The sequence below is a fragment of the Lathyrus oleraceus genome, chromosome 5, assembly GCF_024323335.1.
Source record: "Lathyrus oleraceus cultivar Zhongwan6 chromosome 5, CAAS_Psat_ZW6_1.0, whole genome shotgun sequence".
NCBI lineage: Eukaryota > Viridiplantae > Streptophyta > Magnoliopsida > Fabales > Fabaceae > Lathyrus > Lathyrus oleraceus.
This window is the reverse complement of record NC_066583.1, coordinates 396607884-396679972: the sequence shown is the minus strand read 5'-3', so window position 1 is coordinate 396679972 and position 72089 is coordinate 396607884.

Sequence of the window (72089 nt, the reverse complement as noted above, 5' to 3'; positions counted from 1 at the left end):
ACTCAAAATAATTTTTCGGATCTATAGATTGACCGGTGATTTAGTTTCTCAATTGTACTTCGAATTAGCGGGATTTTTTTTTTCCTTCCAAAATTGAGCTTTCAGACGCCAGTTTTCTTAATCTACGGTTCACGAAGTTTAACCTGGTATGCTTGTTTTATTATTTTATTTTATTTTCGACTACTTTTTCTATCACATTTTTATCAGTCCGAGCCTTTTAATCGGTCGATTTATTTCAAATTTTGATCAAAAATCTATATGTTTCTGAGAATTTATTTAGCATTGATTATTTTAGTGCATTTGTTTTTTTTTTCCGGGCATTTTTGTGCCCGATTTTTGTTTCTTTTTATCTTTTTTTTACATATTTATATTTTTTTAATCAAAATAATTATTTAAATTAACTAGGATTTAATGAGTAATTAATTTGGGTTTATTGAAAATAGTAGATTTTTTTATCTTATTTTCTAACTAACATATTTCAAAATAAAACAAAAAAAGAAATAGAAATAAAATAATTTTGGCTAACATTAGCATTATCATCTTCTCATTCACACGTGATACTCCAAATCAATGATCACATTTTCTATTATGGTGTACTTAATGTCCTGCTACTTGGGTTGACATTGAAAAAAAACTACAAAGGACTTTCCTCTTGAGCCCCATAACCTGACCCTCATAACACATCAACCTCACAACACTTCATATCAACACTCCATCATCTTTCACACTTCAATCTTTTTCACTTTTCGTGCATCTCCCCATCGCTAAACCGCTCACCCTCACTGCGAAAAACCAATCACTCTTCCTCCGTCGAAGCAACCTTTATTCAACCACAAACACTTCATACAATAAAGCAACACATAACTCATAAAACCAAACACACCAGCTCCAACTCAGAAATCATGAACAAAAGATAAACAAATAGAAACTTTAAAAAAAATAGAGAAGCTGAAGAAGAGCTTCTTCTTCCTTGCGGATCCACCACCAACTCAACAAATGACGACCTTGACCGATCCAACATAAAAGTACGCGTGTGTAGCACCTCAAATTTGCACCTATCATTGTACAAACATTTTCATATTAGGTCATAGCATATCATGGTCCATTGCATAGCATTGCATTGCCTTTTTTGCCTCAAGTGCAAGCCAATCAAGAAATTAGGTCAAACTAATCTCCTGATCAGTCAACCAAGCAAGCAAAGGAATTTCTCATTGAACCAAGGCCTTGGGGTTTGTCCAACAAGTTCACATGGCTTGGAGGTCTATTTGAAGTATTTTGGTCAAGGGTTGAAGACTTGGAGATCATCAGTTTATGCACAGACAGTCAAAAACCCTAGAAAGTCAACAGTCAGTCAAGGCAGTGGATGGTGGCCATCCTTGTGGAATTTGGGCACCATGATCAATAATCAAGAGTTCATACAACTTGGGACATCATTTGAAGTCAAGTTCTCAAGGAATTAGGGTTTGGAAGTCATCAGTCAATGCACAATCAGTCAAAAACCCTAAAAGTCAACTGTTGGTCAACTGTCCATTTAATCAGTGATTTGATGATTGGATTGGGTTTGTGAGAGTTCATTCATGTCCAAATAGTCATCATATATCATGCCAAACACCATCATGGAAGAATTTGAAGCCAGATCAGAAATTTCCAAAAATGGAAACTGGGCCAGTAACTGAAACCTGCCATAAATGGAAAGTCTTGATCCTCAAACTTACATCATGATACGAGCTTCAAATGAATTTTTGCCCAACATGAAAGTTGAAGATCTTGTTCTCCCATTTCCAAAAAGTCCTAGAACTCTCAATTCCCATGTGTGGTTGGCAAGTTATGATCGAATCGATTTCAGAAAATCTTGAACTTCAAAAGGCCATATCTCTCAAACCGTTTGGCCAATTTTGGTGGGGTTTTTTCCTACAAGTCACATTTGATCCCCTCTTTCCAAAAATATAAATTTCGTGAGCCAAAACTTCACCAATCAAAATGACATATTTTGACTTTTCTCATTTAAATGCAAGTTTGACCAAGAGTTGACTTTTTGATATAAACATTTTTCTAACATTTGGCCAATTGGAACAGCTCAGAAAAGTCATTTAAAACATGTTTGCAAGCTCAATTATGCAGTACATGAAGCCATTGCTTAGCTTGCTTGAAATTTGGCAAAAGGACATTTTCACCATGCTACCCCATGCTTGCATTTGAACCATGCCTTGGTACCTTCAAACAGAGTTTATACTGATCATTTTCTGTCAGTTTGAGACCTGATTAGCAGCCTAACCAAACAGCAAAACAAAGACCATGTTGGCTTGCTTGAAATTGGGAAGAAAGGACCAAAAGTATGCCATGCCTTGTACTCTCACAGCAGAATTTTTCCCCATTTTCTGTCATATTGCCACACAAGAAAAGAGCATAGCTGGTACTGTCACAGAAGAACAGCAACAAACCAACACACTGTCTCAAAAAAAACTGACTTGGCTGTTTTGGCATTCAAGATTTTCTGTCAAGAACTGTCAAGAGAAAAGGCAGAAAAACAACTTCTAACAGCAGAGTTTCATCATGACCAAACCTTCATAGCAAACCATTCATCACTCATCCTAACTTCACTCACCCTTTGCTTTGCATTTCTATTTTCTTCTGTCCAAAGACACCCAAAGTGACAACCCTGCCTTGCCAACAAAAATTCACTCATGCTCGAAGACCACCTTCACTCACTCCCTCAAGATAACAGCAACTTTGTTCATCAACTTTTCATCATTGTCAAGCCTTGCCAATATGACCAACAAGCCACAAACCAGTTGGCCCAAGCAGTAAAAACACCCTGCACGCATCATTCATTCTAAGAGCATTCACTTTACTCTTGGCCATTCTCATTTTCTGTCAAAAAACCAAGCCTAGCCTTGCAATGCATTTTTACCTTCCATTCATCATTTGGATAACATTGCTTGCATCCACATCACAGCAAGAAAACCTTGCTTAACTCACTCATCCTAAAACTAACTCACCTTGCTATTTTGCATTTTTTCTGTCCAAAACAAAGAGCACCAAAACCCTGCCATAAGCCACAACACAGCATAAGCACCTTGTCCTAAAAAACTGCACTTTGGCCATTCTTCCAAAACTTGCTAGCAGCATCCAACAGCAGGAGAACAAAAGCTGGCTTGGCTTGAGGCAAGTTGTCCCAGCATTTTCTGTCATAGCAGACACACAAACCAACATAACAAACACAAATCAACAGAATTGATTCTCTCTCACAGAACTGCATTGGCCTAGCTTGTGAATATCCTAACCTCACTTTTCTGTCATGGAAGACCATCTGCAGCCAACCTAACCATCACATAAACCAACCTCTCATTCATCTTCAAAAAAAAAACCTCTTCTTGCACTTCTTCAAGACCTATTCAAAAAACACCAAGTGACATAACCTGGCCTGGCTTGTGACAAGAGTCAAATACATTTTCTGTCATGGACAAACAACATTTGGGCAGCACAAAACCAATAGAAACTCACTCACCAAAAAAGCCTCATTGATCTTGCTTTGGCATTTCAAAAAAAACAGTCAAAACTCAGTATGAACTAAACCCTGGCCCTTGCTTTTCACCACCATTTTATCATTTTTGAAACCATCAAACACATCTTGACAGTAGAAAAACCAACCTCTCATTCATCTTCTAGAAACTTCCTCTTTTGGCATTTCAAGAGAACAGTTCAAAAACTCCAAAGAACAAACTTTGCCTGGCTTAAAATAATGTCCAAGCAACATTGTGGACTTGTTGCAACCATGTTTCTCCACCCATAAAAAGCTTCTTGCAGCACTGTCTTCAACCTTGCATCTTCCATGGCAATCCAAGTTTGAGACCATTTCCAGCATCTGCAAGCCAAAGCATCTTCCTCCCTCATCAAGGCATAGCTGAAGCTTCAATTGTTTCACTTCAAAACCATCAAAAAAGCATCCGTACACAACTGCCCTTCAAAAATAGGTATGGATTCGACCTCCCTCTTTTGTCAAATTGATACACACTTTGGATAGGTCTTTCTATGCTGGTTGTCATGATGCTTACACTTTTTGAAATGAATGCTTATTCATGAAGATATATTGTTTTGAAGTTTGGTGTTAAAATGTGTTTTTGCTCGATTCTTGACTTGTATGTTGTTTCAATGAAAAATGATGATGGATTCTTGTTGACCTTGCCATGCTGATCATTTCCATATATTCAATTTTGATTTTTGGGCAAGTTTGTGAAATCATGATTTTTGAGAGGGATGAACAGTGAAACCCTAGTTTCCCAATTTTGCATTCTTCAGATTTTCCTTTCATTTCACGTGTGCATGGCTCTTCATTTCACCAGCCAATAGAAACATTTCAATCCTTGCCCAAAACGACTGTGTTTGGTTAAGTGAATCATGATATTACAACTTTGCCATTCTTGCTCCATTTATTTCATTTTAATTTCACATTTTATAACCAATCTTGCAAAAATCATAAATGCTTCAATTTTAATCCAATTTGAATGGGATTTTTTGTGTTGTGTTCATCATGATCTCTACTTTTTTATCATTATTTTTCCAGAATTTTTGGATGAGTGGTTTTTAAATGGCCTTAGGGTTTGTGACATGTGACCAAATTTTGTACACTTTGCCAAATCATTTGTGAAATGATGAGAATGTATCCAATGGCTCCCAAATTTTTTGTGCTTAAACTAGACACACTCATGGTGATTTTGATGTAGAGTTTGTGAATTTATCTTATCTGGATTGTGAGTTATGAAATTTTGAATTAGGGTGTGACAATTTGTGTCACACCATTGATGTCCAACTTGATGATTTTCATTACCATGCTTCTTGACCTCCAATTGATCCAATTTTTTGCATGAACCTACTCTTGTATGTCTAGTTGACTTGTGAATTTTCTTGGATTTAATTGAACTATTTTCCATTTGTTTGAGATTTTTCTCCCCTGCTTGGTCATATGTTGACTTTGTGTGACACATGTTCCCATTTCATTTGTGAAATTCTCATACTTTATTGGATGGACATGAAATTTTACATGAGATAACTAGACATCCTCATCTTTACCATGGTTTTAGTCCCATTCATTTATCATACACCATCTCTGATTTATGATTTTTCTAAGTTGATGCATGTTTGGTTGACTTCATTGAGCATGTTCAAAATTGCCTTGACTTTCTGATTTTCATTGACTGCCTTCCACTTGTCCAAATGAGATGAAATTTGACATGCTTACCATGCTATGTGTTAGGATTGATCATGATTTATTTGGTGATTTTTGGAAATGTTGTGGTTTGCTTTTAAGTTAAGTCTTTCTGTTGACTTCTATGAGCTTCTGTTTGCTATACCTTGACCTAAATTGTTCATGAAATGATGATGATGATTGATATGAATATGAAACCAATTGGGTTTGTTTCTTAAATGTTTGAACTTGATTTTGATTGGGCATTGCTTGCTGTTTTGACTTTTTCATCCATGTTTGACCCTAGGCTGGCCCTAGTGGTCCTGTTACTCACCTTTGAGCTTGTGTTTTCAGGTTGACCATCAAATGGCCATTGAGACCAATTCTCTTGATTGAGCTTGCTCAAATATCATGACTAACTTGTGTGTTTTGTAGGTGGCTTGGCTCTCATGCCCTAAGCCTTGTGCCTTGCACATCCATGTGCCTCTAATTGACTGTTGGTGTCTGTTTCTGTTTGTTTTGTTTGAAGTTGCATGCTAACGTCTGCTTGACTGTTTCAGGTGCTTTAGTTGCTTAGTTCCTTGTGAACTTTTTGCTTTGCTTTGCTTGTATAAGCAATTTGCATTGAGGTATGTCTCTTTGTCTTCATGTAGTCTGGAAGACCTGGCCTGTTACTTGGCCAGGCAACTGTCTGAAGTCCTCCTTAAGAGGCAATGTTTGTGACTGTTTACTTTTGTCCCTGTATAGAGTCAAAGACCTCCTAAGTGAAGAGGCAATTGGTGGAAGGTAGGGATATGTAATCTATCCCCCACTATTCAGTGTGTCATCTGCTTTGCTCACACCACTGTGTTGATGCATTGCAGATACAAACCCAAGATCTTGTACAACTGTACAGTTGAGTCAGTTTTAAATGTGTAGAAGGGTTCCCACTTTCTGAACCCACACATTCTTGTCTTGAGCTCTCCCTGGCCAGGGATAAGAGCCGTGAAGTCTTACCTTCACTCACCTTTCATCTGCTTCACCTTAGCCCCTCAATGGCAAGGTTAAGAGCACATTCACCCAGTTCCAGAGGTTTGTTTGTCGAGGTTGATATGACCCCTTGACTAAAACCTAACCCTTGTTTGAGCCACTTGTTTGTGTATAGCGTGTGCTATCTGTGCTTGTAGGATTGTTTGACTTGCTTCCTGTGCAAGATAGGATTGTTTGACTTGCTTCCTGTGCAAGTTAGGATTAGTTTAGACTTGCTTCCTGTGCAAGTTAGGTTTTGCTTGGCTTGCTTCCTGTGCAAGTTAAGTGTGTGTGGCTTGCTTCCTGTGTGAGCCATGCTTAGGATAGGTTGGCCCTTGTGCCATTTAGCTAGAAACCTTAACTTAGGGATGATTTGCATGATAACATCTAGGCTCGAGTCGTAGTCTCCCTAGTTGTGTCTCCCTCTGTTATCTGGTTAGGCTAGTCCTTTATCCCTGCGTAGGGGAACTACATCGCCCTGATCTTCATACCAGATGAAGTATGTAGGCAGGAGATTGAGCCGATCTCTCCGGGCGCCCTTTTTCTTTTTTGTGTGTGTTGTTTGACAGTTGCTAGGCTCGAGTGCCTGACTCCTTAGCAATTTGTTGTCTGTCTGTTTGAGTGTGTGCTTGACAGTTATAGGCTCGAGTCCCCGACTCCCTATTAACCTGTTGTGTTGTTGTGTGCTTGGAAGCTGATGTAAGTCCATCGAGTGGCATTTGGGTTCCAGTGCGCGTGTGTTTGGTTCGGATGCGGATGTAAGTCCAGCAATTGGCATTCAGGCTCCATGTTTGCCTTCTTGTGTGTGTTTAGGTTCGGATGCTGACATAAGTCCAGTGATTGGCAGTCGGGCTCCACGTTTGCCTATTTGTGTTCGTTTGTGTGCGTGTCAGCCGAGCTACGAATGCTCTGATTCTTCTCTCATCCGAGAAGATACGTATGCATAGGATGCGATATCCTAGCGAGCATGTGTCGTTTCCCCAGTCCGAACTACTTCGACTCTGATGTCTATGCCTGATAGACTAAGTAGGCCCAGGATGCGACATCCTGCCGAGTCAGTTTCAGTCAGTTTCTTTTGTCTCTTTCAGCCAGTGTGTGTGAGTTTGAGCAGTGTTTAGCAACCATATTCCTTCCTTTTGTGCGTGGATCCCGTAGAGTACTACGGATGCGTAGGGGTGCTAATACCTTCCCTTCGCATAACTGACTCCCGAACCCATACTCTTTGGTCGCGAGACCATGTCTTTTCCCAGGTTTACTCTGAGCGTTTCCTTTCCCTCTTTTGGGATAAATAACGCACGGTGGCGGCTCTGTTGTTCTTGTTTTCCCGCCGGTTTTTCGCGCGATGCGACAGCTGGCGACTCTGCTGGGGATATAGAGAAGTTGACCTGTGCTGGTCCATCTTCCCTAAGCGAGTCTCTCCTAGCGCTCTCTAGGTTAGGGTTTGGTTGCTTTGTGCTGTGTTTATTTATTGCATTCATTATTTACTGTTTGCATTCATTGTATATATGTGCATTTATTGTTTGCATTTATGGTTTGCATTAATGTTTGCATTCATTCATATTCATTTGATGGCTGTCTGTTTTTCTCTGTGTGGGGGGGAGTCAGTTGAGGTAAAAGGTCCAATACCCAGACCATGAGTGAAAATCTAGGATGATTAGGAATAGAGTGATTCATGGGAAGCGGGTGGTATGGCGCCACTTAGCAGAACATTGATATCACGAGCAGTTCAGACCCTGGTGGGATACTGTCGTTACATACTTCGGGTGTGTATATGACAGTATTTCTGCGAAAGGTTATTTATGCTGCGTTTCTCTCAGCTTTACCCTGGCCTAGACTACGCCCGTGAGTGGGAAGGGTTATTCGTTACAGGTACCGTTGGTGACTTTGGTTCTGTTGGTGACTCTAGTTCAGACAACAGTGTGATCAGTTTGACCATAAGTTGGATTTATGTTCTGATCTTGACTGAAGCTTCGACCTAGTCAGAGTTTGCACAACCAGCCAGTCCAGTCTGCATCATGTGCATCATAGCATATTTATTTTTCAAAAGAAACGCAATGAAAAAAATCAGAAAAAAATCAAAAAAAGAAAATTTTCAAGGAACTCAAAGGAGTTTATTTGCAAAAAATTTCAAAACATGAAAAAACCGGGAAAATTTTTTCACCTGATATATCTGAGGAGATATTCTCATATATGATCAAAATGCTAAATATTTCAAAGTTTGCAAATAAAACCCTCGAGTTCCTTTGAAATAAAAACAAGCATATGCATAAACACTTCATGCATCATTTGCATCAGCAGGTTCTGTTCCGGTCTCCTGTCCTGTGGTCTGACCCTGCGATCTTCATTTATTTTGAAGACGCACTTTGCCGGTATTATACCAGAGCCATCTCTGCCAGATTGAGGGATCATCCTGAGCAAGAGAATTGTGAACTCAGAGAGATATTTGCCAGACTTTGTACTGTTGATGGATTTATTCCTGGTTAACCGATCCCGGGCTGGCATTGGCTACTATTCTGGGGCATGCAATGAGCAAGGTCTGTTCAAGAGTGGAGGATTCATCCATGACGATCAACTTGAAGAAAAGGATGCTGCTATCTTGGAAGAGGACGCAGGGGATTTGAACAATTTCATCATTCCTGGAGGTGTCTGCCACAATTGGGTCACTATGGGCTTTTCTACAGTTTTTCATAAGTCAGAGTGACAATCACTTTGTTTAAAAACCCTTCTCCCATGCCAAAAGGAGAAGTGATGACATTGTTGGCAGCATTTTGTGCAATGATATTTTCATTCAAATAATTCATGTTAAAACATTTGTTTTTCCAATTGTTTTCCCTTTTCGCTTTTTGCATGAAATTGGTGATCACAAAAAAAACCTTTAAAAACAGGAATAAAAGCAGTCTTTTCATCTGCATAACGATTGTCTTGTTTGATTTTCAAAGAGCTTTTCATATCAAATCATTATGCAGGTTGTTTCTCAAACCCATTGAACATAGTGATCGGACGTCATCTCCCAATTTTGAATTCCCTGTATTTGAAGCGGAAGAAGATGATGTTGAAAGGAATTCCTGACGAGATTTCCCGACTTCTTGAGCAAGAAAAGAAGGTCACTCAGCTGCATCTCGAGAATCAGCAGAACAGCCAACTGGGGCATTATCAAAAAAAAAAAAAAAGAAAAAAGAAAGAGGAGGGTGCAAAACCAAATCAAAAGAAATCTAAATCAAAAGAAAAAGAAACAAAGAAAGAAACAAAAAAATAGCACCCTCAAAGTCCCAAGTTGGCTGATGCTGAATTCGATCAAAAAGAAGAGATCAACTGCCATGTGTCATGGTCAGTCATATCAGCAGAGAGTGAAAAAGCATTCGACCAGAAGATCAAGCCTCGTGTGTTCCGAGGGACCCTGTGCTCAAGAAAGTCTTGTCTTTTGTACCCGATTCCAGGGGCAGGTGAACCCCCAAGCTATGAATGTCCATATGTTGTCAAGAGAGCCTTTTCAGGCAATGTTTTGACACTTACAACAATGAAGAAGTTCACTCGTCCTGTGAATTCCAGATGCAGTCAAGAAATACTTCGCCTAAAACAAAACAAAAAAAGCAAAAGCTCGCTAAGTCGAACACCCCAAAGGGCGACTTAGGAAAAAAAGAGCGTCTCGATGGATTGAAAACCCGAAAGGGCGATCCAGGCAAAAGTTAGAGACATTGAAAAAAAAAAAGAATTTGCATCCCGCTAGATTGAACACCTCACACTGGGGCAATCTAGGCAAAAATTAGGGATTTGGCAAGTAACTGCATCTTGACAAGACTGTGCTCTATATCCGTCATCCGTCAGGAATTCTCGATTCGTCATCGACTGAAGCTCTGAATACATCGAAAATTCAGAATGGTAGAGGAAAGGTCATTATGTTCGATGTAGCCCTCTCCAATATATATCACCGATTTCAAACTTGTACAGATCTATGGAGTCTCGCCCTTTGCAGACTACCATTCCATTACATCTACTTGAGCTTTTATCCCATTATTTGCACTCTTATTTGTTTTCAACTCAACAAACGTTTTGCATGTTTTAATTGATAAAGTATCATTGTTTTTCAAAATAAACAAATTTTTCACAAAAATTGTTCTTAAACAAAGTGAATGTTCACAATGATGGAAGAATACTTAGGAGACCCACAGTGCTCTCCCGAGGGTGGTATGATTACCAACAGGTAAGACAATTGTTCGTATCTCGAGCATGACTGTATCTTTGTCCTGCAGAACCTCGTATGGTCTCTCCTCAGTGAAGTTGCCCGACGCAGTGTTGTTTGAAGATGTTCATCTTCATGTTCCCGGCAGTGCAACATTTTCTTCCAAATCCCTGTTAGCTCTATTGTGGGGCATCCCCAGTAGAGTGCTGTTTGAGCCCTACCGTGGGGCATCCCCAGCAAGTTTGCTGTTTCGGACATTATTGTGGGGCAGCTCCCCTAGCAGAGTGTTTACTGAAGACTTCAACTTTCGCCTCTCCAGCAGGGCAGTCTTCCTCTCCACCAGCCTGGGTGTTTTTCTTTGAAGATTCAGTATTCGGTGGATTGACATCCCAGTAATCCGGCATTCTCTCAGATAGATCCCTCAGCGGAGTTGTTTGCACAAGGAGCTTTGTCATTGCCTATCTATCCTCATCAGAGATCTGGTTGCTTCTTGGTATCCCTGATTTCCAGCACAAGTTGTTGTGGCCGGTACGCCCGTATGTTGAACTCTTTTCTCCGGTTGTGACCGACGATCCCTCCGGAAGCCTCCTGTGGCCTTCCTCCCGTGCAGGATAAGTGTTCCCTGATATCCCAGTCCCCAGTGGATTTTCTTTGCTCTCTGGTGACTTTGGTTTTCTCTCCGGACGATTGATTCCCGGACCTGCGTGTTGAGCACGTCTGTTTGTCAGCATTCATCATACATTCATCATGCCTAATACATACATGCATAATCATAGCATTCAGGTACTCATGTTGCAGCTGTTGCCGGGTATCTGTTGATTGTTACCTCCTGCTATTTGGTAATACAAATCTCTCCAGTAGATTTTCCTCAAGCAAATATGGGTGTGTCCGATCTCTCCATGTAGAGTCTACCCCTTAAGCAGAAAGTGTCTACCATTTCCTTCTGCACTCCCCACTGAGATACGTCCTCGTGGATGACGGTTGCTTCCGTTCCCTCCCTACACGGGATGGGTTTTCCCTATTGAGTTCTTTCCTCATTAGGATGAGTCTTGTTTCAGTCTGCCTTTTTGGATCGATCCTAAATGGCTACCCGTTGACTGTCTCTTATGCTTCCCTGGGGCATAAATGAATAGTCGCTCACTAACCGGCACTCATTCATTTCACCCTCAGCGGAATTTTTGGCCTCTACCTACGAACCGGTAGCTGTAAGTCCTATCTTGGTGGTTTTCTACCCACTAGCTGGTAGTTGTAAAATCCCACGTCCTCCCCTTGTTGGAGTTAACCCTTGGTGCTCGTCCCGATGATGACTGGTTACTTTTCTGTGGTTTTCTGCCTACAAACCGGTAGATGTAATCCCCTCTTTGTGGTATTAATGGTCTTGTCCCCTTTGGATACTTGCTTTGATCAAGCAGTATTGTCCCCATTGGGTCTTCACTTTCTTTTTGGATACTTGCTCCAAGATAGCAACTTTATCCTTTGTTGATTGGTCATCTTTTGCATACCTAGTCTGGTACCCAGATGCCTTTCTTTTCGGTCGATTATTCATTTAACAACCTACAACCCGGTTATGGATAATCTTCCATGCGAGTGTATTATCTACGTTTTGACGGCTATAGATAATATGTACTTATGATTTTCCGGTATTCAGACCGAAGGAGTTTCCGACGATCAGGTCGATGTACTCATGGCACAAGGCCAATTTTCCGGTATTCAGACCGAAGGAGTTTCCGACGATCAGGTCGATGTACTCATGGCACAAGGCCAATTTTCCGGTATTCAGACCGAAGGAGTTTCCGACGATCAGGTCGATGTACTCATGGCACAAGGCCAATTTTCCGGTATTCAGACCGAAGGAGTTTCCGACGATCAGGTCGATGTACTCATGGCACAAGGCCAATTTTCCGGTATTCAGACCGAAGGAGTTTCCGACGATCAGGTCGATGTACTCATGGCACAAGGCCAATTTTCCGGTATTCAGACCGAAGAAGTATTCTCCTCTCCGTTGGTGTCGATAAACGTCGAGTTTTTCCCGATCATCCGTTGATGATTTGGTTGTGTCCTCCTTCCCGAGTGAAGTATTCTCCTCTCCGTTGGTGTCGATAAATGTCGAGTTTTTCCCGATCATCCGTTGATGATTTGGTTGTGTTCACTCTCCCCAGTAGAGTTTCCTCCTCTCCGTTGGTGTTGATAAACGTCGAGTTTTTCCTAGTCATCCAATGATGTCTAGTTGTACCCCTCTCCATGCAGAGTTACCTCTCCGTTGGTTTCGATAAACGTCGAGTTTTTCCCGATCATCCGTTGATGATTTGGTTGTGTCCTCCTTCCCAAGTGAAGTATCCTCCTCTCCGTTGGTGTCGATAAACGTCGAGTTTTTCCCGATCATCCGTTGATGATTTGGTTGTGTTCACTCTCCCCAGTAGAGTATTCTCCTCTCCGTTGGTGTCGATAAACGTCGAGTTTTTCCCGATCATCCGTTGATGATTTGGTTGTGTCCTCCTTCCCAAGTGAAGTATACTCCTCTCCGTTGGTGTCGATAAACGTTGAGTTTTTCCCGATCATCCGTTGATGATTTGGTTGTGTCCTCCTTCCCAAGTGAAGTATCCTCCTCTCCGTTGGTGTCGATAAACGTCGAGTTTTCCCATTCATCAGTAAATGTCTGGTCGATCTTTTTTGGTGTCTGTAAACATCATCTTTCGATGTCTGTAAACGTCGAGTTTTCTCCCATTCATCCGTTGATGTCTGGTCGAGTCCCCCCAGTCATTCATTAATGTCTGGTTACCTCTCCGTTGGTTTCGATAAACGTCGAGTTTTTCCTGGTCGTCCCCAGTTGGTTACCTCTCCGTTGGTCTTGGTAAACGTTGAGTTTTTCCCATTTCGTCTGTTGACGTATGGTTGTATCCCTCCCAGTCATTCATTAATGTCTGGTTACCTCTCTGTTGGTCTTGATAAACGTCGAGTTTTTCCTAGTTGTCCGTTGGCATCTAGTTGTGATTTCTTTTCCCATTCATCGTCGTCGCGATGTCTGGATGTGGCCGTACCCTTTGAAAACAAAACAAAAAATATATATACCCAGTAATAAATATCAAATCCCAGTGGACGTTTCCATTGGTGAATCTCAGTTGGTGCAAATTTCTACGGTTCTTGGTATTCAATCCCTGTTTACCCTGAAAGTCTGACAGCCGTTGCTCTCATCCATTCGGGTTCCCAGCTGATTGAATAGGGGCAGCTGTAGCACCTCAAATTTGCACCTATCATTGTACAAACATTTTCATATTAGGTCATAGCATATCATGGTCCATTGCATAGCATTGCATTGCCTTTTTTGCCTCAAGTGCAAGCCAATCAAGAAATTAGGTCAAACTAATCTCCTGATCAGTCAACCAAGCAAGCAAAGGAATTTCTCATTGAACCAAGGCCTTGGGGTTTGTCCAACAAGTTCACATGGCTTGGAGGTCTATTTGAAGTATTTTGGTCAAGGGTTGAAGACTTGGAGATCATCAGTTTATGCACAGACAGTCAAAAACCCTAGAAAGTCAACAGTCAGTCAAGGCAGTGGATGGTGGCCATCCTTGTGGAATTTGGGCACCATGATCAATAATCAAGAGTTCATACAACTTGGGACATCATTTGAAGTCAAGTTCTCAAGGAATTAGGGTTTGGAAGTCATCAGTCAATGCACAATCAGTCAAAAACCCTAAAAGTCAACTGTTGGTCAACTGTCCATTTAATCAGTGATTTGATGATTGGATTGGGTTTGTGAGAGTTCATTCATGTCCAAATAGTCATCATATATCATGCCAAACACCATCATGGAAGAATTTGAAGCCAGATCAGAAATTTCCAAAAATGGAAACTGGGCCTGTAACTGAAACCTGCCATAAATGGAAAGTCTTGATCCTCAAACTTACATCATGATACGAGCTTCAAATGAATTTTTGCCCAACATGAAAGTTGAAGATCTTGTTCTCCCATTTCCAAAAAGTCCTAGAACTCTCAATTCCCATGTGTGGTTGGCAAGTTATGATCGAATCGATTTCAGAAAATCTTGAACTTCAAAAGGCCATATCTCTCAAACCGTTTGGCCAATTTTGGTGGGGTTTTTTCCTACAAGTCACATTTGATCCCCTCTTTCCAAAAATATAAATTTCGTGAGCCAAAACTTCACCAATCAAAATGACATATTTTGACTTTTCTCATTTAAATGCAAGTTTGACCAAGAGTTGACTTTTTGATATAAACATTTTTCTAACATTTGGCCAATTGGAACAGCTCAGAAAAGTCATTTAAAACATGTTTGCAAGCTCAATTATGCAGTACATGAAGCCATTGCTTAGCTTGCTTGAAATTTGGCAAAAGGACATTTTCACCATGCTACCCCATGCTTGCATTTGAACCATGCCTTGGTACCTTCAAACAGAGTTTATACTGATCATTTTCTGTCAGTTTGAGACCTGATTAGCAGCCTAACCAAACAGCAAAACAAAGACCATGTTGGCTTGCTTGAAATTGGGAAGAAAGGACCAAAAGTATGCCATGCCTTGTACTCTCACAGCAGAATTTTTCCCCATTTTCTGTCATATTGCCACACAAGAAAAGAGCATAGCTGGTACTGTCACAGAAGAACAGCCACAAACCAACACACTGTCTCAAAAAAAACTGACTTGGCTGTTTTGGCATTCAAGATTTTCTGTCAAGAACTGTCAAGAGAAAAGGCAGAAAAACAACTTCTAACAGCAGAGTTTCATCATGACCAAACCTTCATAGCAAACCATTCATCACTCATCCTAACTGCACTCACCCTTTGCTTTGCATTTCTATTTTCTTCTGTCCAAAGACACCCAAAGTGACAACCCTGCCTTGCCAACAAAAATTCACTCATGCTCGAAGACCACTTTCACTCACTCCCTCAAGATAACAGCAGCTTTGTTCATCAACTTTTCATCATTGTCAAGCCTTGCCAATATGACCAACAAGCCACAAACCAGTTGGCCCAAGCAGTAAAAACACCCTGCACGCATCATTCATTCTAAGAGCATTCACTTTACTCTTGGCCATTCTCATTTTCTGTCAAAAAACCAAGCCTAGCCTTGCAATGCATTTTTACCTTCCATTCATCATTTGGATAACATTGCTTGCATCCACATCACAGCAAGAAAACCTTGCTTAACTCACTCATCCTAAAACTAACTCACCTTGCTATTTTGCATTTTTTCTGTCCAAAACAAAGAGCACCAAAACCCTGCCACAAGCCACAACACAGCATAAGCACCTTGTCCTAAAAAACTGCACTTTGGCCATTCTTCCAAAACTTGCTAGCAGCATCCAACAGCAGGAGAACAAAAGCTGGCTTGGCTTGAGGCAAGTTGTCCCAGCATTTTCTGTCATAGCAGACACACAAACCAACATAACAAACACAAATCAACAGAATTGATTCTCTCTCACAGAACTGCATTGGCCTAGCTTGTGAATATCCTAACCTCACTTTTCTGTCATGGAAGACCATCTGCAGCCAACCTAACCATCACATAAACCAACCTCTCATTCATCTTCAAAAAAAAACCTCTTCTTGCACTTCTTCAAGACCTATTCAAAAAACACCAAGTGACATAACCTGGCCTGGCTTGTGACAAGAGTCAAATACATTTTCTGTCATGGACAAACAACATTTGGGCAGCACAAAACCAATAGAAACTCACTCACCAAAAAAGCCTCATTGATCTTGCTTTGGCATTTCAAAAAAAACAGTCAAAACTCAGTATGAACTAAACCCTGGCCCTTGCTTTTCACCACCATTTTATCATTTTTGAAACCATCAAACACATCTTGACAGTAGAAAAACCAACCTCTCATTCATCTTCTAGAAACTTCCTCTTTTGGCATTTCAAGAGAACAGTTCAAAAACTCCAAAGAACAAACTTTGCCTGGCTTAAAATAATGTCCAAGCAACATTGTGGACTTGTTGCAACCATGTTTCTCCACCCATAAAAAGCTTCTTGCAGCACTGTCTTCAACCTTGCATCTTCCATGGCAATCCAAGTTTGAGACCATTTCCAGCATCTGCAAGCCAAAGCATCTTCCTCCCTCATCAAGGCATAGCTGAAGCTTCAATTGTTTCACTTCAAAACCATCAAAAAAGCATCCGTACACAACTGCCCTTCAAAAATAGGTATGGATTCGACCTCCCTCTTTTGTCAAATTGATACACACTTTGGATAGGTCTTTCTATGCTGGTTGTCATGATGCTTACACTTTTTGAAATGAATGCTTATTCATGAAGATATATTGTTTTGAAGTTTGGTGTTAAAATGTGTTTTTGCTCGATTCTTGACTTGTATGTTGTTTCAATGAAAAATGATGATGGATTCTTGTTGACCTTGCCATGCTGATCATTTCCATATATTCAATTTTGATTTTTGGGCAAGTTTGTGAAATCATGATTTTTGAGAGGGATGAACAGTGAAACCCTAGTTTCCCAATTTTGCATTCTTCAGATTTTCCTTTCATTTCACGTGTGCATGGCTCTTCATTTCACCAGCCAATAGAAACATTTCAATCCTTGCCCAAAACGACTGTGTTTGGTTAAGTGAATCATGATATTACAACTTTGCCATTCTTGCTCCATTTATTTCATTTTAATTTCACATTTTATAACCAATCTTGCAAAAATCATAAATGCTTCAATTTTAATCCAATTTGAATGGGATTTTTTGTGTTGTGTTCATCATGATCTCTACTTTTTTATCATTATTTTTCCAGAATTTTTGGATGAGTGGTTTTTAAATGGCCTTAGGGTTTGTGACATGTGACCAAATTTTGTACACTTTGCCAAATCATTTGTGAAATGATGAGAATGTATCCAATGGCTCCCAAATTTTTTGTGCTTAAACTAGACACACTCATGGTGATTTTGATGTAGAGTTTGTGAATTTATCTTATCTGGATTGTGAGTTATGAAATTTTGAATTAGGGTGTGACAATTTGTGTCACACCATTGATGTCCAACTTGATGATTTTCATTACCATGCTTCTTGACCTCCAATTGATCCAATTTTTTGCATGAACCTACTCTTGTATGTCTAGTTGACTTGTGAATTTTCTTGGATTTAATTGAACTATTTTCCATTTGTTTGAGATTTTTCTCCCCTGCTTGGTCATATGTTGACTTTGTGTGACACATGTTCCCATTTCATTTGTGAAATTCTCATACTTTATTGGATGAACATGAAATTTTACATGAGATAACTAGACATCCTCATCTTTACCATGGTTTTAGTCCCATTCATTTATCATACACCATCTCTGATTTATGATTTTTCTAAGTTGATGCATGTTTGGTTGACTTCATTGAGCATGTTCAAAATTGCCTTGACTTTCTGATTTTCATTGACTGCCTTCCACTTGTCCAAATGAGATGAAATTTGACATGCTTACCATGCTATGTGTTAGGATTGATCATGATTTATTTGGTGATTTTTGGAAATGTTGTGGTTTGCTTTTAAGTTAAGTCTTTCTGTTGACTTCTATGAGCTTCTGTTTGCTATACCTTGACCTAAATTGTTCATGAAATGATGATGATGATTGATATGAATATGAAACCAATTGGGTTTGTTTCTTAAATGTTTGAACTTGATTTTGATTGGGCATTGCTTGCTGTTTTGACTTTTTCATCCATGTTTGACCCTAGGCTGGCCCTAGTGGTCCTGTTACTCACCTTTGAGCTTGTGTTTTCAGGTTGACCATCAAATGGCCATTGAGACCAATTCTCTTGATTGAGCTTGCTCAAATATCATGACTAACTTGTGTGTTTTGTAGGTGGCTTGGCTCTCATGCCCTAAGCCTTGTGCCTTGCACATCCATGTGCCTCTAATTGACTGTTGGTGTCTGTTTCTGTTTGTTTTGTTTGAAGTTGCATGCTAACGTCTGCTTGACTGTTTCAGGTGCTTTAGTTGCTTAGTTCCTTGTGAACTTTTTGCTTTGCTTTGCTTGTATAAGCAATTTGCATTGAGGTATGTCTCTTTGTCTTCATGTAGTCTGGAAGACCTGGCCTGTTACTTGGCCAGGCAACTGTCTGAAGTCCTCCTTAAGAGGCAATGTTTGTGACTGTTTACTTTTGTCCCTGTATAGAGTCAAAGACCTCCTAAGTGAAGAGGAAATTGGTGGAAGGTAGGGATATGTAATCTATCCCCCACTATTCAGTGTGTCATCTGCTTTGCTCACACCACTGTGTTGATGCATTGCAGATACAAACCCAAGATCTTGTACAACTGTACAGTTGAGTCAGTTTTAAATGTGTAGAAGGGTTCCCACTTTCTGAACCCACACATTCTTGTCTTGAGCTCTCCCTGGCCAGGGATAAGAGCCGTGAAGTCTTACCTTCACTCACCTTTCATCTGCTTCACCTTAGCCCCTCAATGGCAAGGTTAAGAGCACATTCACCCAGTTCCAGAGGTTTGTTTGTCGAGGTTGATATGACCCCTTGACTAAAACCTAACCCTTGTTTGAGCCACTTGTTTGTGTATAGCGTGTGCTATCTGTGCTTGTAGGATTGTTTGACTTGCTTCCTGTGCAAGATAGGATTGTTTGACTTGCTTCCTGTGCAAGTTAGGATTAGTTTAGACTTGCTTCCTGTGCAAGTTAGGTTTTGCTTGGCTTGCTTCCTGTGCAAGTTAAGTGTGTGTGGCTTGCTTCCTGTGTGAGCCATGCTTAGGATAGGTTGGCCCTTGTGCCATTTAGCTAGAAACCTTAACTTAGGGATGATTTGCATGATAACATCCAGGCTCGAGTCGTAGTCTCCCTAGTTGTGTCTCCCTCTGTTATCTGGTTAGGCTAGTCCTTTATCCCTGCGTAGGGGAACTACATCGCCCTGATCTTCATACCAGATGAAGTATGTAGGCAGGAGATTGAGCTGATCTCTCCGGGCGCCCTTTTTCTTTTTTGTGTGTGTTGTTTGACAGTTGCTAGGCTCGAGTGCCTGACTCCTTAGCAATTTGTTGTCTGTCTGTTTGAGTGTGTGCTTGACAGTTATAGGCTCGAGTCCCCGACTCCCTATTAACCTGTTGTGTTGTTGTGTGCTTGGAAGCTGATGTAAGTCCATCGAGTGGCATTTGGGTTCCAGTGCGCGTGTGTTTGGTTCGGATGCGGATGTAAGTCCAGCAATTGGCATTCAGGCTCCATGTTTGCCTTCTTGTGTGTGTTTAGGTTCGGATGCTGACATAAGTCCAGTGATTGGCAGTCGGGCTCCACGTTTGCCTATTTGTGTTCGTTTGTGTGCGTGTCAGCCGAGCTACGAATGCTCTGATTCTTCTCTCGTCCGAGAAGATACGTATGCATAGGATGCGATATCCTAGCGAGCATGTGTCGTTTCCCCAGTCCGAACTACTTCGACTCTGATGTCTATGCCTGATAGACTAAGTAGGCCCAGGATGCGACATCCTGCCGAGTCAGTTTCAGTCAGTTTCTTTTGTCTCTTTCAGCCAGTGTGTGTGAGTTTGAGCAGTGTTTAGCAACCATATTCCTTCCTTTTGTGCGTGGATCCCGTAGAGTACTACGGATGCGTAGGGGTGCTAATACCTTCCCTTCGCATAACTGACTCCCGAACCCATACTCTTTGGTCGCGAGACCATGTCTTTTCCCAGGTTTACTCTAAGCGTTTCCTTTCCCTCTTTTGGGATAAATAACGCACGGTGGCGGCTCTGTTGTTCTTGTTTTCCCGCCGGTTTTTCGCGCGATGCGACAGCGTGAACCTAACATCCACCACCACCGACGAGATTTGGTAACGTAGCTTCTGACTATCACATCGCCATTCACAACCACCGTGACCCTCACCTCCGAAGAAATCCGGCAACGCCTTCGACCACCATACGTGTGCTCGTCGCCACCGAAATCGTGTTGCTCCGTCACTTCAGTTCACATATTCGCTTCTGATTTCGACATAACCGGTAGCTCTCTTTCATTTTTCTTTGTTTTCTATTTAAATAAGGATTTGAAGAGATAAAATCTAGATCTACTGGTTACCTTGTTTTTGGACTTGGAAAGAAAACTATTTGGTTTTCTCATTTTGCTTTTGCCTTGAAAAAGTGAGAGACGGAAAAGTGGCATCGTTATGATTTCTTTTACTGTCATATGAATCATGGCCATGTTGTTTTCAATTTGTTGTCTATTTTGTTTTTATAAAGGGTGGCCACGTGGCGCCACCCTATTGGTCTTTTGTTGAAGGATTTGATTTAGTCAATTTTTGTTTTTATTTAGTGGGAATGATGGACAAATGGGGCGGTTCCTCATCCAGTACTGATCTTTTTCCTTTAAATTTTTTACATTTTATTTTTTTAATTTTTTAATTACTTATTATTAATTGATATTATTAATAAATTTATGAGTAAGTTTATTATATTATTTAGATTTTATCTTGGGTGGTGCCAACAGGTGGGGTGAGTCCCATCCCCAAATTATGTATACACCGCCCCTCATTCTCTTTCTTTTCTTTTCTTCTTTTCTTTATTTTTTTTATATTCATTACTATTATTACTATTATTATTATTATTATTATTATTATTATTATTATTATTATTATTTACTAACTATCATTATTATAACTAATTATAATATTATTATCATTTATTAACTATTTATTATCCATATTATTTATCATAATATTAATCATTATTATTTATTTACTAATTATTTTCATTATTATATTTAGTGGTTATTATTATTAATTATTATTATTATTATCATTTGTTTATTGATTTTATTTATTATTATTATTATTATTATTATTATTGTTATTGTTATCATCAGTATTATTATTAATTACTATTATTATTATTATTATTTATTGATTTTATTTATCATTATTTATTATTATTTGTTTATCTTTGTTAATTATTATTATTATTATTGTTTTATTATTATTGTTGTATTTATATATTATTTAATTTTTTTTTTGTTTTTGTTTTTTATTATTAAATAAATATATAAATTGATTTATTTGTCCAATCGATTTTTCACGGATGCATAGAAATTTTAAAGTTAAAGATTCAATTTAACTTCTGAAACTTCTTACTCGCCTAGAGTTTTGTTAATCGGTCTCAGATAGGGTGATTCCTATATGAATCGCCTTACGATTGTTTAACATATCGCTAAATTTATTTTAATTTAATTTTTGGTTTTTATTTCGAGTCCCTTGGCTTTCTCTTGGGCCTTCTTACAACGAGATTCTTTTATTTCTCAACTGTCTTTCAAAGCTTATATGATTTAATTATTGTATTGTATCCCCATTCGACAAACTGTACCCCCATTTCCGAAAAAGTGTAATAAATTTTATTGCTTTTGTTTATTTTTATTGTATTAGTCGATTGTTAATTCCAAGATTAAAATCAACCCTTTTTTAGAAAAGAACAAAAACAAACACTCGATCCAACGTCGAGTCTTTTATCCTAAATCAAATCCAAATTGATTACAAAGTCAAATATACCCCCGCCACATCCAACTTATTTTTCATAAGTCAACTTCTGACACTTGATCAAACGTCAAGTCGTCCCCCTATTTTTAAAAGCTTTTCACAATAAAAATGGAAGAAACTGATTAAGTTTAGACTTTCTCTGTTTCGAATGTTAGGATACTGCTGTAGAGCTCAATGTTCAAACATTCGTCTTCCATATTAACATACAGTAATTACCAGAATTAGGTCATTTCTCTTATAGAAGAAAAAGATTGATTGGGTATCGACCTTCTCTTTCCCAATTATTTGGACACTGCTGTAGAGCTCTCTGTCTGACTAATCATTTTCCGTTAATGAACTTTGACCTAATTTGCCATACATTTTCATAAACAAACTTTTGGATGAAAAGAGAGTGATTGGGCTTAGGCCTCTTCCTTTTCGAGCATCTGAGTACTGCAGTAGAGCTCCCTGCTTGGATGCTTGTCTCCGCTTAAAATCAACTTAAACTTGTTTTCCGCCCTTGTGCGACTCCGAAAACATTTTCAGAAAAGAGTATGCAATATCCATTTTGATGCGAAACAAACAAAGACTTCAGCCTCCAAGAGCGAGCAGCAAGTAAAGGTTTAATCGCTCAAATATGATCCAAGCACCACTCTCTTTAAAAGTAATCCATCTAGTAGTTCTCTTTGGGTAGAACTACGTATGCCTTGAGTTCTTCATAGCACTTGAAGATACGTAGGAGCAGGATTACGAAATCTTGTCAGGCACATTAACATTAAAACACCCATAAGTCTTTACTTTCTTTCTTTCTCTTTCCTTACCCGATAAGTAGAATATCGCAAATGATATCACACTAACACTCTAACACGAAACTAACTAGATGTGTCCCATCGAGTACGATGGATGTGAAGGGTGCTAATACCTTCCCCTTGCATAACTGACTCCCAAACCCGATTTGGTTGCGACGACCATTTCTTTTGTTTTTCATGGGTTTTATCGATATTTTCCCTTTCCCTCTTTGGGAATAAATAAAGTTTGGTGGCGACTCTGTTTTGTTTATATTTCGAGCGTTCCTTACGCTCGGGTATTTTTCGCGCCGCGACAATACATTCTTACACTTTTTGTAGCAACAACACCATCAACTGTACTCTTTGGGATGCGTACGCATCCCAATTCATAAAGTACAACCAGGATCAGGTCAATGTGTCTGGTCCAACTATCACTTTGCTTCAATACGCAAAAGTCAAGGAAGAGGGTTAGCCGATTATTTTTTCCTATTAATATTTATCCTCAAATGGTGCCAAACTAATATATATATATATATATATATATATATATATATATATATATATATATATATATATATATATATATATATATATATATATATATATATATATATATATATATATATATTCAAACTGATATATGGAGTTTATAATGTAGGAAAATACCCACTGTCAGTTACAAACACATACAACGTAACCAAGTTGTACATAAAAGCTGATTTTCCTTCTATCAAACAGTTTATTGATAGGTTTTTATATGAAACTGTTTTGTCTCATTCCTACATACACGTGTTTTTTTATCATAGACTAAAGTTGTTTTTGTAAATTTTTTCATTCAACATCCCTAAGGACTCTTTAGTTAATGTTTCTAGTCAACTAAGCTCTCATTCTCAACTATACTCACAAGACTCAGAAAATACTCAACAAACTCCTACTCAAAATTTGTTTTCTAAGGCTATTGTTCTGCCTCTCAATGAGATTAAAAAACTTCGTGATGTATGCTTGACTCCTCCTAGACACAATACTTTGAATTTTGTACTATACATCATTTTATATTTAACTGTTTGATATGTGTTACACTTTCCTGTTAACACAGATAACATTATGTGCTACTGTTGCTACAACTAAAAAACTTTTTGCATCTCAATATGGCAGGTACTATCAGACTTTCCATTTATGTCTGAAGATTGCCTGCGGTGACAAAGCTTCATTCATGTGTGAAGTTGGACATTCCACAAAGGCAGAAATCTTTAGGTATGATTACTTGTGGTATCATACATTGTTTTGCTATATAATGTTGAACATCTATTTCATAATACTATTACATATGTTGCATCAGGTATAAGATCGAAATAGAAGTTTGTCAATCTGGGAAGTGTTATAAGTTCATATTCTGGGACAGGGAATGTTCACAACTTTTGGGTGTATCAGTTGCTCTGATGCGCGATACCATGATTCATGTTTATTCCTTATTTGCACTCTTGAAACCTAATAATTGCCTCAACTACTTCATTGGTTGCTAATGCTACTATTTCCTTACGTAGCCTGGAATCGATGATCCCTTGGAATTTCCATTAGCACTCGATGATATGTTGGATTTGGAGTTTGCTCTTAAAGTTAAGTGGCAACCCCGGTGGGACAGTTGCTCTGTTGTTATGATCCTGAGGGATGAACTGTTTATCAAACAACTCAAGGCTCCATGGGAACAAATCCAGGTATTTTATCTTATTCCTAAGTAAATCGGATGATTGTGTTTCATGACATACTGCTGATCCTTCTCTTCTTATGACACAAAGGGTACAACATCTCAGTCACCTATAACACCACTTTTGTTTTAGGTATTGTTTGAATTGTATTTCTATTGTTAGTCTTGGCTTATTTTATAAGTTTTGATGTTTAAAAATATTACATACTGCATTGTATTCTTATGTTGTTAAGATTAAAGAGAGTGTTGATGAGGCCAAGTCTAATGCTGCTAAAGAATACGGGATTGTGACTGTATCATTCTAGCTTATGACACGTTCTTTGATTAATGACCTAGTTTTATAATCCATAGTTTCACATCTATGGATTGTTTGTCTCACTTTTATGGTAACAGGATCTTGAGATTACATCAAAACATAACCCAGATCCAGTGGCACCCACTTCTAAAAGACAGATTCCAGATGGTTCGAGTGAATCAAAAACTTTGGTAAGCTCGTCTGTTGGATAACTCTCATCAATAAAACTTAAGAAGATTATCAAATTAGAGAAAAATAATTAGTTGTAACTGGATTATCCATTATCTTATATGGCATGTAATATTTTGCTGACTTAATATTTGGATCTTTGTATGTTTAGTATAATCTAATTGTTGAAGACTCTAACTACTTTTCCCCAAATATGTTATGTTGTCTTATCATTGTCGAAACATATTTGTAGTTTTATGAATATTGACTTCAGCCCTTATGCATTGGTAAAGTTCTACCAATTTGTATTATATCGACTTCCATCGAAATCAATGCATTAATAAATCTTTGTTTGTTGCACTAAAAAACATTTCACTTTAACTCACTCCTATTAGCCTACCAATGCAACCGACATATTTACGAGGAAGCGTTTTGGTGAAATTTATCGGCATCCCATTCGTATAATCCTTTGCTCAATCTTTTAATTCACCTAAGTTTTTGCATCAACTGTTCTTTTTCTCGAATCGTTACGAACTATTTTTAAAGAACATAACATTAACAAGGAAAACTCATGCTACAATTGCTAGAAAGAGGAGGAGGAGGCTATTCTTATCTACCATGAAAAACTCATGTAACGTTGCTAACAAGGAAAATAGTACCATGACACAACATGGTGTTTTAAACACATCTCAAACACCAATATATGGAATGGTAAGACCACTGTCAACTAATAATTCTAGCATTTTAAACACTGCCCCATCACATACTCAGCTGAAACAACAACAAACTTATAAAAGAAGTAAATTACTTCCACCTTCTGGATATAACCTACTCAGGTCTTTCAATGCCACTCTTGAACCAGTTTCTAAGACGATAAATAATGCTAATTCAATATTTGCAAGCAATTGTGATAATGAAACTCCTAATGTGATAATAGAATTGAATTATCCAGACACCACTATTTCTAATTCAGAAGGTGGTGTGAGTTTGGTTAATAGTTTGGATGTTGATGACGCCGATAATAACGAACCATTTATTGATTTTCATCTTCAACGTAAGTTCCCTTATTATAAATATTATTCATACAATATAATATAACATTTCATTCTTTGTGTATGTTTGAATACATAGTATTCTGATATAGGAAACCCTGTATGGGAATGTCCATGTTGTCAAGCCTATATGTGGTATCAAGAATGCAACGGAAAATCACGACATACATCTGTTCCTAAGTTCCATCGTTGCTGCAGGGGTGGAAAATTTTTACTCCCCTTCCTTAAAGACCCAACACTTTTATTGCAACAACTACTTTATAATAAAACATGTCCACTGATCAGTCTCTAATTCTACTTGTTTTTTGACACTCATTCGGCACCTTTGTACGAAGTCGGTAACACATTAGTCCACTTATTTTATTATTTTGTTTATTAATTTAGATGTTTTGCATTGTTGTTTCCAGTTGTTGATTACATGTTATATGCATCATTATACTCCATTTTATGTCCCTTTGTGGTAGTTCTATTGGTTTCAGATGTAAGCAAGAGTACCGTAGGGATAGACAAGGAAATCGGACGTTCCGGGCCCGTCGGAAGAATAAAATTGGACAATATAGTAGTCTTGACACAGCCACCCGTGTTGTCCAACACGGGCCGTGTCAGGAGAAGACACTTGGAAGAGGAAAACAGGGAGCTGACACGGCCCGTGTCAGCCTCCCTGAAGGGGCGTGTCAAGCCTTTTACTCCAGAAGCCCAACACGGTCTGTCGTCTTGCCTAACACGACCAATGTTGGCTTGGACACTTGATTTTCCAGTTTTGTGCTATTTTGGGCACGACTTATCCCAGAGGGCATTCTGGACTTTTGCTAGATAAAAATTGTCATCAGGAACTATTTAGGGGAGATTTGAATATCGAGAGAGGGACTTTTTCACGATAAAAAATTAGGGACGATAAAGATTGAAGCGGTGAAAAGTGACGAAGAATGGAGATCCTTCAAGAGCGGACGCGATTGAAGATCAACTAAATTCCAAACTTTTTGTAATATCTCAATTTTATCTTGTATCTTATTTGAATAATATGAGAGGCTAAACCCCCCAGTGCCAGGGGGGTATCCCTGAATTGATAATGTAATGACTCTGATGTTATAATTTCCTTAATATATGTTATTTGTTATCAATTTCACTGTGTAATTTGCGTAATGCTTTCTTTATTAGAAAAATTAAGATTGATGTATGGTTAACAATTAGCAGGATTGCAATTGTTAAGGTTTTTAAACAGTGAAACCATAGTAGGTATCACCTAGGACTAGGGATACCCTATGGTTACCGGGTTATTCTTGTTAAACTAAAATGACTTGGTTTCATCATAATCTCCTAAGGACTTAGAGGTTATATTGAATACCAAAGGTTTCCATCCGAGGCCTTAGGGGGAAACAACCTTAAGATCCGGTAATTGTAACAATTCTCATTATTAAGGAGATATACACTCAAGGGTCATTACAGGAGATTTTCACACACCACCCTCGGCATATTATTCTGTGAAAACATTTATTTTGTTTTATTTTCCCTTACAGTGAATTTTACAAAACCCAAACTATTACTTTTGTTCAATTGAGTATTATTTACACATATATTGTTGCACAATCCTCGAGATCGATCTTTGGGAAACATCCCTCTTATTACTACATCGGCGAAAACAGTACACTTGCTATTTTCCCGATCAAGTTTTTGGCGCCGTTGTCGGGGATTGCCAAATATAAGTTTAAAATTATCTCAATTGAAATTTTGTTGCTCTGCAACTAAAATTTATTTTCCGTTATTCTGAATATTTTATTTCGATTATATCAATTGATATGTGTCTGATATTTGTATGCGAGGTAAGGCCTCACCTGATTTTCCTTTTGACGCAGAAATCGAGAGAATCTTGTGGGAAAGACTCAGACAACTCGATTAGTCAGATTGGAATCAGACAAAGAACAACTTTCCATCCATTCAGGTTCAGATTCAGGTTCTGATAGAGAGATCGAAACTATGGTTGATGTTCCACTGCCACCAGAAAGACTGTTGGGAGATTACGGAGGTGCAAATGCACAAACTGACAGATTAACTATTGTCAACCAACTAGTGAACATGGCTAAGTTCCAGCTGCACCCGAGTACCATTAATCAGCTTGAAAGGAAGCATTTTACTGGAAAAGTGAATGAAGATGCAAACAAGCATTTGCAGAGGTTTCTGACCATGAGCAATACTCTAAAAATTGATGGTCACACCGAAGAAGCCAAGAAATTGAGAATGTTCCCGTTTACCTTAGCGGAAGAAGCTGAAAAATGGTTTTATTCCCTACCTGCCAGTAGCGTCAAATCTTGGGAAGAAATGGAAAAAGCCTTCCTGAATGAGTATTTTCCAGCATCGGTATTTTTGCGGAAGAGGTATGAAATTCTGAATTTTAAGCAGAAGGATAGGGACACTTTGGGAGACGCTTACAAGAGATTCAAGAGAGTCCTAGTAGCTTGCCCAACTCATAATATGGATGCAACTGAACATATGCAGATGTTTGTGAATGGTCTCAAAATAAAGACCAAACAACAGATTGATACTGCAGCCGGTGTGTAAGACCCCAATTTTGCCCTAAGATCCCTCATGGCATCATATCATATCATATCATTGCCTCAAGGATCATTGTGCACCTTGCCTCCTTTCTTGTGGGTGGGTCATCTTTTGAGAGTGATTTCTTGATCACCAAGCATATTTTGCATTTGTGTATCATTACTTTTCATTTGTTTACTAACCAAAAGTACAAAAATATGTCATCTAACCTTGTTACTTGCAGATGAAGCAATCTTAGGTCAAGGTTGTCAAAGACAGTCATTGAGCTATAGATGGTGGCCATTCTTGAGAATTTGGGCACCATGATCATTCATAAGAGCTTATATGAGCTATGATATCATTTTGAATCAAAATCCCAAGTGGTAGAGGCTTGAATCTCATCAAGGCATTCTTCAGTCAACTGAAGCCCTAGCCAGTCAACTGCTCAGTCAACTGTTGGATTTGGAGGTGGGAAGAGCCTAGAAATACTTCATTCATGTTCAAACAAGTCTCATTTGACATTTCAAACATCAACATTGAAGGAAATAAAGTCAGGTCAAAACTTTCCAAAAATAGTAAGTGACCTGTAATTTGGAATTGCCAAAAATGGAAAGGTTTTCTCCTCAAGATTACATCATCAAACATGCTTCAAATGAAATTTTGTTGAACATGAAAGTTGTATATCTTTCTCTCCCATTTCCAAAAAGTCCAAGATCATGGATTTTTCATTTGTGGTTGAAGAGATATGATCAAAACATGGCAAGGTGTACATGGAGCTTCAAACATGCATAAGTTTTGAACCATAAGGCCAATTGAAGTGGTTCTTTTTGTAACATTTCTCTCTTGAACTCTACTATCCAATTCATGCATCATATTCCATGCATTTTGATCACAAAAATATTGGCATTTTCATTTGAATTTTGGAGGGAAAATCCAAATTCAAAAATTGTGCATTGCCTTCACTTCCCACCATTGGCATTTGATTCAAAATCACATTTTAAGTGCATTTCCACCTGAACTCGTGCACTGTAGCATTGCATTACACATATAAGGGTGCTTTGGCCAATTTGCAAAAACACTTGAATTTCACTAATCCCTTGGCATTAGCTTAAGCATGATTAACAAGCATCATTAGGAGAGCATATATAATCATAATCCTAACAGAATTCTGTAAGCACAATTCACAAATCTCAGATCTAGAAATTTCTCTCCAATTTTCTCTCAACTTTTTCATCCAAATTCTTCATAAACATTGCCTTGTTCTTGATTTGTTCATCATCCACAAGCATCATTGAAGGTTTTGGAAGCAAGATCTTGAAGAATTGAGCTGATTCGAGGACTGTTGAACCTTGCATCCATTAATGGCAGTTGAAGATTCAAGCGAGATCAAGCACTGTTGAGCTATTATTCTTCATCCATTCATTCATCTAAGCATTGGAGATCATCTGTTTCAGCTTTCCAGGACCTGAATTGAACGATTTCACTTCTGTAGCTTCATTAAGGTCAGAATTCGATGCTCATAATTCATAAAATTGATGTATGCATGTTGTAGATCCTTTAATGCTGATCACACTGAACTTTAGATCCATGAAATCCATGCAGAAATGAAGTAGTTATGATGATTATAAGTTTGATAGGTGAAACTTTGCTTGCTCGAAACTTTGAACATAGGTTGAATTAGGTCAAAATAATCATTGATCCGTGTTGTATGTTGGAAGATGCATCCGTTGGTGTGCTCATTGTGAATTTCTGTGGATATTTGTTCTTGAGGATGATGAACACGATGAATGTTGTATGAATGTTAGGGTTTCTTTTCCAGATTCCTGTTTGATCTTGTTTAGCGCTGGTTTGCATGCGTTTCTATGTTTATCTTCATGCACTGGTCCACGTGGTGTACGTCTGGCTTGATGATTGGCTCACATTACTTCGCCTTGCCACATATGATTAGTGAAACGGCGCGTTTTACATGTTAAGCGCCTCAATTCAAATAAATACTCCCTTCGATTCTGGCCGAGGACAACTTCAATAGGCCATTTGCATTTTATTTCATTCATCCATATGCCATTCATGCCATGCTATTTCATGATTTTTAATTTTTTTCATTCATTCAAAAATTCATAACTCCATGAATAATCATCCAAATGGCATGAGATTTTTTGCACTTTGTTCCTCACGATGTCTACTATTTTATGAGTATTTTTCCAGAATTTGTGCTCGGTTGGAATTTAAATTTGCCTAGGGTTTGTGTATGCATATGCTATCTTGTACCTTGCTTGCCATTTTCTTTGTAAAATAATGATGGTTGATCCAATGAATGTGAAGTTTGGCATGCTTAAACTAGACTCTTTTCTTGATCTTTTGGATTTGAGTTTGCATTTTTAGCATTTGTGGTTGTTGAGATATGATCTGTTTAATGTAGGTGTGACAATGTGTGTCACACCTTTGCTTGCTCAATTTGTTGATTTTCTTTCCCATGCCAAATAAATGCCAAATGATGTGATTTTTTGCATGATGTTTCTTCTGGATGTTAGGATTGCTCATGAAGTTTTGTGGAATTTTTGGATCCATTTCTGATTTGTTTGACATTTTCTTTGCTGGTTGACCATTTGTGGACTTTTGATGAGTGTTGAACTTTAATGATTTGTGAAATGATGGATGTTTATCATATGGACTTGAAATTTTACATTTTGTTTCTAGACACTTTGAAGTTTATTGTGGCTTTGGTTTGAGGCATTTATCGTTTGTCATTTCTGTTTTAGGATTGCCTTAAGTTGATGTATCAATTTGTGCCTCCTTTGAGCTTGTTTGTGCTTACATTGACTTGATGAATTTGATTGCCATACCTATACTTGTCCAAATGCCTTGATTTTTGGTGTGTTGATCATTTGATGTGTCCTGTTTCGCCATGATTTTTCTTGAGATTTATTGAGCCATTTTGGAATTAATATGCACTTTTTCATTTTGTTGCTTCAATGTGTTTCCAACTTGCATACCTTGACATGATTGGTTTATGAAATGAATTTGGTTGATGCTATTGACATGAGACCTTTTGGATTATGTTCTTAATTGGTTGCGTTTGATTCCTGTCAATTTTCATGTTCTGTTTTGGATTATTTCTCCTTCTTTGACCCTAGGCCTTGACCTAGTGGTTTGCTTCTCATGTTTGAGCTTGTTTTCAGGTTAAGAAGTACATGGCCATAAGGGGATTAATTCACATTTCTTGAGTTGGTTTATTTGATTGATATTGACTAACTTTGACTTGTTTTGTAGGATGCTTTTAGCTCATTTGAGTTGAGCTTGTGCCTTGCACATTGTAGCCTTGCTTGTTTGATTGTGTATTGTCTGTTGACTGTTGGATTATCTGTTTGACTTTTTGAGTTGTATACTAATTGAGTTGGATTGTTTTCAGGTACATTAGTTGCTTAAGTTCATTTTGAACTTGCTTTTGCTTGGTTGCTTAACCACTTAGGTATAATTTCTCTTTTTCATGTAGTCTGGAAGACCTGGCTTGTTATACGGCCAGACACCTGTCTGAAGTCCTCCTTAAGAGGCAATGCTTGCGATTGTTTACTCTTTGTGCCAAGCAGGAAAAGTCCTTTGATAAGGCAATTGGTAGATAAAAGAGATGTGTAGTACATCTCCTACTATTCAGTGTGTCATCCCTTTGCTCACATTACATGTTGATGCATTGTGGATCTTAACCCAAGATCTATATAGTCATTCTCTTGTGGAGAGAGTTCCAACTTTCTGAACTCCTACACCTTCTAATATTCAAAGCTCTCCCAGGCCAGGGATAGAAGCTATGAGGCACACCCCTCATCTCCTTTTCATCTGCTTCACCTTAACTCTCAATGTTAAGGTTAAGAGCACAACTTACCCCATTCCAGATGACTTTAAAGTCTAACCCTTGCTTGAGCCTAATTGCTTGTATATAGTGTGTGCTAACTGAATCATTGATTGCTTATCGGTTCATCTGTACATGTTTGCTTGTTTGCCTTTGTGCATTTATCATCATTAATTGTTCATTATTGCATGATCATCATTTCATATCTTTGTGACACATCTTTGTCTGTCCATTGAGGAATCAACTGTAAGTCCATTCATTGGCCATTGTTCCTATGATTTGGAAGAGATTGAGTGTAAGACCATTTCATTGGCCACTTATGTCCTCTTTGCTTAGTGCTTTTGTTTGTTTGTTGTATGTGAGGATTCAATTGTAAGTCCATGTTGTTGGCATTTGTTTTCCCATGATCATCTGTTGGAGATTAGAGTAAGCCCAGATAGATTGGCATCTGACATCCATGTTTTGTTTTGTTTTAGGAGATTGGAATAAGTCCATTTATTGGCATCTGATATCCTTGTTTGTTTTAGGAGATTGGTGTAAATCCATTGATTGGTATCCGGTACCCACCTTTGTTTGTGAAATTGGTGTAAGTCCAGCAATTGGCATCCGGTATCATTTGCTTTGCTTGTTTGTTATTGCTCATTTGCTTATTCCTAAGGACACACTTGGATCATCTTCCATATGATCTCAAGAAGTGAACATCTGAGAAGTTTTACACTCTCTCACCTCCCATTTTTTGTTTCCTCAAACCTCTTTGCACTTGTTGGCTTTCAAAACTTGAAAATATTATTGTGCAAACTTTTCACCTGTTTTCAAATTAGAAACCTGGGCCTTAAGCCCTTGATTTACAAATTCATTTTCATAATACTTCTTTGAATTGAATTCTAATCATACTTTGACCATATTTTGTAAATACTCATAATTGGTTAATCACACTCATTCAATTGTTTTGTGGCTTTGTCCATTGTTGATATGTTTTCATACATTAGCCATAGGTTTCAATTATCATAGTGGTTGATATAAATCTCACCACATCCTTAGTGAGTTGATTGTAAGTCTTCCATACTTATTATAGGGTTAACCCCTCACTAGTATGTTGAAGCCATCCTCGCATGGTGGATTGTTGGTCTTGGTTGAGTTTTCTCCCGATGATAATGAAAAGCCTTAGTGCTCTTGTTTTAAAATCAATTCACCTATATTTTGGAAATATTTTAGCCGAACTACGGCGTTTTGATCCTTACCTTTCATGGAAGGTACGTATGCAACAGGTTCATCCGTTCAAACACAAAAATAAATAAATTATACATTCTTTTCTCATCTTCCCAATCATGTTTGCACAATATGTCATAAACAAATAAACTTTTTTTTATACAACAAGTGTGAAAAGGGCTCCCTAGGAGTACCTAGGACGTTTTGGGTGCCTAACACCTTCCCATTGCGTAATTTACCCCTTACCCAGATTCTCTGATCTTTTCATTAGTTTTCTATGTGTAAAACTTCTTAGGCTTTTGTTCGCTTTTTAGCCAATCCTTTGGATAAATAAAAGTGCGGTGACGACTCGATTCCTTGTATGCTTTGCTTTTGATTTAATCAATAAATCATAAAGTGACGAATACACCGCTACAGAAAAGTGGCGACTCTGCTGGGGAATATATTAGACCTTCCTTGGTGGTTTTGCCTACTTTTCACCCTTGTTGTATGATATTTGTTTATTTGTTATTTGACATATTTTTGTACAATTTGGGATAACTGTATTGATTGTAATGTTTGAATTGCTTGATATACAATTGCTGTTTGCTTTGGTGATCTCTGTGAGATGAGTTCTATACCCGAACTCGAGTGCACTCTAGGATAGGAGAATGGCGTAGTCTTTTCGACTGGTGTGGAGTATTCCTTAGCCAGTTGACTTGCGAGTCCATTCACTTGGTGGAGGTCATGTTGGATTAATAATGTCACACAAGTTATTTGTGGTTAGGCATTATTCTTTCAATCATGTGCCTTAGAAGCCAAGGACCTTAGTTTACCAAGCCCATCTTGGCCTATTTTTAGGACGTAGTGCGGAGGTCGTTCAGATGTCAGTTCTGATACGATTGTTACGCGATACTACACTCATAAGAGTCTCTCTTGAGAATATTTTTGGAATACGAGTATTCGTTTCGATAATATCCGAAAGATGGGACGATGATTATGGGAACCTCTGGTAGAACATGTCTGGCAGGTTTAAGCCCTAGTACACTCCCTTTAGGTGGTTCTTAACCAGGACTCCACGCTCGTGACTCTCAACAAACCCGTGATTCATGGTTGAGTCGTTCAAATATCCTTAATATCAATGGAACTTGGGCGTTGATAAGATGTAAACCATAATCCGCCAAAATGGATGATTGATATTAAGGATGTTTGAGCCGGTTCATGTATTGTTAATATCAATGGAACTTGGGTGTTGATAAGGTGAAAACCATAATCCACCAAAATGGATGATTGATATTAGGGATACAATGAGCTTTCCCATGACCTTTGTTTGGTGTGACTTGCTTGATCCTTGAGTGTGATTGTTGCATTCATGCATTCATGCATTCATTTGCATTCATGTTATCAGAAAAAAGGAAAAATTTTCAAGGAACTTAAAGGGTTTATTTGCAAAATTTTCAGACATGGAAAGACCGAAAAGGCATACAAAGAAGTACAGCTTTAGACAACCCGATGTGAAAGAGTTAAGGAATCTGACATCTTATGTATTAGATCCCTTGGGTTTCAAAGCTCGCTATGGGAAGCTTCTGCCTCTGTTGACTACTCAGGTTGATGAGGGTTTGATGAGTACCTTGGCACAGTTTTATGATCCTCTGTATCATTGCTTCTCTTTTCCAGATTTCCAGCTGTTGCCTACGCTTGAGGAGTATGCTCATCTTATTGGGATCCCGATTCTGGATCAGGTGCCGTTCAGTGGCTTGGAGAGTATTCCGACTTCTCGAGAGATCGCAGACTTGTTGCACATAGATGAATCCCTTATTGAGGCGCATATGACTATCAAAGGTGGAATTCAGGGTCTTCCTTCCGAGTTCCTCATTGCTCAAGCTACCGTTTATGGGAAGGCCAGGAGTGAGGATGCCTTTGAGGCTTTATTTGTGCTGCTCATCTATGGTTTGGTATTGTTCCCCAACATCGACAAATTTGTGGATGTGAACGCCATTAGGATCTTCTCAGTTCTTAATCCCGTTCCGACTCTGTTGGGTGATGCCTATGTCTCTTTGCATCTGAGGAATGCAAAGGGTGGAGGAGTTATTGTGTGCTGTTTGCCTCTGCTGTATAAGTGGTTTATTTCTCACTTACCGCAGACGGTTGCTTTCAAGGAGAACAAGGGATGTCTACGGTGGTCTCAGAGACTTATGTCTCTCACTAATGACGATATCTCTTGGTATGATCGCGTGTATGATACTGTGCAGATTATTGATTATTGTGGTGAATTCCCTAATGTGCCTCTTCTCGGTACATGTGGTGGGATCAGCTACAATCCTATCTTAGCACGTCGTCAGCTTGGGTTCCCCCTAAAGGATAAACCTCATAACATTCTGTTAGAAGGTGTATTCTTTCAGGAGGGTAAAGATCCCCAAGGCCTGAAAGCCAGATTTGTCCGCGCTTGGCGTAAGATTCAGAAGAAGGGTAGGAATGAGTTGGGTCCGAAGAACTGCATAGCTTTGGAGCCATATACCTCTTGGGTCAGACAGAGAGCATCAGAGTATCTTATGCCATATGATCATCCGAGACCTACACCGTTGGTTGTGGCTGGGCCTTCAACCCTCCCTAACCAAGATGTAGAGGAGTTGAGAGAAGAAGACCTTTCACGTGCTTGGATCCGTGAGAGAGAGGAGTTGCTCCATCAGCTTAAGGAGAAGGACGCTCTGATTGAGTTTCTCGAGCATCAGGTGATCGACGATCCGAATGATACTTGGACTTCTCTGCTTCCTCAGTCTTCCAAATTCTGGAAGAGGAAGTATGATCGACTTGCAAAGGAGAAAGCGGATATGGAAGCAGCTTATGAGAGAGAGATCAAGAAGCTTTGTGTATCTCGTCTTCCAGCATCTCGAGCTTCTAGGGATCCATAGGATGTTGTTTTCCTTTTCCCTTATAATAATCAAACAATGCTGTACTTCTTTGTTCAAAAATATATTTGATGAGATATTTTTCCATATGCTATTAAATGTTTAAAATTTAAAATTTGCAAATAAATACCCTAAAAAGTTCCTTGAAAATAAAATAAAGCATATGCACAAACATTACATGCATCATTTTGCATAAGCAGGTATCTTGTTCTGGTCTTCTTGTCTGTGGCCTAACTCTGTGCTCTTCATTTATTTTGAAGACAAGCTGACTCACCGGTACTATACCAGAGCCAATTCTGCAAGAGTGATGGATCAATTGGAACAAGAGAACCGTGAGCTGAAGGAAGAGGTCGCTCGTCTGAGTGCTATGATGGAGCAGTTTTTATCTGCCCAGAACCAACCTTCTCCACCACCTGCAACTCCTCCCCAGAGGACGGTTATATCTGAAGTCGTTGCTCCGACTGTGCCAGCTACCAGTGCTCACTTTGTGCCACATGCCATGCCAGCCGAGTTTCCGTGGGGTATGCCTCCGGGTTTCATGCCTGATATTCCAACACCAACTTTTGCTTCTATGCTGGCATCTAGCCCGGTCCTTGCTGCTGCTCCTCCTGTCGTGCATACCATTCCTAGGGTAGACGACACCATCTATCATTCTGAGCCATCTGAGGGCCCAGATGTCAATGAGAAGATGGATGCGATGAATGATCAATTCCTCGAGCTGCGAAAGGAATTGAAGACCCTCCGAGGGAAAGATCTGTTTGGCAAGTCTGCTGCCGAACTTTGCCTTGTTCCCGGTGTTAAGATTTCGATCAAGTTCAAAGTGCCTGACTTTGAAAAGTATAAGGGGAACACCTGCCCTCTTTCTCACCTGGTTATGTATGCCAGGAAAATGTCTACGCAAATAGATAATGATCAGCTTCTGATCCATTATTTCCAGGATAGTTTGTCCGGTGCGGCTCTTCGTTGGTATATGAGCCTTGATAGTGCAAACATCCGATCCTTCAACGATCTTGGCGAGGCCTTCGTCAAGCAATACAAATATAATGTTGATATGGCGCCTGACCGTGATCAACTCAGGGCCATGTCTCAGAAGGATAAGGAGACATTTAAGGAGTACGCCCAGAGGTGGCGAGAGTTAGCAGCTCAGATTACTCCTCCGCTGGAAGAGAAGGAGATGACTAAGATCTTTTTGAAGACTCTTAGCTCATTCTATTATGAGCGGATGGTTGCGAGCGCTCCCTCTGATTTCACCGAGATGGTGAACATGGGGATGCGTCTGGAGGAAGGAGTCCGTGAAGGACGTCTGTCGAAGGATGAGAGCTCTTCTAAACGGTATGGGGCGTTTAAGAAGAAAGATGGGGAGGCACATGCTATGCAGTCCCATGCTAAACCAAGAAGACCCTCTGTCAAGAGGAAGCCAGTACGTCGTGCCAGCAATCAGCACCAGGTGGCTCACATAGCACCTGTCTTCAGAGATAATGTTCAATACCAGCAGCCTAATCAGTATCAGCATCAGCAACAACCTCAATATCAGCAGCAGTACCGTCCACAGCAACATGCTTACCAGCCTCGTGGCAGTACCAGCAATCAAGCCAATATGAATTATGATAGGAAGAAGATCAGCTTCGATCCCATTCCTATGTCATACGCTGAATTATATCCTTCCTTGTTGGAAAGGAAATTGGTTACTCCCAGGGAGCCTCCGGTTGTGCCTGTGAACCCGCAGTGGTGGTACAAGCCAGATCAACATTGTGTTTATCATTCCGGTGCTCCGGGACACAACATTGAAAATTGCTATCCATTGAAGACTAAGGTCCAGGACCTTATACGGTGCGGTATTCTGAGCTTCGAAGACTCAGGCCCCAATGTTACAAAGAACCCATTGCCCGAGCATGGGAAATCAGTGAACATGGTCCAGGGGTGCCCTGGGAAGTATAAAGTCAAATATATGAGCCATATTCGACAGTCATTGGTCGAGTTGCATCGTTTGCTGTGTCAGTACAGCCATATGGAGCATGACCATGACAGATGCCGCATTTGTTCAGTTAATCGACTGGGTTATCGCCAAGTGCGAAGAGAGCTTCAAGAGCTGTTGGATGAAGGTACTATAGAGATTCTTCAGAACCGTAATGTTGATGAAGATGAACCAGAAGTAAATGTTATTTCTCCTGTGTTCAAGATGCCCGAGCCTGTTGTCATCCGTTATGATGGTAGCAAGCCGAAGGTCTCTCCTTCTCTAATAATCAAGCCTGCAGGCCCTGTGCCTTATTCTTCGGATAAAGCGATCCCCTTCCGGTATAATCCCGTTGCCGTGGAAGATGGGAAAGAAGTGCCGTTGCCTTCAACTTCTGTTACTAATATTGCTGATGTGAGCGGGTTGACCCAGAGTGGTCGTGTGTTTTCTGCTCCTAAGCCTCAGGCTAGAGTTGTCGTTTCTGATTCCGTTGAGCGTCCGGTTGGGATTGCTGTGAATGTTCAGAACCCGACACTTGCTGTTGCCAAACCCTCCTCTGTACAAAAGACTCCTGATTCTTCTGGTGGCCCGAGTGGCGTTGTGAATGAAGAATGTGATGAGATGCTGAGGCTCATAAAAAAGAGTGAGTACAATGTTGTAGACCAGCTTCTACAAACGCCTTCCAAGATCTCCGTATTATCTTTGCTGCTGAATTCAGAACCCCATAGGGAGGCTCTGCAGAAAGTTTTGGATCTGGCTTATGTTGATCACGATGTCACAATAGAACAGTTTGATAGTATAGTTGCAAACATCACTGCTTGCAACACTTTGAGTTTCTGTGACGCTGATCTCCCCGAGGAGGGAAGAGACCACAACATGGCTTTACACATCTCTATGAACTGCAAGACTGATGCCATGTCCAACGTGCTAGTTGACATTGGATCATCCCTGAATGTACTGCCAAAGACCACACTCTCTAGATTGTCGTATCAAGGTCCTCCTATGAGGCAGAGTGGTGTTGTTGTGAAGGCTTTTGATGGGTCGCGTAAGACCGTGATTGGGGAAGTTGATCTCCCAATCAAGATTGGACCAAGTGATTTCCAAGTTACCTTCCAGGTTATGGATATCCACCCATCATATACCTGTCTCCTTGGTAGACCATGGATTCACGAGGCTGGCGCCGTGACATCCACCCTACACCAGAAGCTGAAATTCGTGAAGAACAAGAAACTGGTTGTGGTAGGGGGAGAAAAGGCTCTCCTGGTTAGCCATTTGTCTTCTTTCTCATATATTGATGCTGAGGATGAAGTTGGAACTCCTTTCCAAGCTTTATCTATTGCTGAGCCAATTGAGAAGAAGTTTCCTTCATTTGCTTCCTACCGTGATGCGAAACTGGCCATTGAATGTGGTGCAGTTGCTGGTTTAGGGAAGATGATTGAGCTTGAAGACAATAGATCCCGGGCTGGCATTGGCTATTCTTCTGGGGCGTTCAACGAGCAAGGTTTGTTCCAGAGTGGAGGTTTCATCCATGCTGATCAACCTGAAGAAGCTGCTGCTATTCTGGAAGAGGATGCAGAGGACTTGAGCAACTTTGTCATCCCTGGTGGCGTCTGTCATAATTGGGTCGCTGTAGATGTTCCTACAGTCATTCATAGATCAGAGTAATGGTTCACTTTGTTCAAAACCCTTCTCCCATGCCAAAAGGAGAAGTGATGACATTGTTGGCAGCATTTATACAATGATATTTTCATTCAATTAATGCATTGTTAAACATTTGTTTTTCCATTTGTTTTCACTTTTTGCTTTTGCATGAAATCAGTGATCACAAAAAACCCATAAAAACAAGAATAAAAGCAACATTTTCATCTGCATAATGATTTGCTTGTTTAAATTCTAAAGTTTTTATTAACCAAAATCATTATGCAGGTTGATTCTAAAACCCATTGAACATAATGATCCAACGCCATCTCCCAATTTTGAATTCCCTGTATTCGAGGAAGAGGAAGATGATGTTGAAGGGATTCCTGATGAGATTACCCGTCTCCTTGAGCACGAGAAGAAGATCATTCAGCCGCACCTTGAAGATCTGGAAACAGTCAACTTGGGGTCTGAGGATTGTGTTCGTATGGTGAAGATTGGGGCACTTCTTGAAGAGTCTGTCAAGAAGGGGTTGATCAGTTTGCTACGAGAATATTCAGATATCTTCGCTTGAAGACATGCCGGGTCTAGATACAGATATTGTGCAACATTTCCTGCCTTTGAAGCCTGAGTGCGTGCCTGTGAAGCAGAAGCTCAGAAGAACTCATCCAGATATGGCAGTGAAGATCAAAGAGGAAGTTCAGAAGCAAATTGATGCGGGGTTTCTGGTGACTTCTACATATCCTCAATGGGTGGCCAATATTGTGCCTGTGCCTAAGAAGGACGGAAAAGTCCGTATGTGTGTTGATTACAGAGATTTGAATAAAGCTAGTCCGAAAGATGATTTTCCTCTACCACACATTGATATGTTGGTAGACAATACAGCTAAATTCAAAGTCTTTTCCTTTATGGACGGATTTTCCGAATATAATCAAATCAAGATGGCACCCGAGGATATGGAGAAGACAACATTCATCACACCTTGGGGAACATTCTGTTATCGAGTGATGCCCTTCGGTTTGAAGAACGCCGGAGCCACGTATCAACGTGCTATGACTACCTTGTTTCATGATATGATGCACAAGGAGATAGAGGTCTATGTTGATGATATGATTGCTAAGTCTCGAACGGAAGTTGAACATGTTGAGCATTTGTTGAAGCTTTTTCAGCGTCTGAGGAAGTTTAGACTTCGTCTGAATCCGAACAAATGTACATTTGGAGTCCGTTCCGGCAAGTTGTTGGGTTTTGTTGTCAGCGAGAGAGGTATTGAAGTTGATCCTGCAAAGGTCAAAGCAATACAAGAGATGCCTGCACCCAAAACTGAGAAGCAAGTCCGAGGTTTTCTTGGCCGCTTGAATTATATTTCCAGATTTATATCCCACATGACTGCCACATGTGCGCCGATATTCAAGCTCCTCCGGAAAGATCAGTCTCATGATTGGACCGAGGATTGCCAGAAAGCTTTAGACAGTATCAAAGAGTATCTGTCTGAACCTCTGATCTTGTCTCCTCCTGTAGAAGGAAGACCTCTGATTATGTATTTGACTGTTCTTGAAGACTCGATGGGTTGTGTACTCGGTCAGCAAGATGAATCAGGGAAGAAAGAATCTGCTATATACTACCTCAGTAAGAAGTTTACTGATTGTGAGTCTCGATACTCTATGCTTGAGAAGACGTGCTGCGCTTTGGCTTGGGCTGCTAAGCGTTTGCGCCAGTACATGATAAATCATACAACTTGGTTGATATCCCGAATGGATCCAATCAAGTATATTTTCGAGAAGCTTGCTTTAACTGGGAGGATTGCCCGTTGGCAGATGTTGTTGTCTGAGTATGATATCGAGTATCGAGCTCAGAAAGCTATCAAAGGTAGTATCTTGGCTGACCATTTAGCGCACCAGCCGATTGAAGATCATCAGTCTGTTCAGTACGACTTCCCAGATGAGGAGATTCTGTATTTGAAAATGAAAGATTGTGATGAGCCTACACTTGATGAAGGTCCGGAACCTGGTTCCAGATGGACGATGGTGTTTGATGGCGTTGTAAATCAGTACGGAAATGGAATTGGGGCAGTAATCATTACTCCTCATGGCACGCATATTCCTTTTACAGCAAGGCTAACTTTCAAATGCACGAATAATATGGCTGAGTATGAGGCCTGTATTATGGGGCTGGAAGAATGTATTGATTTGAGAATCAAGCATCTTGATGTGTATGGTGATTCGGCCCTAGTTGTTAATCAGATCAAGGGTGAATGGGAGACGAATCAGCCTGGTCTCATTCCATATAGAGATTATGCAAGAAGGATTTCAACGTTCTTTACAGAAGTTGACTTTCATCATATTCCTCGAGAGGATAATCGGATGGCAGATGCTCTTGCTACGCTTGCTTCCATGATTGTAGTCAAGTTTTGGAATGAAGTTCCCAACATTGCCGTGTGTAGCACCTCAAATTTGCACCTATCATTGTACATACCATCTCATTTAGGTCATAGCATATCATGATACATTGCATAGCACTGCATTGTCCCCAGTTGCCTCAAGAGCAAGCAAGTCAAGAATTAGGTCAAACTGATCAGGAGGTCAGTCAACCAATCAAGCAAGGATGTTTTCTCAAGGAGCCAAGGCCCTAGGTTTTGTCCAACAAGTTCACATGGCTTGGAGGTTCTATTGGAAGAGTTTAAGTCAAGGGTTGAAGGCTCAAAGGTCATCAGTTCATGTACAGACAATCAGAAAACCTAAACAGTCAACAATCAATCAAAGCAGTGGATGGTGGCCATTCTTGTGGAATTTGGGCACCATGATCAATCATCAAAAGTTCATATGTCTTGGGACATCATTTGAAGTCAAAAGTCTCAAGGAACTAGGGTTTGGAATTCATCAGAAGTGCACAGTCAGTCCAAAACCCTAGAAAAGTCAAAGTTGGTCAACGGTGGTTGATTCTTTGGTTCTGATGGATGGAAATGGTTTGAAGGAGCTTATTCATGTCCTAATAGGCCTCATATGTCATGGCAATCAACATCATGGAAGAATTTGAAGCCAATCAGAAAATTTCCCAAAATAGAAACTGGACCTGTAATTTCAAATGCCAAAAATAGAAACTTCTTGATCCTCAACTTGCATCATGATACAAGCTTCAAATGAATTTTTGCCCAACATGAAAGTTGAAGGTCTTGTTCTCCCATTTTCAAAAAGTCCAAGAACTCTCAAATCCCATATGTGGTTGTCAAGATATGATCAATTCATTTTCACAAAATCTTGAACTTCAAAGGGGCATATCTCTCAAACCATAAGGCCAAATTTGGTGGGGTTTTTTCCTACAAACCACATTTTTCATCCTCTTTCCAAAAATATAAACTTCATGACCCAAAACCTTGCCAATCAAAATGGCATTTTTTGACCTATTCCATTAAAAATCAAAGTTTGACCAAACTTTGACTTTTTGATTCTTTGATCTTTTCTCCATTTGGCCAATTGGGAAGTGTTTCACATGTCATTTGTAACTTGTCTAGAGCTTAAACTCATGTTCATACTATCATCTTACCATCATTTTGGGCAAAGTTGCAAATTTGTTAATTTTGGCAAATGGAGTCACATAAGTAAAACAAAGCTAGCAACTCATGAAGCAACCAAAAACAGCAAGTTGTTTGGTCCTGTACAGCATAATCAAAGCCCAATTCGTGCAAGTATACACCTCCTTCCTCACTTATACACAAAATTAGCATTTTGGCATTTTGGTTCATTTAATTAAACTTGGGTTAGCATGTGATTAGTGGAGCTTAAACAGACAATATAAGGTTGTTTTTCTACCATTGGCCAACCCTAGTAGCAGCTGAAACGAACCAGAAAACCACACACTCTCACATCTTGCATTTTGGCTCAAAGTGAATTTCTGCAAAAAAATCTCAAAACCCTAGAGCTCCTCTTGCTTCCTTCACTACTTGAACAACATTTTGAGCTCATTCTCACCATCATTTCTCAACTGGAACGCCTCTTTTAGCACTGCATCTCCAAGCTATCAACCATGGTGAATTCGAGATTGGGAAGTTCCATGCACCTTTGAGCCAAACCACTTCAAGATTCCATCACTGTAAAGCATAAAGAACCCCTGTTTCAACCATTGGAGTTCAAGCAATCACAAATCAGCTCAGCTCTGCAGATTTGGTAAGTTTTTCGAATCCTTTATTGTTCAAAGCCATGCCATGCATCATGAAGGTCCTTCTTCGCTGATTGTTTTAAGCTATAAGTTGTTGAAAATGTTTAGATATTGGTGAAGATATGGCAATCTGAAAATTGATGTTCATGTTTATTTTTGTTTGCTGCTCCTTATTCAGTTTGTTTTAAAGATAATGGATGTTGGTTTACGCTTATGTTTGGTCTGCTGTTGAGATTGCCGTGCTCAATTGTTTGTTTCTGGGTGTACTGGATTTTTTCGGATTGGATGAACACATGATGTTGCTGTTGGAACCTTAGAGCCATTCCCCAGATTTTCTTGTTGGCTGCTGTTGATTTATGTTGCATGAACATTATGGATGTGTTTGTTTAGATAGAAATTTTGATATGCTGTTTGTTAATTGTGGTCGTGAGATGCTCATGCTGTTTTTCTTAAAATGATGAATAAGGTGGTGTTGGTACTGTTGGAAAACCCTAAGGAATTTGAACCAATTCGTGGAATGTGTTTTGGCTTCTGTTATTCGTCCTTTGCATGAAGAACACCCTGTTTCATAAGCCCTCGGTTAGCCCAGAATTCGCATGAATGTTGTTTGTTTACTGGCTGTTTAGATGTTGCACGAATCATCTCCAATGACATGCTAATTGCCATGTTTGTTTGAATTTCATGATGATATGATGAATTATGAAGTGGAACTTGTTGCCTTGCCGCCAAACCCTAAAGGTTTCTATTCCCAGAAATTTGATTCACGATTGGTTGCTGTTGCTGTTTACCTTGCCTGCGCACTGTTACATTGGGAGATGACCAATCACGTTATTTCCCAAACCTCCCCAATGCACGGTCGTTTCATTTAAGTTGGCCATCAATTACAAATATGCCACTGCGTTGACCTTGCTTTGACCTATGCCATGTTATTTTGTTCATGTTGCATTCAATTAATCACTCATCTTCAATAATTCATTTCTTTCTCAATTTTCATCCAAAAATTCTGATTCTTTTTCCATCATGTTCATGGTTGAGTCTAGTATTTGATTATGAATTTTAATAAATTTTCCATTGGCTGGATTGTAATTGGCAATTGTTCTCCCAACATGTATGCATAAATGATACATCTTACCATTTCTTTTGTGAAATACTCATGTTGTATCCAATGCCTTTGAAATTTTTTGTGGTAAACCTAGACATGCTCACCTTCATTTCCATATAAAGTTTGTGCATTTATCATGTGTGGATTGAGAGTTATGATTTTCTGAAGTTATGTGTCACATTTGGTGTCATACCATGATCATGCATTTTCCCTAATTTTGTTCACATGCTTCCTTGCATCCAAATGACCCCAATTTTTGCATGATTGATCCTTTATATGTCTAGTTGATGTATGATTTTTCCTGGAATTGATTGTTCTGTTTCCAATTTATTTGAGAATTTTCTTCCATGCTTAGTCATTTGTTGACTTTTTGTGCTACATGTTGCCAAATCTTTTGTGAAATTCTCAAATCTTATTGTATGACCATGAAATTTCATATGTGATAACTAGACATCTTGAGCTTTGCATTGGTGTTAATCTCATTCATTTCTCATCTGTTTTCAATTTGATATGATTTTTTGAAGTTGACCCATGCTTGTTGACTTTCATTGTGCTTGCTTGAACTTGGTTTGACTTTATGATTTTATTTGACTGCCTTCCTCTCATCGAAATGCCATGAAATTTTACATGTCTACCATGTTAGATGTTAGGATGGAATGCGATTTATTTGATGATTTTTGAAAATGTTTGGGTTGACTTTTGATACAACTCATTCTGTCGACTTTTGTGTGCTTTCCTTTGCCTTACTTTGACTTCAAATGTTCATGAAATGATCATAATGCATGATTTGAATGTGGGCCCAATTGTGTTTGCTTCCTAATTGTTTGACCTTGACTTTGGTTGACTTTTACTTGCTGCTTTGACTTTTTCTTCCATCCTTGACCCTAGGCTAGTCCTAGTGGTCTTCTGTGCTTACTATTGAGTTCCTGTTTCAGGTTAAGCACCATTGCCATTGAGATCATACAAATGTGATTGGTTTTGATTACATATCATGTACTAACCTTTGTTTTGTAGGTTTGACTCATGTGTTTGAGTCTTGCTTTGCACAGTTGACTTTCTGTAGTTGACTGTTTATCCATTCCTTTTGGTTTTAACTGTGGAACTGTGAACTAATCTGTTTGACTTTTGCAGGTACTTTTAGTTGCTTAAGTTCTCTGAACTTGATTTGCTTTGCTTTTTAGCAAATTGCTTGAGGTATAATCTCTTTTACTTCATGTAGTCTGGAGTCCCGGCTTGTTATTTTGGCCGGGCAAACTGTCTGAAGTCCTCCTTAAGAGGCAATGTTTGTGTATGTTTACTTTGTTCCTGTACAGAGTCAAAGACCTCCTAAGCGAAGAGGCAATTGGCAGAACCCAAGGGATAAGTAGCCTATCCCCTGCTATTCAGTGTGTCTTCTGTTTTGCTCCCACCATTGTGTTGATGCATCTCAGATAAAAACCCAAGATCTTGTGCAATTGCACAGTTGAGTCAGTTTTAAATGTGTAGAAGGGTTCCCACTTTCTGAACCCACACATTCTTGTCAAATGCTCTCCCAGGCCAGGGATAGAAGCAATGAGGCACACCCCTCATCTCCTTTTCATCTGCTTCACCTTAGCCTCTCAATGGCAAGGTTAAGAGCAACACTTACCCTATTCCAGTTGGCCCTAGTGCCTAACCTTTTTGCTTGAGCCTCTTGTATGCATATAGAGTGTGCTTCCTGTGATTGCTTGTTTGCTTTGCCTCTTTAGGTTTTTAGCTTAGACTTGCCCTTGTGCAAGGTAGGTTGTGCTTGACTTGCTTCCTGTGCAAGTCAAGTATGTGTGGCTTAACCCTTGTGTGAGCCACGTTTAGAGTTGTTCAGCCGAACTACGGCAACTCTGATTCTCACGTTCAGGTGAGATACGTAGGCACGAGACGCGATGTCTTGCCGAGTTTGACTAACCACTAACACTAACTCTTTTCTCTCACCCCTGTGTGATTGAGATCTCTCTTCTCTCGCCCTCGTTGCGATTGAGACCTCCCCTTTCTCTTGCCCTAGTTGCAATCGAGACCCTTGCTTCCTGTGCAAGCCGTGTCTAGGATAGGTTGGCCCGTGTGCCATTTAGCTAGAGACCTTAACTTAGGGTTGACTTTGCATGACAACATCTAGGCTCGAGTCGTAGTCTCCCTAGAGTTGTGTCTCCCTCTGTTATCTGGTTAGGCTAGATCCTTTGTCCCTGCGTAGGGGAACTACATCGCCCTGATCTTCATACCAGATGAAGTATGTAGGCAGGAGATTGAGCTGATCTCTCCGGGCGCCTTTTCTTTCTTTTTGTGTGTGTTGTCTGACCTTTGCTAGGCTCGAGTCCTTGTACTCCTTAGCATTTGCTGTCTGTTTGTTTGTGTTTGACAGTTGTAAGCTGAGTCCCAGACTCCCTATCTATCTGTTGTGTCGTTTAGGTTCGGATGTCAATGTAAGTCCAGTGATTGGCATTTGGGCTCCACGTTTGCCTCTTTGTGTTTGTTTTGGTTCGGATGTTGATGTAAGTCCAGCGATTGGCATTCAGGCTCCACGTTTGCCTTTGTCTTGTTTTGTTTGTGTGCGTGTCAGCCGAGCTACGAATGCTCTGATTCTTCTCTCGTCCGAGAAGATACGTATGCATAGGATGCGACATCCTAGCGAGCATGTGTCGTTCCCCAGTCCGAACTACTTCGACTCTGATGTCTATTGCCTGATAGACTAAGTAGGCCCAGGATACGATATCCTGCCGAGTCAGTTTCAGTCAGTTTCTTTTGTCTCTTTCAGCCAGTTGTGCGTGAGTTTTGAGCAGTGTTTAGCAACCAATTTTCCTTCCTTTTGTGCGTGGATCCCGTAGAGTACTACGGATGCGTAGGGTGCCTAACACCTTCCCTTCGCATAACCGACTCCCGAACCCATTCTCTTTGGTCGCGAGACCATGTTCTTTCCTAGGTTTACTTCGAGCGTTTCCTTTCCCTCTTTTGGGATAAATAACGCACGGTGGCGGCTCTGTTGTTTCTTTCTTTTCCCGCCGGTTTTTCGCGTGATGCGACAGCTGGCGACTCTGCTGGGGAAATAGAGAAGTTGACCTATGCTGGTCCATCTTCCCTGAGCGAGTCTCTCCTAGCGCTCTCTAGGATTAGGGTTTTGGTTGCTTTCTGCTTGTTGTATTTTATTGCATTCATTGTATATATGTACATTTATTGTTTGCATTGATTGTGTGCATTGATGTTTGCATTCATATTCATTATTCATTGCTGGCTGGCTGTCTGTTTTTCTCTGTGTGGGGGGGGAGTCAGTTGAGGTAAAAGGTCCAATACCCAGACCATGAGTGCAATCTAGGATACCTAGGAATAGAGTGATTCATGGGAAGCGGGTGGTGTACGCCACTTAGCGGAACATTGATATCACGAGCAGTTCAGACTCTGATGGGGTATTATCGGTGCATACATCGGGTGAGCACAGGATAATATTTCTTGAAGGGGTTGTTTATCCTGCGTTTCTCTCAGCCTCACCCTGGCCTAGACTACACCCGTGAGTGGGGAAGGGTTATTCATTACAGGTACCGTTGGTGACTCGGTTCTGTTGGTGACTTGGTTCTGTTGGTGACTCTAGTTCAGACGACAGTTTTCAGTTGACCTTAAGTTGGATTTATGTTCCGATTTTGACTGAAGTTTCGACCCAGCAATCAGAGTTTGCACAACCAGCCAATCCAGTCTGCATCATGTGCATCATAGCATATTTATTTTTCAAAAGAAACGCATTGAAAAAAAAAAGTGAAAAAAAAAGAAAAGAAAGAAAAAGAAAAAAAGAACTAATCTCTGCATGCATATCATTTCTCAGGTACATTCCCGAGCTTGTCTACTGATAAAGATGGCGACAGTCACAGAGCCGAAGCGGAAGACCTGTGTCTACGTTTTCCATCGTGAGCCGTTGACTCCACTAGTCGAGTTGGGGAGCCTTGTGATAGGTGACCGTCTGAGGAGTTTTGTTGGGCAGTATGGAGATATCTTGACATTGTTGAAGGCAGTAGTGGACCCAATACCTCTGCAGACACTACTCCAGTTCTATGATCCAGAGCTCAGATGCTTCACCTTCCAGGATTATCAGCTTGCACCTACCCTTGAGGAGTACTCTATCCTGTTGAGTATCCCTATTCAGCATCAGACTCCCTTCTTGGACGTCCCAAAGGAGGTCGACTTCAGATTGATTGCCAGAGCTCTCCGGTTGAGCGTTGAGGAGGTTGGTAAGAATTGGAGGCCCTGTGGGGAAGTAGTAGGTCTGCCTTTGAGGTTTCTGTTGAGGATTGCCAGAGTTGAAGCAGATAAGGGGAATTGGGAAGTTTTTCACGCACAGCTAGCTGTCATGATCTATGGGATCATCCTATTTCCCAGTATGCCGAACTTCATAGACCATGCTGCTATCAGCATCTTTATCAGAGGGAATCCAGTCCCTACCCTCCTTGCTGATACTTACTATGCCATCCACAGTAGGCATGGTAAGGGTGGAGCCATTAGATGCTGCTTACCTCTTCTGTACAAGTGGTTCATGTCGCTTCTGCCAGCCAGTGGACCATTTGTAGATACCCAGAGCACTCTGAAGTGGACTCAGAGGGTCATGTCGCTCACTTCCTACGACATCAGATGGCAGTCATACCGAATGGACGTGAGGGATGTTATCATGAGATGTGGAGAATTCCCGAACGTGCCACTTGTGGGGACCAGGGGTTGCATCAGCTACAACCCAGTTCTCTCCCTTCGCCAGTTAGGGTTTGTTATGAGTCGAAGACCTCTCGAAGCCGAGATAGCTGAGAGTGTGTATTTTGAGAAGAAGGATGACCCTGTTAGGCTGGAGCAGATAGGGAAGGCCTGGAGATCAGTTGGAGTAAAGGATGGGTCCATCTTGGGGAAGAAGTTTGCCATAGCCATGCCCGATTACACTGATTGGGTAAAGAAGAGAGTGGAAACTTTGCTGTTACCCTACGATAGGACGGAATCGTTGCAAGAGCAACCACCCTTAATCCTTGCGGATAGTGTGTCTGCTGAGCACTATAAGCAAGCCCTGATGGAGAGTCGGCGTCTGAGGGAGAAGGAGCAAGATACTCAGATGGAGCTGTACAAAGCTCAGGCCGATAAGCTGCATTTGGCCCATCAACTCAGGGAAGTGCAAGGAGAGGATGCTAGCAGAGCGAGAGGGAAGAAGAGGTCGTATGAGGAAATGGAGTCCCTGATGGATGCAGAACATAGGGAATGTCTGAGACTGCAGAGAGCAGAGGTCGGTTATCAAAAGAAAATCAGAGACTTGGAGAAGCAACTCAAAGACAAAGACAATCAATTGAAGAAGGAGATGGAGTTGAGACAGAAGTCAGAGGAGTATCTTGGAGGAGAAGTCTTGGAGCTGAGGAGACAGTTGAAAGAGAAGATCACTCCGCTACCAGATTGTTCAGAATGCTCACTGTTGATAGACCAGTGTCATTACCTGAAGACCCTCATCCCTGAAGACCGTCTGCCTTAGACTGTATCTTTGTATTTTGTTGCTGAATCACCTCCAGGCTTGTTGGGTGGGATTCATTTGTGTGTAATCCATCTCTCGGATCTTTTTATTGAGAATCACCACCAGACTTGTTGGATGGGTTTCTTTTTCTTTGTACTCTGTTTTCGAATATTCAGTTGTATGACTTCTTTTGTACCCTTATTCATGTATAAGGATGTCAGATTTTCTCTGTTGCTCTTTTTCCCTGTATCTATTTACTTATCTTGTTGCTGCAAGTTGCCATCTTTTCAGGATGGGTCAGGCTCTTTGAATGCCTGAGAAATGAGCATATCATGTGCATCATACACATCATACTCATATCATTTGCATAGCAGGTGTTCTTGTGCCGTCATCTCACTCCGGTTCCTTTGTCAGACAGGAGAGCTGATCAAAGACCACACCGGTATTCAACCAGGCTCAATCATCAGGAGGAGTATGGATCAGGTTCAGGCAGAGCTAGCTGAGATGAGGGCGAACATGGCCCAGTTCATGAACATGATGCAAGGAGTCGTTCAGGGGCAAGAGGAGTTGCGTGCCTTAGCCCAGAGACAGGAAGTTGTGATACCAACTGCCAACCGTGCTTCACCAGTGGGTGTTCCTGTGGATGATAATGTTGCTGCTGCCGCTCCCGCCAGTGACGTTGATGAGGTTGATGAGTTGGGGGGCATCAGAATCAGTGGACAGCCTCTTGCTGCAGAGGTCAATGTCAGAGCTACCCGGGCTCCGATTCGTCATCCAGCTCCGTTTGTCAACCAACAAGAGGACACGTTTACTCTCCTCAGTGAGGACTATGATGTTGTGAAAACCGAAGAGAGGGACAGAAAAGTGGATGCTCTCGCTGAGAAAATCCGAGCCATGGAATGTCAGAACTCCCTTGGGTTTGATGTGACCGACATGGGTCTGGTGGAAGGGTTGAAGATCCCCTACAAGTTCAAAGCACCTTCTTTCGACAAGTACAATGGTACCTCCTGTCCTCGCACCCACGTGCAGGCTTACTTCAGGAAGATCTCTGCTTACACTGATGATGAAAAGATGTGGATGTACTTTTTCCAAGATAGCCTATCTGGGGCATCTTTGGACTGGTATATGGAATTGAAGCGAGAATCAGTCAGAAGCTGGAAAGATTTGGGTGAGGCCTTTCTGAGGCAATACAAGCACAATATGGACATGGCGCCAAGCCGAACTCAGTTACAGAGCTTGTATCAAAAAGACAAGGAGAGTTTCAAAGAGTATGCTCAGAGATGGCGTGAGCTAGCCGCCAGAGTGCAACCTCCTATGCTGGAGAGAGAGCTGACTGACATGTTCAGTGGAACCCTGCAAGGTGTGTTCATGGATCGTTTGGGAAGTTGCCCGTTCAGTAGCTTTTCAGATGTTGTCGTCTGTGGAGAACGAACTGAAAGCCTCATCAAAGCAGGAAGGATACAAGATCCTGGCTCTTCAAACTCTTCCAATTCTAAAAGGCCATCCTCTGGGGCACCCAAAAGGGGAGAAAGTGAAACAAATGCTGTGCACCGTCGAAGGAGTGCGAACAGAGGACCATATCGTCAGGTCGCTGCTGTGACTATTCCAGCAACTCAAACTCAACAGCAACAGAGAAGACCAGCTCAGCAGTATCAGACTCCACAACGTCATCCTCAGCAGCAGGCTTATCAGCCTCCCATTGACAATCAAGCTGGTACAAGTAATGAGAGGAAGAAGATCATTTTTGATCCAATCCCCATGTCCTACGCCGAACTGTATCCCTCTCTGATAGAGCGGAACTTGATTACTCCCAGAGACCCGCCGCCCATACCCGTCAACCCTCGGTGGTGGTATAGGCCTGAACAGCATTGTGTGTATCATTCGGGTGCTCCTGGTCATGATGTGGACAGTTGCTTTCAGTTAAAGATGAAGGTTCAAGACCTTGTGAGGTCAGGCATTCTGATTTTGGAAGACTTAGGTCCCAATGCTAATCAAGCCTGAAGACAACAAATCCCGGGCTGGCGCCGACTTTTCTTCAGGAGGGTTGTTCAAAAGCAGAAGCTGCTAATGCAAGAAATACTGACAGTTGTCATCCCTGGTGGGATCTATCACAATTGGGTCACTGTGGGCTTTCCTACAGTTTGTTCATAAGTCTTTGTAATAATCACTTTGTTTAAAAACCCTTCTCCCATGCCAAAAGGAGAAGTGATGGCATTGTTGGCAACATTTTGTGCAATGATATTTTCATTCAAATAAATTCATGTTAAAACATTTGTTTTTCCAATTGTTTTCCCTTTTCGCTTTTTGCATGAAATTGGTGATCACAAAAAACCTTAAAAAACAAGAATAAAAGCAATCTTTTCATCTGCATAGCGATTGTCTTGTTTGATTTTCAAAGTGCTTTTTCATATCAAAATCATTATGCAGGTTGTTTCTTAAACCCATTGAACATAATGATCGGACGTCATCTCCCAATTTTGAATTCCCTGTATTCGAAGCGGAAGAAGATGATGTTGAAGGGATTCCTGACGAGATTTCCCGACTTCTTGAGCAAGAAAAGAAGATCACACTCAGCTGCATCTCAAGAATCAGCAGAACAGCCAACTGGGGCATTTACCAAAAAAAAAAAAGGAAAAAAGAAAGAGGAGGGTGCAAAACCAAATCAAAAGAAATCCAAATCAAAAAAAAAAATCAAAAGCAAAATCAAAAGAGAAATAGCACCCTCAAAGTCCCAAGTTGACTGATGCTGAATTCAAGCAAAAACAAGAGATCAACTGCCATGTGTCATGGTCAGTCATATCAGCAGAGAGTGAAAAAGCATTCGACTAGAAGGTCGAGTCTCGAGTTCTGAGAAAGTGACCTTGTGCTCAAGAAAGTCTTGTCTTTCACACCCAATTCCAGGGGCAAGTGAACCCCTAAGCTAAGAACGTCCATATGTTTTCAAGAGAGCCTCTTCAGGCAGTGTTCTGACACTTACTACAATGGATGAAAAAGTTCACTCGTCCTGTGAATTCTGATGCAGTCAAGAAATACTTCGCCTAAAAGAGAAAGCAAAAGCTCGATAAGTCGAACACCCCAAAGGGCGACTTAGGCAAAAAGGAGCGTCTCGGTGGATTGAAAACCCGAAAGGGCGATCCAGGCAAAAGTTAGAGACATTGAAAAAAAAAAAAAAGAATTTGCATCCCGCTAGATTGAACACCTCACACTGGGGCAATCTAGGCAAAAATTAGGGATTTGGCAAGTAACTGCATCTTGACAAGACTGTGCTCTATATCTGTCATCCGTCAGGGATTCTCGACTCGTCGTCGACTGAAGCTTTGAATACATCGAAAATTCAGAATGGTAGAGGAAAGGTCATTATGTTCAATGTAGCCCTCTCCAATATATATCATCAATTTCAAACTTGTACAGATCCATGGAGTCTCGCCCTTTGCAGACTACCATTCCATTACATCTATTTGAGCTTTTACCCAATTATTTGCACTCCTTTTTGTTTCAACTCAACAAATGTTTTGCATGCTTTAATTGATAAAGTATCATTGTTTTCAAAATAAACAAAAATTTTCAAAAAAAATGTTCTTAAACAAAGTGAACATTCGCAATGATGGAAGAATACTTAGGAGACCCACAGTGCTCTCCCGGGGGTGGTATGATTACCAACAGGTAAGACAATTGTTCGTATCTCGAGCATGACTGTATCTTTGTCCTGCAGAACCTCGTATGGTCTCTCCTCAGCGAATCTGCCCGATGCAGTGTTGTTTGAAGTTGTTTATCTTCATGTTCCCGGCAGTACAACATTTCTTCCTCCAAATCCCTGTTAACCCTATTGTGGGGCATCTCCAGTAGAGGATTGTTCGAGCCCTACCGTGGGGCATTCCCAGCAAGGTTGCTGTTGAAATACTTTTGTGGGGCAGCTCCCCTAGCAGAGTGTTTACTGAAGACTTCAACTTTCGCTCTCACCAGCAGAGCATTCTTCTCCTCTCCACCAGCATGGGTGCTTTTCTTGGAAGATTCAGTATTTGGAGGATCGATATCCCCGTAATCCGGCATTCCCTCAGATAGATCCCTCAGCGGAGTTGTTTGCACGAGGAGCTTTGTCAATGTTTTTGTATTTCTCATCAGAAATCTGGTTGCTTCTCGGACCCTGATTTCCATCACGAGTTTTTGTGGCACGTACGCCTGTATGTTGAACTCTGTTCTCCGGTTGCGACCGACGATCCCTCTGGAAGCCTCTTGTGGCCTTCCTCCCATGCAGGATAAGTGTTCCCTGATATCCCAGTCCTCAATGGATTTTCTTTGCTCTCTGGTGGTTTTGGTCTTCTCTCCGGACGGTTGATTCCCGGACCCGCGTGTTGAACATGTCTGTTTGTCAGCATTCATCATGCATAATGCATACATGCATAATCATAGCATTCGGATACTCATGTTGCAGCTGTTGCCGGGTGTCTGTTGATTGTTACCTCCTGCTATTTGTTAATATAAATCTCTCCAGTAGTTCTTCCTAGCAGAATATGGGTGTGTCCGATCTCTCCATGTAGAGTCTACCCCTTAAGCAGAAAGTGTCTATCCTTTCTTTCCATTTCCCCACTGAGATACATCCTCGTGGATGACGGTTGCTTCCGTTCCCTCCCTACACGGGATGGGTTTTCCCTATTGAGTTCTTTCCTCATTAGGATGAGTCTTGTTTCAGTCTGCCTTTTTGGATCGATCCTAAATTGGCTTCCTGTTGGCTGTCTCCGGTACTTCCCTGGGGCATAAATGAATAGTCGCTCACTAACCGGCACTCATTCATCTTATCTTCAGCGGAGTTTGTGGGCCTCTACCTACGAACCGGTAGCTGTAAGTCCTTTCTTTACGGTCTTCTACCCACTAGCTGGTAGTTGTAAATCCTTTTTTCTCACTCTGTCTCAGCAGATCGTTTGTTGGCCTCTACCTACAAACCGGTAGTTGTAAGTCCTATTGTCGTGGTTTTCTACCTACAAGCTGGTAGTTGTAAAATCCCACTTTCACCCCCTAACAGAGGTAACCTTTGTGGTTCATGTTGTTTGTGGCTTCTACCTACGAACCGGTAGCTGTAAGTCCTTTCTTTACGGTCTTCTACCCACTACCCGGTAGTTGTAAATCCTTTTTTTCACTCTGTCTCTCAGTAGATTGTTTGTTGGCCTCTACCTACAAACCGGTAGTTGTAAGTCCTATCGTTGTGGTTTTCTACCCACTAGCTGGTAGTTGTAAAATCCCACATTCCTCCCCTTGTTGGAGTTAACCCTTTGTGCTCATCCCGATGATGACTGGTTACTTTTCCATTGGCCTCTACCTACAAACCGGTAGTTGTAAGTCCTATCTTTGTGGTTTTCTACCCACTAGCCGGTAGTTGTAAAATCCCACTTTCATCCCCTTGCGGATATTGTTTGTTGGCCTCTACCATCAAACCGGTAGTTGTAAGTTCTATTTTTGGTGGTTTTCTACCCACAAGCTGGTAGTTGTAAAATCCCACGCTCTCCCCTTGGTGGAGTTAACCCTTTGTGCTCATCCCGATGATGACTGGTTACTTTTCCATGGTTTTCTGCCTACTAACCGGTAGATGTAATCCCCTCTTTGCAGTTATCAGTACCAAGTTTGCAGTATTGATATTCTTTTCCCCTCTGGATACTTGCCTTGATCAAGCAGTATTGTCCCCATTGGGTCTTCACCTTCCTTTTGGATACTTGCTCCGAGTAAGCAACTTTATCCTCTTTGGATTGGTCATCTTTGCATACCTAGTCCTGGTACCGATGCCTTTCTTTTCGGTCGATTATTCATCTAACAACCTACAACCCGGTTATGGATAATCTTCCATGCGAGGTTATTATCTACGTTCTGACGGCTATAGATAATATATCTCATGCACTCTTTGGTCAATCCTTCGATTGTTATCACCAGTAGAGTAAGATTCGTATTCCTTGTGGAATCGAATGTTCATCCTTTAACAAGTTTGCCTTTGCTCTCTTCAGGATGTTTTCGGTCGATTATTCATTTAACAACCTATAACCGGTTATGGATAATCTTCCATGCGAGTTCATTATCTACGTTTTGACGGCTATAGATAATATATCTCATGCGCTCTTTGGTCAATCCTTCGATTGTTATCACCAGCAGAGTAAGATTCGTATTCCCTGCAGAATCGGATGTTCATCCTTTAACAAGTTTGCCTTTGCTCTCTTCAGGATGTTTTCGGTCGTTTATCCATCTAACAACCTACAACCCGGTTATGGATGATCTTCCATGCGAGGTTATTATCTACGTTCTGACGGCTATAGATAATATATCTCATGCACTCTTTGGTCAATCCTTCGATTGTTATCACCAGTAGAGTAAGATTCGTATTCCTTGTGGAATCGAATGTTCATCCTTTAACAAGTTTGCCTTTGCTCTCTTCAGGATGTTTTCGGTCGATTATTCATTTAACAACCTACAACCGGTTATGGATAATCTTCCATGCGAGTTCATTATCTACGTTTTGACGGCTATAGATAATATATCTCATGCACTCTTTGATCAATCTTTCGATTGTTATCACCAGCAGAGTAAGATTCGTATTCCCTGCAGAATCGGATGTTCATCCTTTAACAAGTTTGCCTTTGCTCTCTTCAGGATGTTTTCGGTCGTTTATCCATCTAACAACCTACAACCCGGTTATGGATAATCTTCCATGCGAGTTTATTATCTACGTTTTGACGGCTATAGATAATATATCTCATGCACTCTTTGATCAATCTTTCGATTGTTATCACCAGCAGAGTAAGATTCGTATTCCCTGCAGAATCGGATGTTCATCCTTTAACAAGTTTGCCTTTGCTCTCTTCAGGATGTTTTCGGTCGTTTATCCATCTAACAACCTACAACCCGGTTATGGATGATCTTCCATGCGAGGTTATTATCTACGTTTTGACGGCTATAGATAATATATCTCACGCGCTCTTTGGTCAATCCTTCGATTGTTATCACCAGCAGAGTAAGATTCGTATTCCCTGCAGAATCGGATGTTCATCCTTTAACAAGTTTGCCTTTGCTCTCTTCAGGATGTTTTCGGTCGATTATTCATTTAACAACCTACAACCCGGTTATGGATAATCTTCCATGTGAGGTTATTATCTATGTTCTGACAGCTATAGATAATATGTCTCATGCGCTCTTGGGTCGAAGTCGTCCTCCCCAGTCGAGTAAGATTCGTATTTCTGGTGAAATCGAATGTCCATCCTTTAACAAGACTGCTCTTCTAGCCCTCTTCAGGATGTTGAGTGTTTTGGAACACAAAGCAATTCACGCTTTGGCACTCAGGCCAATTTTGCCGGTTTTCAGACCGAAGAAGTTTCCGACGATCAGGTCGATGTACTTACGACGCTCAGCCATGGTTATCCCTGCGTTACCATTTATTTTGGTATCCAGGTCGACGTTTCTGTTTTGGTATTTAGGCCGATTTCTTTTCCGTTCCAGACGGATTTTTTCTTTCAAGACTGTTTCTTTGCCGATCCTGACAGGCATTCTTGTATTATATCCAGTCGGTGCAAATTTCTACGGTTCTTTTGTATTCAATCCCTGTTTACCCTGAAAGTCTGACAGCCACTGCTATCATCCGTTCGGGTTCCCAGCTGATTGAATAGGGGCAGCTGTAGCACCTCAAATTTGCACCTATCATTGTACATACCATCTCATTTAGGTCATAGCATATCATGATACATTGCATAGCACTGCATTGTCCCCGGTTGCCTCAAGAGCAAGCAAGTCAAGAATTAGGTCAAACTGATCAGGAGGTCAGTCAACCAATCAAGCAAGGATGTTTTCTCAAGGAGCCAAGGCCCTAGGTTTTGTCCAACAAGTTCACATGGCTTGGAGGTTCTATTGGAAGAGTTTAAGTCAAGGGTTGAAGGCTCAAAGGTCATCAGTTCATGTACAGACAATCAGAAAACCTAAACAGTCAACAATCAATCAAAGCAGTGGATGGTGGCCATTCTTGTGGAATTTGGGCACCATGATCAATCATCAAAAGTTCATATGTCTTGGGACATCATTTAAAGTCAAAAGTCTCAAGGAACTAGGGTTTGGAATTCATCAGAAGTGCACAGTCAGTCCAAAACCCTAGAAAAGTCAAAGTTGGTCAACGGTGGTTGATTCTTTGGTTCTGATGGATGGAAATGGTTTGAAGGAGCTTATTCATGTCCTAATAGGCCTCATATGTCATGGCAATCAACATCATGGAAGAATTTGAAGCCAATCAGAAAATTTCCCAAAATAGAAACTGGACCTGTAATTTCAAATGCCAAAAATAGAAACTTCTTGATCCTCAACTTGCATCATGATACAAGCTTCAAATGAATTTTTGCCCAACATGAAAGTTGAAGGTCTTGTTCTCCCATTTTCAAAAAGTCCAAGAACTCTCAAATCCCATATGTGGTTGTCAAGATATGATCAATTCATTTTCACAAAATCTTGAACTTCAAAGGGGCATATCTCTCAAACCATAAGGCCAAATTTGGTGGGGTTTTTTCCTACAAACCACATTTTTCATCCTCTTTCCAAAAATATAAACTTCATGACCCAAAACCTTGCCAATCAAAATGGCATTTTTTGACCTATTCCATTAAAAATCAAAGTTTGACCAAACTTTGACTTTTTGATTCTTTGATCTTTTCTCCATTTGGCCAATTGGGAAGTGTTTCACATGTCATTTGTAACTTGTCTAGAGCTTAAACTCATGTTCATACTATCATCTTACCATCATTTTGGGCAAAGTTGCAAATTTGTTAATTTTGGCAAATGGAGTCACATAAGTAAAACAAAGCTAGCAACTCATGAAGCAACCAAAAACAGCAAGTTGTTTGGTCCTGTACAGCATAATCAAAGCCCAATTCGTGCAAGTATACACCTCCTTCCTCACTTATACACAAAATTAGCATTTTGGCATTTTGGTTCATTTAATTAAACTTGGGTTAGCATGTGATTAGTGGAGCTTAAACAGACAATATAAGGTTGTTTTTCTACCATTGGCCAACCCTAGTAGCAGCTGAAACGAACCAGAAAACCACACACTCTCACATCTTGCATTTTGGCTCAAAGTGAATTTCTGCAAAAAAATCTCAAAACCCTAGAGCTCCTCTTGCTTCCTTCACTACTTGAACAACATTTTGAGCTCATTCTCACCATCATTTCTCAACTGGAACGCCTCTTTTAGCACTGCATCTCCAAGCTATCAACCATGGTGAATTCGAGATTGGGAAGTTCCATGCACCTTTGAGCCAAACCACTTCAAGATTCCATCACTGTAAAGCATAAAGAACCCCTGTTTCAACCATTGGAGTTCAAGCAATCACAAATCAGCTCAGCTCTGCAGATTTGGTAAGTTTTTCGAATCCTTTATTGTTCAAAGCCATGCCATGCATCATGAAGGTCCTTCTTCGCTGATTGTTTTAAGCTATAAGTTGTTGAAAATGTTTAGATATTGGTGAAGATATGGCAATCTGAAAATTGATGTTCATGTTTATTTTTGTTTGCTGCTCCTTATTCAGTTTGTTTTAAAGATAATGGATGTTGGTTTACGCTTATGTTTGGTCTGCTGTTGAGATTGCCGTGCTCAATTGTTTGTTTTCGGATTGGATGAACACATGATGTTGCTGTTGGAACCTTAGAGCCATTCCCCAGATTTTCTTGTTGGCTGCTGTTGATTTATGTTGCATGAACATTATGGATGTGTTTGTTTAGATAGAAATTTTGATATGCTGTTTGTTAATTGTGGTCGTGAGATGCTCATGCTGTTTTTCTTAAAATGATGAATAAGGTGGTGTTGGTACTGTTGGAAAACCCTAAGGAATTTGAACCAATTCGTGGAATGTGTTTTGGCTTCTGTTATTCGTCCTTTGCATGAAGAACACCCTGTTTCATAAGCCCTCGGTTAGCCCAGAATTCGCATGAATGTTGTTTGTTTACTGGCTGTTTAGATGTTGCACGAATCATCTCCAATGACATGCTAATTGCCATGTTTGTTTGAATTTCATGATGATATGATGAATTATGAAGTGGAACTTGTTGCCTTGCCGCCAAACCCTAAAGGTTTCTATTCCCAGAAATTTGATTCACGATTGGTTGCTGTTGCTGTTTACCTTGCCTGCGCACTGTTACATTGGGAGATGACCAATCACGTTATTTCCCAAACCTCCCCAATGCACGGTCGTTTCATTTAAGTTGGCCATCAATTACAAATATGCCACTGCGTTGACCTTGCTTTGACCTATGCCATGTTATTTTGTTCATGTTGCATTCAATTAATCACTCATCTTCAATAATTCATTTCTTTCTCAATTTTCATCCAAAAATTCTGATTCTTTTTCCATCATGTTCATGGCTGAGTCTAGTATTTGATTATGAATTTTAATAAATTTTCCATTGGCTGGATTTTAATTGGCAATTGTTCTCCCAACATGTATGCATAAATGATACATCTTACCATTTCTTTTGTGAAATACTCATGTTGTATCCAATGCCTTTGAAATTATTTGTGGTAAAACTAGACATGCTCACCTTCATTTCCATATAAAGTTTGTGCATTTATCATGTGTGGATTGAGAGTTATGATTTTCTGAAGTTATGTGTCACATTTGGTGTCATACCATGATCATGCATTTTCCCTAATTTTGTTCACATGCTTCCTTGCATCCAAATGAGCCCAATTTTTGCATGATTGATCCTTTATATGTCTAGTTGATGTATGAATTTTCCTGGAATTGATTGTTCTGTTTCCAATTTATTTGAGAATTTTCTTCCATGCTTAGTCATTTGTTGACTTTTTGTGCTACATGTTGCCAAATCTTTTGTGAAATTCTCAAATCTTATTGTATGACCATGAAATTTCATATGTGATAACTAGACATCTTGAGCTTTGCATTGGTGTTAATCTCATTCATTTCTCATCTGTTTTCAATTTGATATGATTTTTTGAAGTTGACCCATGCTTGTTGACTTTCATTGTGCTTGCTTGAACTTGGTTTGACTTTATGATTTTATTTGACTGCCTTCCTCTCATCCAAATGCCATGAAATTTTACATGTCTACCATGTTAGATGTTAGGATGGAATGCGATTTATTTGATGATTTTTGAAAATGTTTGGGTTGACTTTTGATACAAGTCATTCTGTCGACTTTTGTGTGCTTTCCTTTGCCTTACTTTGACTTCAAATGTTCATGAAATGATCATAATGCATGATTTGAATGTGGGCCCAATTGTGTTTTCTTCCTAATTGTTTGACCTTGACTTTGGTTGACTTTTACTTGCTGCTTTGACTTTTTCTTCCATCCTTGACCCTAGGCTAGTCCTAGTGGTCTTCTGTGCTTACTATTGAGTTCCTGTTTCAGGTTAAGCACCATTGCCATTGAGATCATACAAATGTGATTGGTTTTGATTACATATCATGTACTAACCTTTGTTTTGTAGGTTTGACTCATGTGTTTGAGTCTTGCTTTGCACAGTTGACTTTCTGTAGTTGACTGTTTATCCATTCCTTTTGGTTTTAACTGTGGAACTGTGAACTAATCTGTTTGACTTTTGCAGGTACTTTTAGTTGCTTAAGTTCTCTGAACTTGATTTGCTTTGCTTTTTAGCAAATTGCTTGAGGTATAATCTCTTTTACTTCATGTAGTCTGGAGTCCCGGCTTGTTATTTTGGCCGGGCAAACTGTCTGAAGTCCTCCTTAAGAGGCAATGTTTGTGTATGTTTACTTTGTTCCTGTACAGAGTCAAAGACCTCCTAAGCGAAGAGGCAATTGGCAGAACCCAAGGGATAAGTAGCCTATCCCCTGCTATTCAGTGTGTCTTCTGTTTTGCTCCCACCATTGTGTTGATGCATCTCAGATAAAAACCCAAGATCTTGTGCAATTGCACAGTTGAGTCAGTTTTAAATGTGTAGAAGGGTTCCCACTTTCTGAACCCACACATTCTTGTCAAATGCTCTCCCAGGCCAGGGATAGAAGCAATGAGGCACACCCCTCATCTCCTTTTCATCTGCTTCACCTTAGCCTCTCAATGGCAAGGTTAAGAGCAACACTTACCCTATTCCAGTTGGCCCTAGTGCCTAACCTTTTTGCTTGAGCCTCTTGTATGCATATAGAGTGTGCTTCCTGTGATTGCTTGTTTGCTTTGCCTCTTTAGGTTTTTAGCTTAGACTTGCCCTTGTGCAAGGTAGGTTGTGCTTGACTTGCTTCCTGTGCAAGTCAAGTATGTGTGGCTTAACCCTTGTGTGAGCCACGTTTAGAGTTGTTCAGCCGAACTACGGCAACTCTGATTCTCACGTTCAGGTGAGATACGTAGGCACGAGACGCGATGTCTTGCCGAGTTTGACTAACCACTAACACTAACTCTTTTCTCTCACCCCTGTGTGATTGAGATCTCTCTTCTCTCGCCCTCGTTGCGATTGAGACCTCCCCTTTCTCTTGCCCTAGTTGCAATCGAGACCCTTGCTTCCTGTGGAAGCCGTGTCTAGGATAGGTTGGCCCGTGTGCCATTTAGCTAGAGACCTTAACTTAGGGTTGACTTTGCATGACAACATCTAGGCTCGAGTCGTAGTCTCCCTAGAGTTGTGTCTCCCTCTGTTATCTGGTTAGGCTAGATCCTTTGTCCCTGCGTAGGGGAACTACATCGCCCTGATCTTCATACCAGATGAAGTATGTAGGCAGGAGATTGAGCTGATCTCTCCGGGCGCCTTTTCTTTCTTTTTGTGTGTGTTGTCTGACCTTTGCTAGGCTCGAGTCCTTGTACTCCTTAGCATTTGCTGTCTGTTTGTTTGTGTTTGACAGTTGTAAGCTGAGTCCCAGACTCCCTATCTATCTGTTGTGTCGTTTAGGTTCGGATGTCAATGTAAGTCCAGTGATTGGCATTTGGGCTCCACGTTTGCCTCTTTGTGTTTGTTTTGGTTCGGATGTTGATGTAAGTCCAGCGATTGGCATTCAGGCTCCACGTTTGCCTTTGTCTTGTTTTGTTTGTGTGCGTGTCAGCCGAGCTACGAATGCTCTGATTCTTCTCTCGTCCGAGAAGATACGTATGCATAGGATGCGACATCCTAGCGAGCATGTGTCGTTCCCCAGTCCGAACTACTTCGACTCTGATGTCTATTGCCTGATAGACTAAGTAGGCCCAGGATACGATATCCTGCCGAGTCAGTTTCAGTCAGTTTCTTTTGTCTCTTTCAGCCAGTTGTGCGTGAGTTTTGAGCAGTGTTTAGCAACCAATTTTCCTTCCTTTTGTGCGTGGATCCCGTAGAGTACTACGGATGCGTAGGGTGCCTAACACCTTCCCTTCGCATAACCGACTCCCGAACCCATTCTCTTTGGTCGCGAGACCATGTTCTTTCCTAGGTTTACTTCGAGCGTTTCCTTTCCCTCTTTTGGGATAAATAACGCACGGTGGCGGCTCTGTTGTTTCTTTCTTTTCCCGCCGGTTTTTCGCGTGATGCGACACCGTGATGCGCTTGGATAGACCAGCTCACGTATTTGCAGTTGAAGAAGTGAATGATGACAAGCCTTGGTATTTTGATATCAAGAATTTCCTCCAGAACCAGGTCTACCCGCCTGGGGCATCTGTGAAAGATAGGAAAACTTTGAGAAGGTTGTCAGGCAGTTTCTACCTCAGTGGTGAAGTGCTTTACAAAAGAATTTTTGACATGGTTTTGCTCAGATGCGTGGATAGACACGAAGCAAACCTGTTGATGACTGAGGTCCATGAGGGTTCATTTGGTACTCATTCCAATGGACATGCCATGGCTAGAAAGATGTTGAGAGCAGGCTACTATTGGCTGACAATGGAGTCTGACTGCTGCAAATATGTGAAGAAATGCCACAAGTGTCAGATTTATGCGGATAAGATTCATATTCCTCCGACACTTCTGAATGTGATTTCATCACCATGGCCTTTCTCTATGTGGGGAATCGACATGATCGACATGATTGAGCCGAAAGCGTCCAATGGACACAGGTTTATTCTCGTAGCAATTGATTACTTCACCAAATGGATTGAAGCCGCTTCGTATGCGAATGTGACCAGGCAGGTGGTTGTGAAGTTTATCAAGAACCAGCTGATTTGCCGTTATGGTGTGCCAGATAAGATCATTACTGATAATGGATCTAATCTGAATAATAAGATGATGGATGAGTTGTGCGCTGAGTTCAAGATTGCACACCATAACTCCTCTCCTTACAGACCCAAGATGAATGGAGCTGTTGAAGCTGCTAATAAGAATATCAAGAAGATTATCCAGAAGATGACAGTTACGTACAAAGATTGGCATGAGATGCTGCCATTTGCTTTGCATGGTTATCGTACATCTGTCCGCACTTCAACAGGGGCAACCCCTTTCTCTCTTGTTTACGGCATGGAGGCTGTTCTCCCAGTAGAGGTGGAGATCCCATCAATGAGAGTCTTGATGGAAGCCAAGTTGACTGATGCTGAATGGATTCAGAGTCGTTATGACCAACTGAATTTGATTGAAGAGAAGCGATTGACTGCTATGTGCCATGGTCAGTTATATCAGCAGAGAATGAAGAAAGCATTCGATAAGAAAGTCAAGCCTCGCGTGTTCCGAGAAGGTGACCTCGTGCTCAAGAAAGTCTTGTCTTTCGCGCCCGATTCCAGGGGCAAGTGGACTACAAACTATGAGGGTCCATATGTTGTTAAGAGAGCCTTTTCAGGCGGTGCTCTGATTCTTACAACAATGGATGGGAAGGATTTCACTCGTCCTGTGAATTCAGATGCAGTCAAGAAATACTTTGCCTAAAAAAAATTATATGCAAATGAAAAACAGAATAGCTCGCTAAGTTGAAAACCCGAAAGGGCGGCTTAGGCAAAAATGAGCGTCTCGGTGGAGAACCCGCAAGGGTGATCCAGGCAAAAATTAGAGACATGAAAAAAAAAAGAATATTTGCATCCCGCTAGATTGAGTACCTCACCCTGGGGCAATCTAGGCAAAAATTAGGGATTTGGCAAGTAACTGCATCCTGACAAGACTTTCTGTTCCGCAGCTGTCTTTTCGTCAGAAGTGCTCGATTTGTCGTCGACTGAAGCTTCGAATACATTGAGATTCAAATTGGTAGAGAAAGGATCATGATGTTCAATGTAGTCCTCTTCCAATATATATCACTGATTTCAAACTTGTACAGATCTATGGAGTCTTGCCATTTGCAGGCTACCATTCCATCAAATCAATTTGAGCTTTTTATCCAATTATTTGCACTCTTATTTGTTTCAATTCAATAAATGTTTTGCATGTTTTAATTGATAAAATGTCATTGTTTTAAACAAATAAAATTTTCAAAATTGTTGTTTTAAACAAGGTGAATATTCACAATGATGAAAGGATACTTAAGAATTTCTCAGTGCTCTCCCAAGGGTGGCATGATTTCTAACAGGTAAGACATTTGTTCATATTCCTGGCATGGTTGTATCCTCTTTATCCTGCTTTGTTGTTGGGGTTGTTCCCCAAGCAGAGTTGTTGTTGTGGGTTGTTCCCCAAGCAGAGTGCTTGTTGAAGACTTCGTTTTCTTCTCCAGCAGTAGTCTCTCTCCAGTGCAGTCGTCAGCGGAGTTGTGGTTTCTCTCCTCAGCATGGTTGCCTTCTTTTTGAAGATTCAGTGGTTGGTGGATGGATATCCCTGTATTTTACCACTTTTCCTCAGCGCAGTCGCCTACAGATTTGTTGCTAGCTCCCCATCAGAGCGTTTAGCCTTCAGCAGAGTAGTGATTATTTTCCTCCTCAACAGTTGTTGATTTGTTTTTGGAAGGTGTAGCATTCAGTGGTTGGTTCCCCAGCTCTCCTCCATATCCCCAGTGGGTCCCTCAGTGGATTCCCTAGCCGTCAGTAGATTTGTGGTTTGGTGGATTGTATTTATGCAAAGTCCCCAACAGACTGGGTATCCCCAACAAAGTCAGGAGTGCATCTGTGATATTCCCCTCAGAGCCTCCGCCAGAGCTGGTATCCTCGACAGAGTTGCTTGCGTGGTAGTTTCTGCTTGTTGAAATCTCTGTTTCCCCAGTAGGGTCGGGTGGTAGTCTAGCATCCAGAAATTGGGTCGATTTCCTGATTGCTTTTGATCCTCAGTAGAATGTCTTGTTGCAGAATCTACTTGTGTGATCTGTTTTTCCTTTAGTGGGTGTATTCCCGAGGGAATGGCTACTTGTGTTTTCCCGGGTAGAGTTGCTTGTGCAGTAGATTCTACATGGATGATTTGTTCTCCCTTTGTGGGTTGTTCCCCAGTGGAGTTGTGTGGAGTTGCTTTCATAGCAGTTCTCGCTTGTGCAATGAACTCTTGTTTCTCAGTTGATACTGAGGATCCCCTGCAGATATCTCGGGATTTCTCCATTTCCCCAACAGATTTGTCTTTGTGGCCGTTGTTGCCTGTTGTGACTTTCTGTTCTCCAGTGGGTTGATTGTTGATCCATCACTCAGAGATTTGGTGATATCTCTGATCTTTTGCCTCCCCGCAGATCTTTGCTTTTCAGCATGTGGATCTCCAGCAGATTGGCTTTCCAGTTGGTTTTTTTCTCTGGAAGTATAGTACCGGGTGTTTGATTCCTGGGCCTGTTTGTGTTAGAAATGTCTGTTTTGTCAGCATTCATCAAACATAAATCACGCATATTCATGCATATTCATAAATATTTAGATATTCATGTTGCATCTTTTGCCATATATCTTTTGTTTGTTGTTCCCTGCTGTGGTGATATGGATCTCTCCAATAGATCTCCCCAAGCAGATGTCGGGTGTTTAAATCTCTCCATATAGAGTCAGCCCCATAAGCAGAAAGTGTCTGTCTTTCCTTCTACAGTTCCCCACTGAGGTATATCCTCGTGGATGACGGTTTCTTCCGTTTCCTCCCAACACATATATTGGGATGGATCTTCCTATTGGGTTATATCCTCATAGGACGAGTTTTGATTCAGTCTGTCTTTTCGGTTTGACCCCGAATTGGCTATTTGTCAGCTGTTTCTTGTGCTTCCCTGTGGAAATAAATGAATGGATTGCCCAGTAACCGACATTAATTCTTTTATCCCCAGCGGAATCTTTTTGGGCCTCTACCCTCATACCGGTAGTTGTAAGTCCTATGTTCCCTCTTCTTGGCGGAATTTATGGTTATATACCTTTTATTCCTCAGTAAGAGTTGATTGGTTTTCTACCCAATATTCGGTAGTTGTAAATCCTAGTTTTTCTGCTCTTCAGCAGTTTGTGGTTTGTTATAAACCCTATTTTGTTTCCCGTGCGGAATTGTGATTCTTTCATCCCCACGCGGAGTTGTGGTCTTCTACCCCGTATACGGTAGATGTAAACCCTATCTTTTATCCTCATCAGAGTTGTTGGCTACTACCCCGTATTCGGTAGTCGTAAGTCCTATCTTTTTTCCCCTAGCAGAGGTAACCTTTGTGGTTCAGTCTGGTTGATGGTGGATTTTGTGGTCCTCTACCCAGTATTCGGTAGTTGTAAATCCTATGTTGTTGTGGTTTTATTCCCAACGGAGTCTGTGCTTTTTGTGGATAGTTGCCGGATGCTAGCAACCCTATCCCCAGCCAGAGTTTTGGTTTTCTACCCCGTATTCGGTAGTTGTAAACCCTAATTTCTCCCCTTTGCAGAGTTAACCTTGTTGTTCATCCTAACCGATGATGGTTACTCTTTGTGGTTATCTTCATTCAGTATTCAATGTTGATATTCCTGCTTTGCTTCGGGATAATTGCCGGTTGCTAGCAATTGTATCCCCGGATGTCTTCTGGATCATTGCCGTATGCTTGCAATGTTATCCTCTTTGAAGTCGCCAACAAGTTCCTTGTGGATAATTGTTGTTTATGCAATTCATCCCCGGATCATTGATTTTGTATCAATGTATCCCCAGTGAGTCTTCTTTCATTTACCCTTTTGCTTGGTAATGATTGTTGCTCCCTTTGATTGGTCATCATTATATACCTAGTTGGTATCCCGATGCCTTTCTTTTCGGTCGATTTATCCTTTGTTAACCCAGTAACCGGTTGTGGATAATCTTCCATGCGAGTATGTTATCCATGTTCTGACGGTAATGGATAATATGTCTCATGCACTCTTCAGTCGAAGCCTATTGTGTTTCCCCAGTCGAGTAAGATTCGTTTTTCCTTCATGGAATCGAATATTCTTTGTTTCTTGGATAATTGCCGGATGCTTGCAATTTATCCCCTGTGAGTTGTCTTTCGTTTACCCTGTTGCTTGGTATCGATTGTCTCTCTTTTTGGTTGGTCACCTATTATATGCTCTAACCGGTATCTCTGGTGTCTTTTCCTTTCGAGTATATTATTCACGTTCTGACGGTAATGAATGATATATCTCTTTCACTCTTTGGTTGGAATCCTTTGTTGATCTTCCCCAGTAGAGTAAGATTTGTATTCTTTGTAGAATCAAATATCCATCCTTTCGGATGATGAGTGTTTTGGCATATATACCAATTCACGTTTTCGGTAGATCACCTATTATATACCCTAACCGGTATCCCTGGTGTTTCCTTCCATGCGAGTATATTATCTACGTTCTAACGGTAATAGATAATATGTCTCATGCGAGTATTCTATCCATGTTCTGACGGTAATGGATATTATATCTCATGCGCTCTTTGGGTTTGTGTCCCCAACTGAGTAAGATTTGTTTTCCCGTTGCGGATCCGAATGTCCATCCTGTAAGTCGATTTGCTTTTTCAAGCCCACCTTTCGGATGATGAGTGTTTTGGCATATATACCAATTCACGCTTTGGTCGGTCACCTATTATATACCCAGTAACCGGTATCCCTGGTGTTCCTTCCTTTCTGCTCCCTATTATGACCTTGGTCCCCTGTGGAGTCAGATATCCCTGAGTTGATGTACCTTTTTTAGGTCTTTCTCAGATGTTTGGTTGATTGATATCTCTCACCCTTATACCGGTCTTAAATATTCATTCTTCCTGAATTTGTTACCCTTATACCGGTAACACCTCATTTCCTTGTTGCTTCCCCAGGAGAGTCTCTTTGTTAGACCTTCTCCAGTGGAGTTTCCTGTGGTGATTTTTACCCTTTTGCTGTATTGGCGTTTTCCCCAATATATGCAATTTTTCCCCGGCAGGGAGGTTCTTTGTGAATCTTTTCCTTGGTCTGAGTCCGGATTTTCATCCGAAGTATCCTTTGTGGATAGTTTGAGTCAACTTGTGTCTTTCCAATGGAGGTGTCTTCCTTTGGAATTTTTATTTTCCCTGTTTGAGTCCTCCATTCCCCAGTGAGGTCTCTAGTCCAGTCGTGTCTTAGTCACGCAGTGTCAGTTTGTCCCCTAATTCAGAGTCGTGTCCTGCTCACGCACTCTTTTTCTTTCTATCCCCAATAAGAGTCCCCGTGAGAGTCTTGTTAGAATCTCCATTCCTGGTGAGTGTATTACTATGATGGATCGTCTTTTCTTCTGTGTGAACCATATCCCCACAGAGTTTGTGTCTTTTACATGCATACATCTGCATCATGAGGTCTCTTAGGGACCAAAATTTGTATCATTACTGTTATTTAAGCCCATTCTACCGCGTCGAGTTGAAGATTGCTAAACTTCACTTCTCCGACTAGAATGACCTTAAATAGGGGCATCTGTAAGACCCCAATTTTGCCCTAAGATCCCTCATGGCATCATATCATATCATATCATTGCCTCAAGAATCATTGTGCACCTTGCCTCCTTTCTTGTGGGTGGGTTATCTTTTGAGAGTGATTTCTTGATCACCAAGCATATTTTGCATTTGTGTCTCATTGCTTTTCATTTGTTTACTAACCAAAAGTACAAAAATATGTCATCTAACCTTGTTACTTGCAGATGAAGCAATCTTAGGTCAAGGTAGTCAAAGACAGTCATTGAGCTATAGATGGTGGCCATTCTTGAGAATTTGGGCACCATGATCATTCATAAGAGCTTATATGAGCTATGATATCATTTTGAATCAAAATCCCAAGTGGTAGAGGCTTGAATCTCATCAAGGCATTCTTCAGTCAACTGAAGCCCTAATCAGTCAACTGCTCAGTCAACTGTTGGATTTGGAGGTGGGAAGAGCCTAGAAATACTTCATTCATGTTCAAACAAGTCTCATTTGACATTTCAAACATCAACATTGAAGGAAATAAAGTCAGGTCAAAACTTTCCAAAAATAGTAAGTGACATGTAATTTGGAATTGCCAAAAATGGAAAGTTTTTCTCCTCAAGATTACATCATCAAACATGCTTCAAATGAAATTTTGTTGAACATGAAAGTTGTAGATCTTTCTCTCCCATTTCCAAAAAGTTAATGATCATGGATTTCTCATTTGTGGTTGAAGAGATATGATCAAAACATGGCAAGGTGTACATGGAGCTTCAAACATGCATAACTTTTGAACTATAAGGCCAATTGAATTGGTTCTTTTTGTAACATTTCTCTCTTGAACTCTACTATCCAATTCATGCATCATATTCCATGCATTTTGATCACAAAAATATTGGCATTTTCATTTGAATTTTGGAGGGAAAATCCAAATTCAAAAATTGTGCATTGCCTTCACTTCCCACCATTGGCATTTGATTCAAAATCACATTTTAAGTGCATTTCCACCTGAACTCGTGCACTGTAGCATTGCATTACACATATAAGGGTGCTTTGGCCAATTTGCAAAAACACTTGAATTTCACTAATCCCTTGGCATTAGCTTAAGCATGATTAACAAGCATCATTAGGAGAGCATATATAATCATAATCCTAACAGAATTCTGTAAGCACAATTCAAAAATCTTAGATCTAGAAATTTCTCTCCAATTTTCTCTCAACTTTTTCATCCAAATTCTTCATAAACATTGCCTTGTTCTTGATTTGTTCATCATCCACAAGCATCATTGAAGGTTTTGGAAGCAAGATCTTGAAGAATTGAGCTGATTCGAGGACTGTTGAACCTTGCATCCATTAATGGCAGTTGAAGATTCAAGCGAGATCAAGCACTGTTGAGCTATTATTCTTCATCCATTCATTCATCTAAGCATTGGAGATCATCTGTTTCAGCTTTCCAGGACCTGAATTGAACGATTTCACTTCTGTAGCTTCATTAAGGTCAGAATTCGATGCTCATAATTCATAAAATTGATGTATGCATGTTGTAGATCCTTTAATGCTGATCACACTGAACTTTAGATCCATGAAATCCATGCAGAAATGAAGTAGTTATGATGATTATAAGTTTGATAGGTGAAACTTTGCTTGCTCGAAACTTTGAACATAGGTTGAATTAGGTCAAAATAATCATTGATCCGTGTTGTATGTTGGAAGATGAATCCGTTGGTGTGCTCATTGTGAATTTCTGTGGATGTTTGTTCTTGAGGATGATGAACACGATGAATGTTGTATGAATGTTAGGGTTTCTTTTCCAGATTCCTGTTTGATCTTGTTTAGCGCTGGTTTGCATGTGTTTCTATGTTTATCTTCATGCACTGGT